Source organism: Pan troglodytes, chromosome 15, assembly GCF_028858775.2.
Source record: "Pan troglodytes isolate AG18354 chromosome 15, NHGRI_mPanTro3-v2.0_pri, whole genome shotgun sequence".
In the NCBI taxonomy this organism is placed as follows: domain Eukaryota; kingdom Metazoa; phylum Chordata; class Mammalia; order Primates; family Hominidae; genus Pan; species Pan troglodytes.
Window position 1 is genome coordinate 98,713,948 of NC_072413.2, and position 70,634 is coordinate 98,784,581.

The 70,634-nt window shown below is 51.7% G+C and overlaps 1 protein-coding gene and 1 long non-coding RNA gene across 3 annotated transcripts; one reads left to right on the forward strand and one right to left on the reverse strand.

Annotated features, from left to right (window-relative positions):
• The first annotated feature begins 20,351 nt into the window (after nt 1-20,351).
• Nucleotides 20,352-28,619, forward strand: DLK1 (delta like non-canonical Notch ligand 1). The gene is made up of 5 exons (XM_009428475.5): nt 20,352-20,631; nt 21,893-21,956; nt 22,436-22,566; nt 25,543-25,684; nt 27,645-28,619. Exons 1-5 carry the CDS (start codon nt 20,565-20,567, stop codon nt 28,390-28,392), a joined length of 1,152 nt encoding a protein of 383 aa, XP_009426750.1. The 5' UTR covers nt 20,352-20,564; the 3' UTR covers nt 28,393-28,619.
• LOC107968252 (uncharacterized) lies at nt 23,410-58,122 on the reverse strand. 2 transcript variants are annotated; one of them, XR_001709323.4, is made up of 4 exons: nt 58,018-58,122; nt 57,500-57,751; nt 35,008-35,152; nt 23,410-24,412 (listed from the first exon to the last, which is right to left on the reverse strand). It is a non-coding gene; the product is annotated as an uncharacterized LOC107968252 (long non-coding RNA). The 2 variants fall into 2 exon arrangements; XR_008539098.2 differs by having other exon boundaries at nt 23,413-24,412; nt 34,957-35,152.
• Nucleotides 58,123-70,634: the final 12,512 nt, after the last annotated feature.

A 70,634-nucleotide genomic window follows, 5' to 3' on the forward strand; every position in this document is an offset into this window, starting at 1 on the left:
ATAAAATCAGCACGTCCTGCGGGAGAAGGAGAGTGCTCCGGAGGCCTCCAAGGTTTCTGGCCTGAGCCACGGACGCACTGAGGGGGATGCTGTCCTCCTGGGCCTGTGAAGGTGATGGGGCTTGGGGGAGCAGGGTGTGGAGACACAGTGTCAGTAGGGACCGGGGCCCAGGTGACCTCCAGCTTTGGGGGCAACAGCAGCTCTCACGGCTGCAGTCGGCGTGTCCCCCCACCTCCAAACCACGAGGCACTGTCAGGCTTGGGGAAGGAGAGCTGCTTCCGGGCCAGAAGTGAAAGAGGGCAGGGTCAACTTTCGGGCACACAGAGGGCAGCTGGGTCCCGGGGAGCACTTAAGAAATGTTGGCGAATGAAGCTTGAGACAGTTTCCTGTCTCCATAGACGCGTGTGTGCACACACTGATACACACACTGACACACACTCTCTCACACCCTCACACACTGACACACACCCTCACACACACACTCTCACACCCTCACTCACTGACACACACACTGACAAACCTACATTCTCACTCCCTCACACACTGACACACACGTTCACACCCTCACACACACAATGACACATACACACCCTCATACAGTCATAGTCACTGTCACACATACCCTCATACAGACACAGTCACTGACACACACACTCACACCCTCATGCACACACTCGCACAATGACATACACTCTCACACTCTCATACACACAGTCACTGACACACGCACACTCTCATACACACACTGACACACTCACACACACACCCTCATACACACTCACTGACACACACACACAGACACTGACTCTTATACACTCACATCTGGATCATAAATATACCCATATTCATGAGTTTATTGGCAACTTGTGTTTTTCTCTTTATACTTGTCTCTAAGTTTTCTAAAATAAATACATATTACTTATGTTTAACAAACAAAATCCCTTTTTTCTGTTGTAAGATTTCTATTATCTTAGAAACAGAGATTCTACTTTTAAAAAACTGTTGAAGGGCCAGGTGCAGTGGCTCACGCCTGTACTCCCAGCACTTCGGGAGGCCGAGGTGGGCGGATCACAAGGTCAGGAGATCGAGACCATCCTGGCTAACACAGTGAAACCCAGTCTCTACTAAAAATACAAAAAATTAGCCGGGCGTGGTGGTGGGTGCCTGTAGTCCTAGCTACTCAGGAGGCTGAGGCAGGAGAATGGTGTGAACCCGGGAGGCGGAGCTTGCAGTGAGCCGAGATTGTGCCGCTGCACTCTAGCATGGGCGACACAGCGAGACGCCGTCTCAAAAAAAAAACTGTTGAAAAGCGATTAACCTGAAATATGGGAAAATCGTTAGACAACAATGACACCATGACAGACCTGCTTCTCCTAATCAAAAGTAAAATTTTTAATCCTAAATATCCCAAGTAAAAGATTAGCAGCCAGCTGTGGTACCAACCACTCCACGAACTGTTATGCAGCCATTTATACTTTGTCTCTTCTGAATTTAGATAAGCATAGGGAATGTCTCCTGTATAAGAACCAACAAGAAACAAGATCACAGAGACAGCATGATCTCTGGCATGTAAAACAAAACTGAAGGGAAATGAACAGAAAAAAAACTGGAAGGAAATACCTCCATGTCAATGTTTCCTATGCAGAGGAACGATGGATGATTTATTATTTGGATTTTTCAGCCTCCCCTACATTTTCTTTAAATGGCATCTATTGTTTTCAGAAAGAAAAACAACTCCATTTACCTTTCATTTTTAAAAATTCTACCCAGCCTTAAAATCCCACTTGAAAGACCAGCAGCTTGGCGGGATGTCTTCACCCCCTGCTCAGGGGCACCCCTTAGCCAGCAGGCGTTGCTCACCGCCCTCAAGGGGCTTTGGGTTCAGATGGGCAGCCAGGGGAAGCGAATGCGATACCACCCTGGGCTTCCTCTGACAGCCATGGACCTGCTGGGCATAGACAGGAGGTGGGAGGGGCAGAGTTGGCCTCACCTGGCCCACCAGGTGAGGGCTGGCGTCAGTTACCGGCCAAGGCCTCTCGGTGGCTCCTGCTGCCCTTGGCTGGGACACCACCCCACTCCTGCCCCACACCCTCCCTGCTCCTTCTCAAATGTCCGCCTTCCTGGCAGCTGAGGGCCAGCGAGCAACTGGGCCAGGAGGGCCTGGAAACGCCTCTTCTCCTCATTCTACTCAAGATGGCTCTGGGGACAGAAAAGGACCCCTCTGTGCCCCAAATGTTGGGAACAAGGGCAGTGCTGGTAATAGGCTCACATTTGCACAGGGCGGGTCAAAGTTCCGGGCCGTGTGTCACCTGGGGGCTGGGCCAAAGGGGGCACATCTTGCTGTGACATGGTGAAGGTGGGCAGGGTAGACCCGACGCTGAGGTAGGGGAGCGGGGCAGTGGGCTCCTCCTTCCTCACGTCCCATACTGTGCGGCGGCCCCTGACTTGGCCCCCTCTCCCTGGCTCTGTACTCCCAAACGTCACGTTGCGCCCCTCCCGTGCGCCCTCCAGCCAGGGTGGCCCGGCCTTGGCCGTTACGATGACGCCAGGGGAGCCGTTTGGCCGGCTCGGCCTCGGGTGATGGGAAGTTTCACTGCCCGGCCCTGTGGCCTGCGTTCTGTCTAACGCAGCTGTCTGTGCAGCTCCCGGGAGGGGTGAGAACAGCCAGCCACCTGGCTGAACTTGCTGGGAACCGACGTCAGGAGCAGGAGCTAGGCTGCAGTGGGCCTCACGGGGGCCTGGACGGGGAGAGCGGCTCCGTGGGCTCTGGGGCCTTCCCTCTCCACGCAATTGCGATCCCAGTGATGGGTGGGACAGAGATCCCCGTTGTCCCTGTCACCGCTCCCGCCTCCACTTGCCGGGCCTGAGGACAATTGAGGGGCTCTGCGAGCCCTGGGCGCCCCCCCCAGTCCAACCCTCCTCCCTGGGGCCCCGCCGGCCCCCAGGCCTCCCCTGGCCTGGCCTTCCTTGCTGAGGGGACGGGCCAGCGGGAGGAAGTCATCCGCTGTATTGTCGTCTTAATGCCTGTGCGATGAGGTGTGAAATTCTATGTTCCCAAAATTTGTTATCAGCCTCGCTCCTGTCCTCCGGAGCGGGCTGTGCGGAGGCAGCCGGGAGAACAGTCGGCTCCGAGGACAAGAGTGATGGGAGCGCCCCGGCCCCGCGGAATCCATCATTCCGGAGGGAGCCTTCGGCAGGCTTCATTAGGCTCGAAACGATCATGAATATCCGCCCCTCACCTGTTCTCATTAATAATGGCTCCCCTCTTATCTTTTTTTGCCACACGTATCATTCTTTTAAGAAACACACACAACCCAGGGAGAAAGCCCGGCGCCTGCCCGGAGCCCAGCCGCAGCCTCTGCGTCCCGCCCCTCCTCCCCAACGCGCGCCGGCAGGGGGCGCGGCGGGCTCGCCACGGAGAGCGGGAGCTGGGGCCGCGCAGGGCGGGAGTCCTGCCCCTGGGTGGGGGGGACATGGGGCTGGGACTGCGGGCCGGGTAGACCACCAGGTGGGGAAAGTCAAGCCTTCTGGAACCTTCCAGCCCCGCGAAGCCTTCCCGATCCCCTCTGGCTGTGCTTTCCCCTGAGACAAATGCTGGCCTTCTCTAACCGTTTGCCTGTTTCGGTTCGTTTTATAATTTATTTTATTTTATTTTAATTAATTTATTTATTTTTGAGATGGAGTCTCTCTCTTTCACCCAGGCCGGAGTGCAGTGGTGCAATCTTAACTCACTGCAACCTCCGCCTCCCGGGTTCAAGCGATTCTCCTGCCTCAATATCCCAAGTAGCTGGGATTACAGGTGCCGGCCACCATGTGTGGATAATTTTTGTATTTTTAGTAGAGACGGGGTTTCCTCATGTTGGCCAGGCTGGTCTCAAACTCCTGACCTCAGGGGATCCACCTGCCTCGGCCTCCCAAAGTGCTGGGATTACATGCGTGAACCACTGCGCCCCGGCCAGTTTCTTTTTATGTTAAAAGTGGTTTCAATTATAAAATAGATGGCCCTCTCTTTTGAAGTGCAAACAGGCAGTCCTCCCGTTGGGGTTCCCCAGCCACTCCCAAAGCCCAGCGCCAGTCAGTTTCTCCTGTGATCCCTGGAAGCGTCTAGGCATGTGCAAACAGATCAATAGGAAAGGGGATCTTGTATATATTCTTTTTCACTTTACATACATGAGTTCGTTTTACACACACTGTTCTGCAACTCCTTTTTGTTAACCTCACGATGTAGGAGATATTCCAAGCGTAATTTTCCCTGTTTTATACAAGAGCCTAGGGCAGTGAGGCTTTGGGGAGCTTCTCCTCACGGCTTTCTTCCTCCTGCCCCTCCTCCACGTCCCCAGCCCCCCGTTTCTGCCTTCCTTGCTGCTCCACTTGGCCTAGCCATGACCTCTGTGTGGTCGTCACTGTCTTGTGTTCTTGCTTCTGTCGTGGCCGCCAGAGTGACCGCACTGCAGCTTTTTAAAGCTCTGACCTTGTCTTTCGTCTTCTCAGAGCCTGTCTGAGGCTCCCCAAAGACATTGCCCAGCGGCCTGGCATTCAGGACCCCAGCTGGGCAGCCCTGCCGACCTTCGGCCTCCTCAGGGACAGCTGCTCCCCTCAATCTGCTGGGCCTTGGACTCGTCTCCCAGAATAGCCAGGCACACTGGCGCCCTAACCTTCCCTGGCTCAAGCTTGTCCTACTGCCGGGAAGGCCTCCCCCTCCCCTGCATTTGGCAAACTCATGTGTACCCTTCAAGGCCCATCCCCAAGGTCACCTCCACTGGGAAGCCTTCCAAGGGCTCTCAGGCCCTGCCTGGTTCGCCTTAGCACTCCTGCAGCTCAGCTGGAAGGAGAGGCCCCCTGGGACCTGCCTGGGCTCTGTCCGGCTTTGGGCAGCTGTGCTTGGACCTGGGGCTTTTGGTCAGATGTGCTGTCCCGTCCTTCCTCCTGTGCCTGCTAGCTTCCACCGGGCACTTACTAGGGCCTGGTGGACCTAGGAAGCTGGTCCTATATAATTCCCGTGCTACAGGCACCACTCCAAAGCTCAGAGAGGTGTAGGCAGTGTGCCCTGGTCCCACAGGCCATCTGTCCGTCTGCTCGTCCACATTAGCCTCCTTTCACTAAATCCCAGCTTCCTCCAGCAGCAAGAAGCCTGCTCGCTCCCCAGGGGCAGTACTGAAGGAAGGCATGCCTGCCTGAAATCTGTCCTCAAGGTCCCAGGCAGGCTGGGGCCCCAGGGAGAAGTCTCGGGTTTGGTAATCGTGTTCCGGCCTTGAGCTGCCGCTCTTCCTGTGAGCGTGCCAAGGGGCCTCTGCCTTCCTGAGGAGAAAGAGGTGGCCTGGACCTCTCGGTACCCAGACCCAGACCGCCCTGGAGGACAGGCTTGTGTTTTGACAAGTGACAGGGCTGAGGAATCTCCTTGGGTAGAGGGAACAATAGGAACTGAGGCCTCGAGGCCTAGAGGGGAGTGGGAAATTGGGGAGTGATCAGCCCCAGAGGCAGGAGGGCTCTGAGACTGAGAGAGCACATGGAGAGGGGACGGAGGTCCTCGCTGCAGGACGCTTGGCTTGGGCAGACAGGGAGTGGGCATATGTGACCCAGGTGTTAGAACTGGGTTGTGGGAGGGGAGCAGGCACCAGGATCCAGGCCGCCTTTAGGTTTGTGATAATCACCTCCAGAGCCAGAGGGGGAAACCGAGGCCTGGGCGGGAGGGAGGTGCAGTGATGTCCCCAGCAGTGGGCCGGAGCATCTGGGTGTCCCACAGGCCTGCTCCCCGCTGGCCCATGGGTTCCCGGTGGGCTGTCCCCAGACTTCGTCCCCTGCCTCAGGGCCACAGAGGCAATGTGCCGGAACACAACAGCATCTGGGCCCTCCAGGGCCCTCGTGTCACTTGTTCCGCAGTCGTGGTCTCCAGACTTGCTAATTAGTTGGTAACTACACACCCCGAAAAATGTGCCTGTCTCGATGACACGGTCCGCCCTCCAGCACTCCGTGTTGCCTCTTTCCCGGCAAAGCTGGGGGAAGAAAAAACCAGCGGCCTCCCTTTTCTGGAGGAAGAGTCACCTGCAGGTGTTTTTACAAAGTCGGGGCCAGAGACCATAGGAATAAATGCCATGATTCATGTTTGCAAACCCCTCCTGCCAGCTTCTGTCTTGACAAGCCAGGAGGGCTGGGGAGGAGGCAGGCAGAGGTGGAACCTGGGAATGCGGCCAAGGGCTTGCTTCGGGGCAGTGTTCCCTATCACAGGTAGAACCGTGCAGGCCTCAGGACAATCGGGTGGAGGGGGAGGGGCTCCGGATAGCCACAGGTGGTCCAACTGGCCACTCATCGCCTGGCCACCCCCAAGTAGGTGGTCTGGGTCCCCAGGGCCACCCAGCAGGGAGGCACCTCCACCCTTGAGAGAGGCTTGGTGACCTTAAAGGCCAGCGGGAACGTTCCTAATTCTTGTAATAACCACGACTGGGACAAATGGTGATAATTGAGGTGTCGCTGCTCTGCTCCCAGCCTCTCCTTCCAGCCCCAGCTCACCACGGCCATGCCAGAGATCTGAGGGGGTTCTTCTCAGGGCAAGAGTCCTTAACCCCATCTTACAAATGTGCTCACCGCAGTCGGGAGAAGTTCAAGACACCCCTTCAATCAAAGGCACCAGCCAGGTGGCGTGGGCAGGACTGGGTACTGGGTTTCCCACCGCTGACTTGGACTGAGGCTTGGCATGGGGGTCGGTGGGACAGGGAGTAGGTATTTTTAGGGTTGGGGGATCTCTGAGATCACATGTAAAGGATAATCATCTCCTCTGGTTTCTGGCAAAACCCAACCCTGTCCAAGGAGGTCTGCCCACCTCCCCTCCTGTGTGTGTGTGTGTGTGTGTGTGTGTGTGTGTGTGTGTAGTCTCTCTGATATTTATTAAGCATCTACTGCTTGCCCTGTGGAATACTCTGCAGCTCCTCCCCCACAGACTCCTGCTGAGGAGAGGAGCACTCATCCTCGGGAGCACCCAGCCACCTCAAGGGACCCTCCCAGGGCAGAGGCAGGAGGAACAGTGCAGGTCCAGGAGGGGCTGGATGGAGCCTGGGGGGTTGCGGAGAAGTGAGGGCAGAAGGCAGGCCTGGGGCGCGATTTTCTCATGACCTTCTCCCGGATGAGGAGCCGATGGAGAGGTTCATGCTGGGGCTCGGAAGGGGGACCAAGATGATTGAGAAAAGACAGGACTGATGGGGAGACGGAGGGAGATGCAGAGGGAGAGCCTGCTGACCCCTCCCAGGGCCCCGGATGAATGGCCGCAGTGCCCTCGGTACAGGGGCAGGAGAGAGAGAAAGTGGAGCTGGGCATGTGGAAGCAGGAGAGAGAGGACGGAGCAAGGGACAGGTGGAGATCCAGGCTGAGCAGCTGTCCCTGGGGGCGGGCAGGAAAGGACCCTGGCCTGCTCCCAGGCACCACAAGGAGCACAGTGCTGCACATCTGTGAGGGGGACTTCCTGGAGGAGGTGGCAGGGTCTGGGATGGGGCCAGGCTCCGGGGAGGTGCGTGTGGGGTCCCTGCTGCAGCTCCTCCATGCTGCGTCATGGATTCCCTCGTTTCCAGGTCTGGATGCGTTGCTGCGCTTGGCTTGCAGCGTGGAGCCTGCTAGTCGCCCCAGGGGGAAGGGCCCTCCCTCGGGATGGAGGCGGCTTCCCTCTGCAACCTCAGAGTGGTGTTTTAATTAGTCAAGTCTTCAAATCATTGTTTACTGCTCTCCACACAGGAAGGGTTTATTAAAAGCTGGGCCAAGTTAAAAATACTGGCAACAGGGACATGCAGGCCATGGGAGCTGCCGAAACAGGCGCCCTGACGCCCTGACGCCCTGAACCACGAGGAAGCCGTGGTGGCTCCTCCCCAGGGAATCCCTGCCCACGTCCTGTCGGTGGCCCAGCTGGCAGACAACCCGTCAGCCATGTGGAGGGAGACAGGGTGGCCCCTTGCAGCTGTGCCAGCACTGCTCAGCCTGTGCCGAGCACCAGCGCGTGACCAGGTCTCACATCCCTGGGTGTTGAAAAGGCCTGGCAGGGTGGAGGTGGGGCCCCTCCTCACTCCACTCCACCCCTCCAGGAGCTTCCAGTCCCTGGGAAGCCTGTGTGGTTAGCCACACCCAATCACCCAGCCACCAGCCTCAGAAGCCCCTGGGGCCTGACAGCAGCAAGGATCGTGGTGGATGGCTCTGCCTGGCAGGGGTGTTCAGGGAAGCCCTCCAGGAGGAGGTGGCACTCGGCATGGGGTGGGCTCGCCATTGGTGGACAGGGGAGATGGCATTTCAGGTGAGTCACAGAAAGGTCGCCTAGGCCTTGGAGGCAGGGAGGTGCCGTCCTTGTCCTTCATGCTACCGTCGTGAGGAGGGTGGTGGAGTCAGGGAGCCCTGTGGGAGGAGCCTTCGGTACCCTGCCTGGAAATGCGCCCTGCAGACCTGCTCTGCCCGGATCTCCAAGAAGACTCTAGAGTCAACAGGTCCATAGGGAAGGGTGGGCCACAGAGCCCACAGCCACCAGCCGCCACTGCCTTTCTCAGAAGGAGCCAGGGGGAGGGCTGCTGTGACTCTTGTGGGGGCCCTCAATGTTTGAACAGTGGCAAAAACTGAACTGCGACAAGCATTAGGGCTTCCAAAGATCAGCTGTCATGCACAGCTCTGGGTAAGAGTCCTTTGCTGGGCCTCAGTTTACCCATATGTACAACAATGAGAGAGACAGCTTTCCTACAGCACCACTTCCATCCATCCATCATATACTGACTGAACAAACACTCCCTGGACCCTTACTGCATGGCTGGGGCACAGAGGGGAACCCGACATAAGCTGGGGCCTTCGGAGTCTTCCTTCCACCCTGCACAGCGCAGAGTGTCTCCCTGGCCACTAAGGGCAGAGCCTGATGAATTTGGGGTTCTGAGGAGTAAATAAAATCAATGTGAAATCACTTTGAAAGTTTAAAGGCACAATTAAGGCCTGTGCTCCTCCTGTGAGGACAGTGGTGTCGTCCTACGGCCTGGGCTGCTCAGAGCCTTTCTCTTTGCTGACGTGCAGGAAGGGGAAGCAGAGTCACAGAGCACCTGCTGTGTCCCAGACGGCTGCAGGCCACCTCACCCACATGGGCGCAGCTAACTCAATTTTATGCATACAGATTAGTGGAGGTGTCGGTTCAAATCCTCGTCTCCCTAGCAGACCAGGAACCACAGAGGATGGAGACTGTGTTCTCCTCATTCAATTAGTCAATTATGCTCTCGCTCAGCATCTGCAGCCTCTCAGGCTGTAAACACCCTAGAGTTGCTCCTATATTTAAATGAAGACACACGCACATACTCACACTCACACACTCACACTCATACACACTCTCACACACACTCATATACACAGACACACTCACCCATATACACACAATCATACACACACACACACACACACTCTCTCTCTCTCTCTCTCTCACTTTTGCATCCTGAAGCCCTTTGCTAGTGAACGACCCCTCTCCTTGTTGCCTCCAACCCAGGCCCCCTGCTCACTCCCTGGCCTGTCACTCTGCCTGTGACTCCTCCTCCCACTTGCCCCGGGGGCATCCCGCTAAGGCCCCAGTGACTGATCTCAATCTTTATCTTAACTGATGTCCCTGTGGGCATTTTGGACCCATGGCCACTCCCTCACTCTTTCTTTCTTGGAGTCTGGGATTCCTCTCTGTTTCTATAAAGACAAGAGTTTTCAGAGTGTTTATGGGCATCGAGGAAGGAGCCAGTGCAGTGACGGACTGGAAATGCAGGACCAAGAGAAGACAATGGGGCAGTTGACTGAGAGGAGATCCCCCAACCTCTGCACCCACCTGTCTCTGGGCAGCTTCTTCTGTCTCCCTTGTGCATTCTTCTTCTGTTTGCTTTGTGCATTCTTCTTTCCCAGTCCCATTGCCGTTGCATTGCAGGGTTTCATTCCCTCAGTCTCTCGACTCACCATCTTCCTGGTCACCCTTCCATCACCACCATCGTGGTCTCACCCTAAATCATGGTCTTCTGACTGCAGACTGTCCCCCAGTCTTTCTCCCACCTGGTCCAGGGCTACCCCACCCACTAAGGCCATTACAGCAACAAGCCTATGTCTCTGCCCCATCCCAGCAGTCAGGTGTTGGGCACGGGTAAGAAGTCAGAGTCAAGGAAGATTAAGTGGGGAAAATGAGGCCCAGAGATGGGAAAGGCTTTGCCCAAAATTACCCAGGACTTTACCCAGATCCTGACATGGGGCCTATAGTGGTTCTTCTGCCCACTTTTAGCTCTTGCAGATGTCACCCCCCACTGAGTGTGGATCTCTGTTGTCTAGTGGCTGGGGTGCTACCCACCTTCATGGTCCAGTAAGGTTCCTCTCATCACAGGAGGCCGTGTGGCTGTGGCTACACCTGGCACTCAGCAGCCCTGGCTCCTGGCAGGCCTGCCTGAGGGAGGCCCTGGAGGAGAAAGGAGCCCCCACCCCAGACTGGCAGCCTCCTGGCTGAGCAGTTCACCAGCACAGCTAACTCTGGCTGCCCACCCAGTGTGAATGTCATTAAGCCAACCGTTGCCGAGGGGGGAGTTGGAACCTCTTCCACGGCCCGGCACTGCCTCAAACTGCCATACACACGAGAGCAGTGAGGGTCAGGAGCCTGAGGCCTGGGCTCAAATCCCAGCTCTGCCATGGAAAGGCTTCTCTAGCTTCAGTTTCCCCTACTGAGAAGGAGGCCACTGGATTCAGTGAAGCTCTGGGTTGCTCATGTGCTTTTCCTCGGGTCCCTTGCAGAACCACCCTCTGTCTTCCACCCCTGTCTGTGCATGGGGTGGCCTGCCTAGATGGTCTGTATCAGCTGGCTCCAGCCAGGTGGGGCCACAGGATCCCCAACAGATCAGGGGAGGGAGGAGGGCAAGGTCAGGTTCCCTGCACAGAGACTGGGGGCTCCCCAACCAAAGGCCACACTCATCCACCCTCTCCACCTGACTCCCGCAGTTTCTGGTTCAGGTAATTCCACTCTTCTCTCTAGCTGCAGGCCTATGGGGTAACGGGGCCTGCTGTTACCCCTCCGGCTTCCTTACACCCTGCCCACATCTCTGTAAATAGGCCCTTTATTCAACGTTCTTCAAATTAACCATCTTGTGTGCACCATCTGTTTCCTGCGGGGACCCTGTCTGAATCACACAGGCCTCACCGTTCCTGGTCTCCTTGTTAACTCAAGCTGTCAAGAGGGGAGAGGAGAGGCTGGGTGCAGCTCCCCAGGAGCGGTCCATGACGAACTGTGGAAACCATTCCTGCCCAGGGCAGCGGCAAGGCCTCGGGCAAGCCTAACGTGCTGCAGCTACAATCCCCAGATCCAGACAGCAGCTGGCCTGAGCACCCCTCTGCAGGTCTCCCAGCCCTTCCCCATCCTGCCAGTGTCACCAGTGTCCTTGTCAGGACCAGGAGCAGATACTGAACACATACGAAGCAACTAGGACCGGGCAGGAGTGTCCCGTCCAGGCTCTCAGCTCCCCTGCATAGCTCCTCCAGGCCAGGTGGTCGTCCCTCAGGGAAAGAAGCCGAGAGTTTGAACCATTTCCCCAAATCCACCTGCCACCCACCTACTCCCCGCCTTCACCCGCCCTTACTCCTTCTCTTGCTACCCTGCCTTGCCAGAAAAAAATACTGAATATACTGAAAATACCTCTCTAGTGAGTAGAACTCCCCCCACCCAAAGAAACCATGGTGAAGACGTGCTAGCAGGGTTTCCACCGTGGCATGTGTGGATCACTTGGGACCTTGTTGCTGGCCACAGACAGCTAAGGCTGTTGCCCAGCACTCATGGAGAGAGGGAAGAATTAGGTAAAACACAATCAGAGATAATTGGCTCATCCGAGAGAGGCAGGAAAAAGCCACTGAAAAGGAGCAGGGTCTAAAGGCTGAGGGCAAATCTTTGCAAGGAAGAGCATCTCCCCAAGCTTTAAGAGACCATTTCCGATCTCCATGTCCCTATCCCGGCCAAATGCTTCCTTATCGATTCCTTGATAGGACGGTGCAATTCAATCCCACGAATACTTAATGAGAACCTACTGTGCACCTAATTCTGAGCTTGGAGCCCAGGGAGAGCTGAAGTGAATTTGAGAAGGCACCCTTCCCCGCTCTTCCTTCCTCTCCCCCCCGCTTCCTTCCTTCTTTCCTGCCCCCTTTCTCTCTCTTTTCCTTCTGCGAAGGGTTTAAGTAGCAGGTTGCTCGGGATAGTCGTGCATCTAGAAAACCTCCCTCTGACCCCTGGCCTGTAGCCGAGAGGATGGGGGAGACAGGCAGGCCCAGGGTTGATACAGCCATTAGGGAGAGAGGCTTGGACCAGGGTGGTGGTGAAAAGAATGGGGCTATGGAGATGGACTGGAGAGCGACTGGGGAGCGACAGTCCCTGGAGCTTGGGGCCTGTTTGCACAGAGAAAGGGCAAAGCTACAGGAGCCAGGAGTCTAAGCCCTCACTCGCTGGGCCGACTGCAGGGTGGCGGAGGCCCTGGAGGAGGTTTGAGGGGGACAAATGGGAGATGCTCGTTTCAGAGAGACCTCCAGAGGGGACACCTGGGAGGCTGTGGGGCTCTAACCCCGGCCCCAGCTCTGGAGCGATGAAGGTAGAGAGAGCTGGACCTTCGTGTGCACATCTGCAGGCGGACTGGCAGACTAGCATCCAGTGCAGGGAGAAGGAAGGAAGGAGAAAATGAAGGTGGGAAGAGGACGTGACCAGCCCAGGAGGCAGTCCTGCTGTTTCCCCAAATTCTCTGAAGCAGTGAAGTGACAGCACCCGCTGGGCTCCAACTTGACCTCTATTCTTGTGACGCAGTTTCTTCTGTTTTCAGTCTGTGGGCTTTTTGGCCAGACCTTGGAGAGACCCATTTAGATGAAGGAAACTGAGGGTTCCTCAAAGGACATTTTATGGTCAACTTTTATAGTCCTCCTGCCTGGGCACCACTCCCCAACATTCTAGTCTTGCTCTGCCAATTCCTTGCTCTGTGACCCATGGAGAATTGCTCAGCCTCTCTGCGCTCCAGCATCCAGCTCTCTGGCTGAGAGGAGAGCCCCCACTGCTAGAGGGGGAGGAGAAACACACACACCTGGGCAGGGATCAAACTAAGGCTCATTACAAACAGAGCAAACTTGAATTTGGGTACTAAGCAACCCCGGGTGGGGTGAGGAGGTGAGGGGGTGAGGGGAATGGGGTTCCACTCACACTGGGCATCCCCTGCGCTCCGTCCCTAGCTGGATCCTGGCTGCAGACAGCCAGCTTGGGCCTCTGGAGGTGCAGTGTTGCCATAGGAACAGGCTCATGGAGAGCGTCTCAGAGGAACCAGGTGCTTGCGGGTGGTGGGCAGGGGCAGGTGGCAGCAGGGGGTGCTGGAGATGGTCTTGACACAGCTACTCCCCACATTCCTAGTGAAGGAACTGAGGGCTCTGGTGGGGAAAGAACCAGGTGGAGGCATCGCTGCAACCCTGAGGGCTCTCCTGTTTGCAAGTCCAAGGGGGTCAGTAACCCCCTGGAACCCAGAGATCAGAGGTGGCAAGAGGACGGGTGGCTGGGGAGGGCCACCGGGCTGTGGACAGTTGCTAGGACACAGGATCTTTCCGAGGGGCCCATGGTAACCTTCAGAGAACACTTTGTGCCTCATTCATTTATTCATTAATTCACTTAATCCATAAACACCTCGAGGGCAGCGCCGCAGGCCTCTGGCTGCGGGGTGCCTGGCTGAGCAAGAAGCATCTGGCCTTGCTGGGGTCAGACACACGTGCAAAATCCATTAACACCAGGCAGGAAGACGTGTTCAGGGCTGAGATGATGCCCAGGGTGGCTGGGAGGGCCAGGACCCTCGGGGGGCGGGTGAGTGGGTGGGAGCCAGGGGACTTGGCAGGCATGGGATTGGGGGAAAGGCCTTGGAGGAGGAGGTGAGACAGGAACAAACCTCTGTCCCTCTCACCTCCCACCTGTGCCTGCCCCCTCCTTGGGGACTGGGCAATGTCTTCCTTCGCAGGAAATCCCTAACGCCTGGAACACAGTAGGATACCAAAATCTTTTTAAAAAAAAATATAATTGAATGAAAATGCTAATGCTTCCTTACAAATAAGAGAATAAATATAGTACGGGAACATCTTAAATTCCTCGAGAGCTGTGTGTTTTCACGTCCCTAAACTTGACAGAGCTGCCTGCGAACAGGTGTGGAGGGCTGTGCCGCGCCGCTCATCCTCCCTTTCACAGGCTCAGCGCGCAGTGAGGTTATGATTCCGCCACAGTGACCCCACAGACTCTTAAGCAGGGGCTGGGATGAGGGCTCTCCCCAGGGGATCCAGGCTTGAGAAAAGGATTTCTTCTGTGGCTAAAGGAAGTATCCTCTTTATACGTCATCACAGGGTGTGTTGCCTCTGCCTCTGAAGGTCTCCATGAGCTGGGCCCCACTGGGGAGGTAGGTGGTGGGGGCTGGTGCCTCACTGGATGGGAAGGGTCGGGTGGCCCAGCCTGATTCCCAAGACTTAGCATCAAGTCTGGGCACGACATGTGCGAAGGTCGACTCTGGTATGACAAAAGAGGGCTTCTTGTTCCGTGGACTGTTTGCCAGGGCAAAGGAGGCTGCAGAATGTTGGAGAATAGTTAAGAGATTTATGTCCGAAATGTTGAAAGTTTTGCAACATTCTGCCTCATTCTTCACCACGCTAACTTTGCCCTCACTAACAGAACAGCCAACGCTTCCTCGCCATCTCATGTGCATGCATACACACACTCATGTCTCGTTCACACATCTGTGCCTGTACAGCTCTCTCTGCCTGGAAGGGCCTCCCCATACCCTCCTGGAGAACTTCTGTGTACTCTGCACACACAGCTGAGGACTAACCCTCTGAGAGATGCATGATCGCCCTTCCCATGTGTGGCCAGTCCCAGTATCCACAACCCTGCATCTCAGAGGGTGTCTAAGCACTGGGTCCGCACTTGAACTCTCTGAGATGAGAAACCACCTTCAAATCCATCATTGCACCCTCCCTCCAGGGACCCCGCCGAGCCTCGGCACCCAGTAGGAGCTCAGTCAATACCAGGCAGATGAAAGGCTACATTTAAAGAGGTGAGCCTCTGTTTTATGGAAAATTAACTTCTGGGAATTTTTGATGAATGAAGAATTCCTGCATTTTTGGCCAAAGCCTGCGTGGACAAGCTGAGTGATGAAAAGGCTCCTTTTTCCTCCGGCCCCTGATTTCCTCCCTCCTGAGTGGGAGTGAGTCTATCTACAAGCTCTGGGGTGGGGTGGGGAGTTGTTATTAACCCCTCCAAGCCCCTGGGAGCACCCCACGCACAGCATGACTCAGTGGTGCTCTGTAAGAGGATCATGTGATTGATGATGCGGACAATTACATTGTGGACTTACATCCCTGTTGATTCCAATGGCAAGGAAGGAAACGAGAAGTCTCTTTTTAAATCCTATCAGCAATGACGAGGGGAGAGGTGAGACCCCACAGAAGCCAACTCTAAATATAGACCCAAACCAATGAGTCCCCTCTGCACCCCAGCTCTCTGGTATTTTTCCTTCCCAGAAGCTTGCTGTGGGGCCTGGGGGAGTGATACGCAGGCCTGTTTTGGGGACTCGGGGATACGGGCTGGCTCTGCGCCCCCACCCACAGCACCCTGCCGCCCTGGAGAACCCTGGAGTGGGCCTGGAACTGTCATACGCCTCTTCAGGCCCCAAGCACAAGGCCAGGCTCAGCATGTGTCCCTCTGCAGCCGTACTCCCAGCTCGGCTGAGCACGATGCCACTTCACACTGAAGACCTTTTCTCTGATTAAACTTGAAACCAAACCTTCATGTTCTGGAAAATGTACCAGGGTATGTCTTTCATTTCCCTCCACCCTCTGCCCCCAGGTCCCCCCTCCTCGGTAGAAGAAAAGAGAATTTGTCTCCAAAGATGAGCTTTAGGTTTGGAAAAATACTCCGAGAGGTGGCAGCTGCGTGTCTCCTTGGTGTTTGCATGAAACCCTCACAGCCTCCCAGGTTGTGAAGCTTCCCCCTCCCACCCAAAGAGGGGAGGGCAGGCTTCTGGGGGAGCCCACTTTCCTCCAGGCTCCATGCGCTCTAACCACCCCGCTGGGCTGGGCAGAGAGCCTTGCACTGGGATTTTGAGCAGACCCGGGTTCAAATTCCAGCTCTGCCACTCGTTAGCCATGCACCTCTCTTGGGGTCCCCCAGCCTCAGTGTGCTCAGCCACTGCCCAGTGGACTCTGGGCAGTCCCCACCTAGCCCAGGCCGTGAGGAGGCTCTGATGAGACAGGGTTAAATTAGAGTCTAAATCTGAGGGAGAAGTGAGGGAGATGCAGAAAGGGCAATGCCTGCTTGCCTGTAAGCCCTCAACACAGGGATGGTGGCTTCTTGGCGGGGGAGCCTCCTGCCTAGCTGTCTCCTGGATGTTCCGGTTCTAGGACTCTAACTAGGCCACCTGAGTCTCTGGGCACTGGTCCTCGCCTTGGTCAGTCCCTTGGGGAGGAAGAGCAGGCAGGTCTGGGGGAGCCCACCCTCCTTCTCTCTTGGAGGGAGGATGGAGAACGTTGGGTGTGGGGACAGGGGACAAAGGCATCTCTTGTCTGTAGGATGCCCACTAGGACTGGATCAGTGGGGGCTCAGATCCCCCCACCCCGGCAAAACAACAACAACAACAAAAAAACCTAGTGTAGGCAGAAGCAAAGCCTCAAGGCATGGAGATCCCCACCGAGGCTGTGGGGGTGGTGTGCAGAGCAGAATGTGAAGGTGGGGTGAAGCCCCCTCGCCGGCCACCCCTGCTCTTGCCCTCCCATCCCCGCTGGTGCCCGGGACTAGTGAGTCTCAGAGGCCCCTCTAGCTCCACCCAGCTGAGCTGCCCTGATCAGTGTTTCTGCCTTTAATCAGGGGCGAAGTGGTCTGGGGCTGGCTGGAGGAGGAGTTAGTGTTTAGAAAAGGAGGAGGGGGAGCAGACAGGAGGGGAGAGCAGAGGAGCGGGGAGGAAAAAGGGCTGGAGACAACACTTCTTTCCTTCCCTCGGAAAACTTTTGCTCATCACCAGCTCCTCTGCTGCCCCGGCAAAGCCCAGCAACACTGCCTCCGGACAGGTTCCCCTTGCTTTCGGCTCTTGCCTGCGGGGTGTGGGGCCATAGGCAGAGCCTTCGGCTTGGCTACAGGGAGGGAGTCCAGCTCATGCATCTCGATCTGGCCCCAGAGTTGGCAGGTCCAGTCCCTGCAACCTGTGTAGATCGCCTGCCACGCCATGCTATGAGGACCTGCGGGCTGCCGGCCTCATCTCTGTAATCCCGGGGGCCTGTACACGGAGCATGGCTCTGGAGAGAAGAGGAGCGGGGAGGAGGGGAGGGATGCGCAGATAGAGGAGGGGGCGTCCAGCTCCTCCAGCCTGCCGTTCCACAGCCCCCAGGGTCTGCTTGCAAACGGCAGACTGTACCGCTTCTCCCCAAGGGACTACATTGGCATTTTCGCGCCTTCTGTGCAGACTTAAAGTCTGTGACAGTCACCAACCTCCCCTCCCTACCGCTCCTAAGCTACCCTTTCTCAGTGTCTGCTTGCTGAAAAGAAAGCTCCGGCCTCCTGAATTTACAAACGCTTTATTAAGATTAGAGCAAGCCAACAGAAATCTTCCTGGCTTGTAGGTCCTGTGAGGCAAGAAAGTCCCCTCCCATCCCTCAAGTGTCCCTGCAGGGGGCTCTTGAAGAGGGCCCGGGTCCAGTGGAGCCTGGGTGCCCGCCTTGGAGATCCTCTAGCTGGCGGGGGCAAGGGCTCTGGGGTGCAGCTGTTGGAGGAATGGCTGGAAGGGGTTGTGACCAGGCCCTGTCAGCACAGTGCTTTTCTGCTTACAGAAACCGGAGTTCCTTTCAGAGACAGGTGGGACATCCCTGTTTATGGGCTAAGAAACAGGGCTCACAGATGGAAGACACTGGGCCCTTGGTGGGCACGAAATGGAGATAGGATTAGAGAGCAGGTGCCCCCCAAGCCAAGGCAGTGCCCTTTCAGCGTAAGCCTGTGACATTTTGACAGACTCCCTTGGGCGAGAATACCCTCCTCTGGCCTCCCTCCCTTTCCTAAACTGGGGAGGGCTGTGGTGGGGCTGGGGGCGGGGGTGGGGAGGGGGAAGAACCTGGATGGGGAAGGGAGGAGTCTAGGTGTGTGTGGGGGTGGGGACACTGGGGCCCCCTAAGTGCTCCATGCAGTCCAGGGATTCTCCTCTCTGCGGGACTTTGGCAAGAGCCTGGGAGGCCCTTACCCCAGGGCTACCCAGCCCTGAGATCCTCCGCCCCTCCTTGGCTTCTGGCTGAGAACTCAGCTCTTCCAGGTCTGCCTGCTGTTGGGATAATTTTGGAGGCTGAAGTCAGGGGCCTTGAAGGGAGGGAAGAGAGGAACCCTGGTCAGGAAGACCTTGGCGATCACCATGCAGTGGACATTGGCACCCAGGGTTGGGCCTGTCAGCCAGACACTCTCGTTCTAGGCCAAGGGCCTTGGGCAAAGGACCTTCCATCACTGAAGTTGGTTTCTTGACTTGAGGAAAGAGTCCACGGAAGAAAGTAGGGTCACAGGAATGCAAGGGCATGTGGCAGGCACACAGTGGGCACCCCAACTACTCCCTACAGCCTGTCCCCAAAGCCGTTCCCAGCAGCCCCTACCTATCCGGGCATTCTGCAGATAACATCAGGGAAGGGATATCTTCCACCAGGGGCTGGGAGTTTCCCTCCAGCCTCCTTGGAGCCAGCCCAGAGCAGCTCTGGTCTCTGTCCATCCCTGTACCCATCCCGAGTGCCTTACTGGAGCACTGACTTAGGGGTGGTGGGCCTGGGGATGCCCATGGGCCTGCCTTCCCACATCTATGGCTAAGATGGGAAATCTGTGCTCAGACCTGCCAGGGCTGGACTAGAGGGCCAGGAGGTCAAAGCATCCAGCCTCCAGGTTCACAGTGGTGAGATCACACCCCCTTGCAGCACTGCGAGGAAGGGGAGGCCGCAAGCTGGGTGGGCACCCACTCCCTGCATCTAGGATATGTATGCAAATTAATATATGCAAATTAAGTATCCTAAACGACCCACCCAAAGATTGGGACGCCTGGGACCCTTCCCCCAGGAGGTGAAATATCTTTAATCCCCTCCTACCCCTCTCCCTCCCTATCTTTCTGAGCCTCCCCCATCCAGACTGGGTGCAGGGGTGCAGAGCTTTCCTCTCCAGCAGGGCTCTAAGCCTAAGCCGGGGGCAATGGGGAGGAGGGGTGCCTGAGGAGCACTCCCTCTCCCTGGGAGCTCTGCAGAGGAAGAGGGTCTCTGGCAATCAGCATCCTCTACCTCCACCTCTCCGGCGGGCGACCCCTCAGAGAAGGTCTCCCAGTGAGTCTGGAATACGTGCCGAGTGCCTGGAGTGCTATTGTGTGTATGTGAGAGCACGTTGGTGAGGCTGCCCACGCATGCCACTGTGGACAAAGACAGATGCGATCGTGTGTGTGTGGGGACTGCGTATATGTTTTTGTCAGTGTGTGTGACCACGAGTCAGCTGGGTATGTGTGCTTGTGGGTATCAGGTGCGTGGCTGTGCGTACATGTGTGCGTAAGAGTCGGTGCATTTGTGTTTCAGCGCGGCTAAGGCCCTGACTGAGATGCTGTGTGTGCGGGGGTGGGTGTGACTGAATGCGGGCACGGGTGTCCGTCTGTTTATACGTGTGTTTGCGTGTTTGGGTGTGCAGGTGGCTCTGCGTAAGCGTCTGTGTGCAGGGGGTCGGCACATGGGGGAGGATGCCCATGGTTGGGTAACCGCAGGTCCGCTTGACCCTCTGCCACCTAGGACTGTGTCTATACGGCGTCTGGGCTACAGTGTGTTTGAGTTGCCGTGTGCGTTTCCGTTGCGGGGTGTGGGTTGCCACGGGGCAACTGCATTTTTCTGCGTCTTCATGGCCAGGGGTACAGGGGGCGTCGGGCTTTTCCTGGGGGTTTTTCTGTGTGCGTGTGTAATTATGTGCTTAGTTCACATCTTCATAGTGCGCCTTTGTGTTTTCCTGGGTATCTAACCATTGCACGTGTGCCCGGGACGTCAGCGATAAGTGTTTCGGTGTTCCTGCGTGCGGATTTGTGCTCTCCGGGGAGGTCTGCGGCCCAGGTTCGATTCCTGCGACTTGTCCTAGGCAGGCCTGTATGTGCGCGGCGGCCGCGTGCTGTACAGTGTGAGGGAACGTGTACCAAACGCTCGCGGGATACCTGTGCCCGTCTAGCCAAGAGTGCACCCGTGTGCGCGAGCGGGCTTCCGGGACGCCGCAGTGGTCGGGGGCGGCCCTGCGAGGGGAGGGGGTCACAGGGACTGGCCGGCGCCGGCCCCGTGCGCACGGAGGCGGGGGCGGGGGGCGGGGGCCGCGGGGGGGGAGGCGGTACGAAAAGGGCGGCGCGCGCGGCGGCGGCGGCAGCTCCCCGGCAGCGGCGGTGGAGAGCGCAGCGCGCAGCCCGGTGCAGCCCTGGCTTTCCCCTCGCTGCGCGCCCGCGCCCCCTTTCGCGTCCGCAACCAGAAGCCCAGTGCGGCGCCAGGAGCCGGACCCGCGCCCGCACCGCTCCCGGGACCGCGACCCCGGCCGCCCAGAGATGACCGCGACCGAAGCCCTCCTGCGCGTCCTCTTGCTCCTGCTGGCTTTCGGCCACAGCACCTATGGTGAGTCCCCCGGCGGCCCGGCTCGCGCCCCCTCTGGGGAAGCCTGCGACGCCCCGCCGGCCGCCCGGTGCCCCGCACGCCCCGTCTCGTGAGCCCCAACTCCGCCCGTCCCGCCTAGCCCTAAGCCCCGCGCTGTGCCTGTCTCGCCCTACCCACCACGCTCGCATGCCAAGGCCCGTCCCAGGGGTCCCAGGGCGCAGGGGATGTGTGAGACCCCCAGCCCCTTCCCGCCCTGCAGAAGTGGCGCCAGAGGGGTGTCGGTGCGCTGAGCAAGGAGGTATGGAAAAATGAGGTGCTGTTGTGGAGTCTTCTATGAAAATACTCTGGGGTGCAACTTTGGGGTGTCCCTGTGTGAGCGTTCTGGAACAGGTCTCGGGGCGGGAGTGGGGGGCGACTTTGCCGTCTTAGCCCCCAATTCCCAGAGAAGCCCAGCCTGAGCCCTTCCTGCGTGGCGCGTTTCTGTAGGTGAGGGGCTGCGACACTTCTGTCTGCAGCGGCCATCTGTCTCTGACAGCGAGAGAGTTGCCCCCTTCCTGCAGCGCCCCCCCACTCATTGCACCAGTGGTTGTAAGGGGGCTGTCTAGAAAGCTGGGGAGCTGGTTGAGTAAATGCACACAGTAGGTGCCTGTTAAAGTGTCACAATCTCTAAGCAGTGTTGTTGCAACCTCAGCCCGCTAAGCAAAACCCTGTGTCGTCATCGTTTTTTTTAATGCGAAGAGTCTGGGGTAGGGGAAAGAGGGAAGATTTGACCTGGGTGCCCGGCTTAATAGGGATGAACCTTAAAAAGAATGCAGACTCCTTACTGGGGCGCCCACCAGGTGAACCTGTCTGGGCTTTCCCGGAGCTGAACACCTCAAAATCTGCTCCCCTTTTCAGCTCAGGTTGCAAAAGTGACGGTCAGGCTGCATGCCCAGGGCTCAACATATTTCCCTCCACGGTCCCCGTCCCCGCTGTTAGGAGGACTTGAGGTGTCGTATTTGCTTTTGGGAGTCCGGGGAGAAGGTGTTTCTCCTGCTCCTAGGAACTAGGGAGAGTGTACTGTGGTCATTTCTTTGCTGGGAACGTGGCAGAGATGTTTTTCCTGAGTGCACTGAGCCCCATCCATGCTCGGATAGGAAGTGCCTACTGTGTGCCAGGCTGGTAGGACCCAAGAGGGCTGTTGGTGCCCTCGAGGGCAGTGGTGGGCTGTGTGGGCGAAGACAGCCTTTGCCTTGGCCTGGGGCCTGGTGGGGTGAATCGTATAACCTTTCTTGTACCTCAGGGGCTGAATGCTTCCCGGCCTGCAACCCCCAAAATGGATTCTGCGAGGATGACAATGTTTGCAGGTAATAGAGTGGCTCCTCAGAGGCAGCTTGTGGGGGCCACGCAGAAGCCTGGGGAGTCGTGAAGTCAGGCAGAAAAAATAGGGGGCTTGGCCACTACACTGCAGCAAACAGCTTCCGGGCCCCTGCAGAAAACTGGTGGGGCGAGCGGGGGAGATGAGGGCGGGGGCGGGGGGGGGGGCAGCCGCAGCTCCTGTCTGCGTTCTCAGAGGTGGGGGGGCAGGTGGGACCACTGCAGGCCACTGCGGCAAAACGCAGCACTCCCCCGGGATCTCGGGGCCCCTCCAAGTCGGCCCCCTCAGCTTGGCATGTTTTCTCTTTAAGTTTTTCCATTCAGGTGGCTGGTGTTTACTTCCCAGGACCACCGGCTGCCACTGTGCAAAGACCCCCAAGGGTCCTTGGTTCCACAGAAAGTAGCCTGAGCTGCCTCTCTACCCCTGCCCTCTTCATATGTCCCCACCTTTCTCCCCCACCCATTGCAGGTGCCAGCCTGGCTGGCAGGGTCCCCTTTGTGACCAGTGCGTGACCTCTCCCGGCTGCCTTCACGGACTCTGTGAAGAACCCGGGCAGTGCATTTGCACCGACGGCTGGGATGGGGAGCTCTGTGATAGAGGTTGGCACTCGCCTTTGTTCACCTCAGCTCTGCGTCCTTACCTGCCTGCCCTAGCCCCTACCACCTCCTCACTGTCTCTTGTTGCTGGTGTTCCTCACTTCCTCATTCCTGCACACTTCGTGCCCTGTATTCTAAAGATCTGTTTATAAATTTCCTGTGGGTACCGAATGCCTCCTCAGAGGTAGGGACTTCATTTTGCTCTTCTCTGCGCCATCAGCACCCAGCACCTAGAGGGAACATGGGGTGGGGGCCAGGGAGCTGCCTGTTGAATAAAGAGTCACAAAATACACATACAGCTGGGCCGGTGGGACCACAGACCCCAGGCTGCCTGTCCAGGTCATGGAAGCCCAGTGATGGACAGGGCTCTGGGGATCTCGGAGCTAAGACTCCCTAGAAAAGCACACGCAAGACTGTAAAGAGGCTGCAAACAAACAAACGGGGTGGGGGGTGGCCAGCACTGCTCAGTGGTTGAGGGGCAGGTGCTGAGTCAGGGCCAGGAGGACAGGGCTGGGGGGCCTGGACTGAGTGGGTCAGGTGTAGGGGGAGGCTGCAGTTGGGAAAAGCTGAGAAAGGGTTAAAGTGAAGATGGGTGTTATCTGTTGATTTCATTAATTTATGCAATCTTTGCCTCCATTACCCCAAGCAATTGAGAGTTGGCTGTCACTGCATTTTCAGGCTGCGAAATGTTCGTCTAAGCCCATTTTCATTTGGCAAAACCCGCCCTAACGTTTGAGCAAACTGAAGTCCACAAAAAAACTCCCAGCTGCGTAGCAGCCTGCCCTCAGGGCCCCTGTCCCTCAGTCCCCAACATTAGTAAAGACGGTACAGATAGAGAAACTGAGGATCAGAGAAGCACAAGTGTCTGCTAAGGAATATGAAAGAAGTTGGGCGAAAAGCCAGCTACAACCCTTTCCCCCAGCCCCAGAAAGAGAGTTAATTTTTATCTTCAATTGCATCTAACATCCTTCCTTAAGGAACACCTAAGAGCATTTTGTTGTGGCCCCTGCCCTGTACAGCCAGGGCAGCCGTGGTTCTGAAGCTGAGCTCCCTCCCACCCCAAATTGTCTCTGGTCCTTAATTCCAGCCCCCCCCAATATGGTGCAAGGTTTACCCGCAGCTGACTCATGCTCTGGCCAGCATCTCTGCTGCCCCTCACAGAAGCAGCGGCAGCAGCTCTGAGTCGTTTGGGGATCTGGGGGATTCCAGCAAAGCCACCATTTGGGATCAGGGTTAGGCTTTTAGCTTGGAGCCCATCTTTTTGGTATCTAAATGCAGTACACCCTTGCTGAAATTTTCCAGACAAATGCCTCCCTTCTCATGGGCCCTTGGTATGTCTCCTCCCCACCAAGTTGACAAAGGCAGCCAGCTTGGGGATGGCCAGAGAGTCTAGGGTCCCAGAGAAGACATAGCCCTCCCTCTCCCTTTTTGCCCATCTTTGAGGCTGTCGTGGCCACAGCTGCTGTCCCAGCAGAGACCCCCAAGCAGCCTTCTCCTCAGAGCAGCTTAATTCACCCCTGTCTTGGGGTTGGAGGCTCAGGAGGGCTGATCCAGGATTGGCGTAGCAGGGAGAGCTGCAGGGACAAGCTGGGGGTGGTCGCCAGCTTTTTAGCTTAAATTTAAGATTCTGAGTGACAGGAGAGTCGGGTGCAGAGAATAAGGAGCCTGACGCGGAGGCGCCACGTGCTAATGCCTTGCCGGTGCCGTCCCGTGAAGATAAATCCTCTTTATGTGTCCTTGCACCAAGCCGGGCTTCCATGGAACACCACAGGGTAGTCCATCAACACAGCGTTCAGGCTCTTCCTCCTTGATTGATTGCAGTCTCCCCTCCACGAGGGTGTGGGTCTCTCTGAGAGGGGGAAAAAATACGCACATGTGTGGCCTCAGCACGGGGGATTCCCCCCCCCCCCCATCCCCACCAGCCTGCCTTAGCTTGCTGTGTCTCTCACTGCCCCTGGCTTTCTGTTTGGCAGGTGCAGCAGCTCAAATTATAGAAAATCAAAGCTGAAGAGTCCCTCAGAGATTGGCCAGGGAAAGACCCTCTTTTTATAAGTAGGGAAACTGAGGCCCAGAATGGGTAGGAGCTGAAATCTGCTGCCACATGGCAGCAGGCTGGATACAGGGCAGGACAGGGGTCCCTTCCTGGCCCCACTGGGGAGCTGGGGTCTCCATCGTCAGAGAGCCCCTGACTCAGGCCCTTGTGTTCAGCTCGTCCCTGGCTTGCTGAACCTGAATAATGAAGTGTGCATGATGGAAGGTGTTAAAAGATGGTGGGAGTATACCAGTGCTCATGGAAACCTGTGCTGATAGGAGAGCGCTCAATAGCTCTAATTTCCCTGGCTTTAAAAGATGAAGCCTTTTTACCAGGGACCCCTTGAGTTCAGAGCCTGAGTGCAGAAAGAGAGACCACAGGGACACGTGGTAGTGCTGGGGTTAACAGGTTTCTTGATTCCTGACTGAGGGGGGTCGTTACATCTCCATCCCCCCACTGCCCCTCTTTGATGGAAAAGTATGAAGAGCTGGTGGTTTTTCTGAGGGTTGGGCTGTATTCATCCCCCAGCTGGCCAGGACCCCTCCCCTAACAGGAGAGGGTGGAGATGCAGTCTTGTCTGGTGGAGACAGGCCTTAGGGAATCTCAGCTAGGCACCCTGTTGCAGGGAGGGGCATGATGTCCACAGTGAACGTCACGGACATGTTGCTGGATATGGGGTGACCTGGTGCCAGGCAAAGGGAACAGCTATCCTGGCTTGAATATCAGTGGCCACGACTTTCTGATCTGTGACCTTAGGCAAGGAAACCCCTTCAGCTTCCTGAGCCTCAGCTTACTCACTTCATGGGTTTTTTGGAGGGAGCTCCCTAAACCCTCTTACTCCAGACCCCACTCGGTGGCCATAGAGCCATTTTAAAGCCCACTGGGGCCCGCGTCACGCTTGTGTATGGAGAGGAAGCTAAGTTCTCGTCTTCTCCGTCACCCCGCAGATGTTCGGGCCTGCTCCTCGACCCCCTGTGCCAACAACGGGACCTGCGTGAGCCTGGACGATGGCCTCTATGAATGCTCCTGTGCCCCCGGGTACTCGGGAAAGGACTGCCAGAAAAAGGACGGGCCCTGTGTGATCAATGGGTAAATATCCTTCCTGTGTGTGATCTAATGAATGCTGCTTTTCATGCAGCCACTAAAGACCCTTTCAGCCTAACCCTGTTGGACCTGTCGTCTGACAAAAGATGAAGTAAGCGCTCATCCTGGCAGCCCCGTAGGGGACCGCCCTGGATGGGGGTATTTACGGGGGAATGTGTCATTGCCATAATTTTTTCAAATGATCCTGAAGGCGATTTCATATTCCCCTGATGTTCTCAAGTCCCGATGCGTGTGAGTGACAGTCGATCGGAATGATGAACTGACACTCGGAGCTGCATAATTTTCTAAAGGCAACATAATAAAAGATTGGAGCTCCGCGGGGCTGAGGCTGTTTGTGTGAAACCCACTTGCTGTATCTCAGGGGGTGGTTTTGGGGAACTGGTGGGCTCTGCAATTGGATTTTCTGGGATGTCTGTGGAAGGAGTTGCCAGGCTGAGAGGTGAAGAGATTGGGCTTCTGCCAGCACGAGAGGAGGTGGGCCAGCTGTCGGCTATCCTCAGTGGGGAAGGGGGCTTTGGGACTCCTGGGCAGCGGACGTAACAGACAGAGTGGCCACTGTCTTCACTTGAACCTCCCTGAACAATGCTTCCCAGCAGCTCAGCCTCTGTCCACCCATTATCTCTTTGGCGGCCCTGAGCCATCCCTCCCTGCTGGATGGGGCTTAGCCTGAAGCCAAGGGAGATCTTGACAGAGGCAGGGTCCGAATATAAGAATCCAAACTTGAACCCAGTCCTGGGCCTGTAGTTGGGGGGCAGGGGTGTCCCTTTCCTCTGAAGAAACAGAAGCTAACATGCAAATAAGCTTATCTTGACCGGACATTGCAGGGTGGCACAGAGACCCCAGTAGTCTGTAAGAGCTGTAAACGGACATTAACGGGGCTTCCAAAGATCAGTCTCCAGACGGGGTCAGAGTGGGGGCTGGTGAAAACTGAACTCCATTTCTGCTTATTAGCAAGAAGGAGAAAAACAGAGCGAGACCTTTAAAATATTTTGCTTTTCTCGCGAATGGACTTGAACCAGTGTGTCAAAATAGAGCCTAAGGCCCTTGAAATTCCTTCAGAGCCCAGCTCCCATGCAGCCCACACCCTGAAGCAGCAATGCTGATTTCTTGTGTTTATTGCCCCTTCTTCCCCGGAGTTTTGGCATTTATCAGATGACAAAGGGCTCGCTGGTTTAAAAGCACTTACGTTAAATGCTCCTTGTACTCCACTTTGAGCAAACAGCTTTGGTTTGCAAGCTGCACTTGGGTGAATGGACCACTATTAAACAGCCTGGCACAGACGCTGGCTTGTGCCACCGTAGACAGACCTCGTATTGCTTTCTCTTTGAGAGTCCCCAAGCGCTTCCTGCACAATAGCCTGTGGATCCACACCGCTAATAATAATAATAATAATAATGAGGGTTGGCGGCAACAGTGGACATAGGCATGAAGGACGACAGCGGGTCCCGGGATAGAGTGAGGGGCGCCCCTTGCTTGGTTCTTCTGCCCCAGCAGCCCAGGGATGGAGCTAAGGGAAGGGGGCTTGCTCCAGTCCTGAGCTGTCACTGACTTTTCCTCTCCTAGCCTCAGTTTCCCCAGTTGGCTAGTGACTAACCAACAGTCCTCTGGTTGGAGAGGTGCAGTAAGAGGTGGGAGAGGACGTGGGCATCCTGGCATGGGAGGTCGGGTGTGTCCCAGGTTAGCATCGAGATGGGGGTGAGGTGGGCACCCACCCACCCACCCCCAGAGCTACTGGTGAGCTTCTTGCAGACAGGGGTCACGGCCCCGGGCACCTCTCTGTGCCTCCCTGGCTGGCGTTCCCTCCCTCACTCCCTCATTCACCTGATGTGTTTTAAGCACCTGCCCCTTAGTCAGGCCAGGGACCTTCTGCCCTGAGCCCCGTGCCCTGCAGCGCTGTTGTAGCCCAGCCCCTGAGGCCGTTTACTATGTCCCCGTTGTGTTGCAGCTCCCCCTGCCAGCACGGAGGCACCTGCGTGGATGATGAGGGCCGGGCCTCCCATGCCTCCTGCCTGTGCCCCCCTGGCTTCTCAGGCAATTTCTGTGAGATCGTGGCCAACAGCTGCACCCCCAACCCATGCGAGAACGACGGTGTCTGCACTGACATCGGGGGCGACTTCCGCTGCCGGTGCCCAGCCGGCTTCATCGACAAGACCTGCAGCCGCCCGGTGACCAACTGCGCCAGCAGCCCGTGCCAGAACGGGGGCACCTGCCTGCAGCACACCCAGGTGAGCTACGAGTGTCTGTGCAAGCCCGAGTTCACAGGTCTCACCTGTGTCAAGAAGCGCGCGCTGAGCCCCCAGCAGGTCACCCGTCTGCCCAGCGGCTACGGGCTGGCCTACCGCCTGACCCCTGGGGTGCACGAGCTGCCGGTGCAGCAGCCCGAGCACCGCATCCTGAAGGTGTCCATGAAAGAGCTCAACAAGAAAACCCCTCTCCTCACCGAGGGCCAGGCCATCTGCTTCACCATCCTGGGCGTGCTCACCAGCCTGGTGGTGCTGGGCACTGTGGGTATCGTCTTCCTCAACAAGTGCGAGACCTGGGTGTCCAACCTGCGCTACAACCACATGCTGCGGAAGAAGAAGAACCTGCTGCTTCAGTACAACAGCGGGGAGGACCTGGCCGTCAACATCATCTTCCCCGAGAAGATCGACATGACCACCTTCAGCAAGGAGGCCGGCGACGAGGAGATCTAAGCAGCGTTCCCACAGCCCCCCCTAGATTCTTGGAGTTCCGCAGAGCTTACTATACGCGGTCTGTCCTAATCTTTGTGGTGTTCGCTATCTCTTGTGTCAAATCTGGTGAACGCTACGCTTACATATATTGTCTTTGTGCTGCTGTGTGACAAACGCAATGCTAAAACAATCCTCTTTCTCTCTCTTAATGCATGATACAGAATAATAATAAGAATTTCATCTTTAAATGAGTAAGAGAAATAAGTATGTTATTCTAAAATCTAAACTCAAATGAAATTTCAAAAAAGACCAAAAAAAAACAAGGCAACAGAACCAGGGCTCAGTGCCGACGCCCCTACCCTGGGGGTCTCGGCCACAGGGTCCTCGTGAAACCGTTACGAGTGCTGTACATGACCACCCACTGTGCAAAGAGCTACGATTGTTTTCGTTCGTTAATTCTCACACACCACATCCGACTCGCACTCACATCCAGCTCAACATCGCTACCTTTAGATCTTTCCGATTGATTTGAGATTTAGCGGAGTGCAGCGGCTGTGTGTCAGTCAGAGAGAGCCCCAGGTTGGCTGCTGGGGGGCCGGGCCTCTGTCCGAGCCCTGCCACTAACTCGCTGTGTGATCCTTGGCGAGTCCCTATCCCAATCCTGGGCCCACTTTCTCGTCCCTCTCGAGGGAGGGGTTTGAACACCGACCACCACGGTCCTCTCTGGCTCTAAAACTCTGAATTAGGAACGAGGGGGTATGAACCAAAACACTTCCTGACCCCAACAATTGGGATCTGATGAAGACGAAGTCTCATCCTGGGATCCGAAAGGTTTTGGCCTATCCTGGATGAACGCTTGATGTTGAAATTTATCCTAACTGTGTTTCTCAAAGTGGGGAGCCTCCTGGCCCACTTCCCTTTTGGGAAAAAATAGCCCCTTTGAGTCATAATGTGCCATCTGGAGTTGCCACTTAGGCAGCCAGCCCTCCCCCACCCCTCTGCCCACCCAGAACCCCAACACTATACCTGCCTCTACCCTATAGAGACATCCCTTGAGACTTGAATGTACTTTGAGCCGCAAGTGCCCCTGGCAGAATCTGAGCAGCAACACAGCCCTCACCAAGGTTTTCACAGGGATTAGTGGAAATTGTCACTTGTGGGGCGCTTACTAGTTTTGTGGCAAATGTGGTCCAAGACCTGGCCCACACAGCCATGGGTTTACATTTGTGTTGCTGAGTTAATAATCCTCAGATCTCAAAAGACCTAGCCAGCTTCTGAATTTTGAATTTGACTTTTTTTTTTTTTTTTTTTTTAACAAAGAGCATCTATCTTTTTTGCAAAAATAGAAAGAAATGGGACAGAGCTCTGTTTAGCTTTTCAGCTTTTGGGGTTGGACAGCTAAACAGCCCTTGGGTACCAGATAGGAATATTTTGCTTCTTAGATTATTTGGATAAGAATCTATACTCTTAGCTTTATTGAGCATTGCCTGCCGTGTTTACCTTGCTCCAGGTGTTTATTTCTAAGTCATCATCACCTTCGTCATCTACAGTCAGTCACATCAGTCACCCACACACAACTCACAGTCACCCATCCATTGGTCACCCGCGCCATCGTCATGACACAATATCGACCTCATCACCTCGTCGTCCTCCAGCCACCACCCAAGCCCCCTCATCCTGACTCAAAGCCCGACCAGCATCTGCCCAAACTCCCAACACCCCACTCTCCCCACCAAGCCATTGGTCTCTTCACTCCCGGTCCTTTGTCATCCTGATTCCAAGCCCCGCCCCACCCTCACCGCCCCCTCCGCATCATCTGCACTCTGCAGAGCCCCTCCTACCCACCTCTGTCCCCACCAGGCCCCTCCCTACCGTCAGCCCTGAGTCCCACAGCACGCGTCCCCAGCCCCTCCCAGCCTCACCCCTAAAACCCTGTCACCCCACCCACCACCATCATCACTGCCAAGCCCCTTCCCCTTCTCCAGCTCCCGTCCCCACTACCCCTCCCGTCCCCCAATCCTTCCCCTCCTGTTAGCCCACCCCTCCTTTCCTATCACCCCCACCTTTCCCTTCCCATTCTCCCCACCCTTCCCCTCCGATCCCACCACCCTTCCCTTCCGATCCCAGTCATCCTTCCCCTCTGATCCCCCACCCTTCCCCTCCTGTCCCCCCCAGCCCTCCCTTCCTATCACCCTCACCCTTCCCCTCCCGTTCTCCCCACCCCTTCCCCTCCTGTCTCCACCAGCCCTCCCTTCCTATCACCCCCACCCTTCTCCTCCCTTCCCTCACCCCAAACCCCTGGGTCCTCCACCCCAATCTCTGACAACCGCCCCAAGTCCCTCTTCCTCCCCCACGAAGTCATTCATAAGTCACCATCTCATCTCATTTTGAGTTTGTTTTAAGAAATAAAAAAATTAAAAAGACAAAAAAAAAGAATTGTTGGCATGTGTCAGGCGGGCGTCTGGTACCCCGCCTGGCCTCTCTCAGCGTGAGACCTGGACTGAGCCTGCTAACGATTCTGTTTCTCAGTTTCCCCAAATAGAAAATTCTAAGATTGGTCAGACGATCAAATTATCTATGTTTTCGATTTTGATGCTATAGAGAATAGCCATGTTCCCCTGATAACAAGAAAAAGACATCCCACGGTCGAGGTATCCTTGACCAACTCCCCATCCATTCATTTGTTCACCGTCCACAACTCATCTGATCAGGAAGCATTTCCAGGCACCTGCGGAGCACTAGGCAGTGTGCGGAAGCTGCAGGGCAGGCAGGACGAGGGGGCAGTCTGGAGGGGGGTGGACACAGCTGTCCCCAGGGAGCCCAGCGCGGTGCCGGTCACATGCCGTGGGAGTGGAGGGTCCTGAGCAGACGCCTCCCTTGGAGAAGAGCCACCATCTCACCTTCCCACGCAACAAATTATCTATTACCAGCACGCGATGAGGCCGTCCCTCCCAAATTCCACAGTGCCCACCACTCGCACTACCCCCCCCCCCGTGCCACAGAAGCAGTGTCAGCAGCCTCGCCACGGTCTTCACGTCATGCAGAAGTGGTCATTCCATGTTCTATGGCCACCAGATTCTGCTGAGAGTGTCGGGATCCTTGACTGCCCAGCCACACCTTGTGTGTGTCTGGTGTAGCGTGTAGTTTACGAAACAAACGGAAAAGCTCAAAGACAGCGATCCAAGACATGATCAGCAATTTGGTCCCAAATTAGGAGAGGAGGAAGAGGAGTATCAATTTTGTCACCAAAATGTTAAAAAAAATGTCCTTGGAGCTCTTTTTAGCTTTCCCGTTTACTACCAGTCCAGACATGCAAAAAAACCTTGTTTATTGAAAAATAAACAACAAGGGCTAGACTTGTGTCTGCGTCTTTGATTTTGCGTGTGCCAGGCTACACTGGTCCCCTCCCATAGGGGCCTCAGGCCCCGGGCAGGGTGGGCAGGGGTTCATGCTTTCCAGGGCCCTGCTTTGGCCTAACACCCAGCACCTCTCATGTGGCCAGGAGGCCGCAGGGCTAAGGGGTGAGCCCGCCCGGGCCTGTGCACACCCCTTCTAGACCACACTCTTGGAACCTGGGAGTCTCCTGTCCAGAGGGTCCTGAGAAGACCTCCAAGGCTCACACGGACCTTGTCCCTGTCTGTTTCCCAAGGTGGCTCATTGTGGGTGGCCTGGATGGAGCTGGGACATGAAGGTGACAGGTGCAGGGAGGGGGGTCCATGTGGGAGCATGAGAGTTACTGTGCTCAGGGCCAGTTCCCCCTATGCTCCGAGGTCCAGCACAGAACTCGGGAGTCAAAGTCTCCCACGCTGGTGTGGGGCCTTCCGGGGCTTAGTGAAGGGGCAGTCGCCCAAGAGAGGGGCTAGGACACAGTCTATGTGCTACTTAGTGAGGGGGACTTGCAGCCTTTCAACACTTCCCATGGCAGGTGGACGGGCTTCCCTGGGCTCCTCAGGCAGGCCCAGCTCCGGCCACATGCAAGTGCGCTCAGCGCAGGATTCCAGTCCCAGAATGCCAGAGCCAGAGCGGCCAGCTGAACCCAGGACAGAGGAGCCCAGGTCTTATTCCTTGGCCCTGGTGGCCTGGGAGGCAGCCCTTGGTTTGGGTCCCCTCTCCCCTTCCGCAGGGCCCGTCCTTCCTCTCTCAGACTCTCCCTGGCCAGGCTGCTACCACCCCTTCCAGCTCTCCAACCTCAGGTCCTGGGATCCCCTGATACCCGCCTCCTCCCTCGGCCACCACAGCAGCCACGGTTCTGCCTCCTCCCCATCTCCTTCCACCCTCAGCCCTCACAGCTGGGGCTCAGGCCCACTCAGTCCCTCGGTGTCCCTCTGGTCTCCCCACCCAAGGTCCTCTCTGGCTCTAAAACCCTGAAGTAGGAACCAGGAGGTATGACCCAAAACACTTCCTGACCCCAACAATTAGGACTGATGAAGACGAAGTCTCATCCCGGGATCCGAAAGGTTTGGCCTCTCCTGGATGAACACTGGACATTGAAATTCATCCTAACTGCATTTCTCAAAGTGGGGGGCTTCCTGGCCCACCTCCTGTTTCAGAAAAATCAGCCCATTTGAGTCATAATGTGCCATCTGGAGTTGCCACTTAGGCAGTCAGCCCCATAGCCCTCGATCTCACCCACCTGCCCTCACCCACCTGGGGCCCCGACTCCACACCTGCCTGCTGCCCTCAATGCGGCAGAGCACACAAGACAGACAGGCAGGAGCTAAATGCCAGACATGGACGCTGCCCTGAAACCTCTAGGGAAATAACATGACCACACTGAAGGTTCCCAAGTTAATAAATGCAGAAACGTTGATGAAAGGGGCGAGTTTTCTAGGAAAATATTAATCCTCCAAATTCCTCAATGCAGCCAGCAGGAACAGAGTGATCCTCTGGGGGAGGACCCCATGGCAGGCAAGGCTGACCTGGTTTGGAGGCCACATTTGACCCTTCGAGGGAGGGGAAGGCTCAGGCTAGAGGAACTGTTCCACAGCAGAGAAAAAGAAAAGATGAAGGCTTTCCAATTCCATTTCCAGAGCTAGGAGAACCTCTAGGCTGAAACCTGACAAAGGTCACAAAACTTGAAAAGAAAAGTCACTGTCCTCACCCCTGAACAGAGAAACAAAATTTCCAATGAAATAACAACACAGCAAAGCAGCCACATTTTTTTGTTTGTTTGTTTGTGGGTTTTTGTTTTGTTTTGTTTTGTTTTTTTTGAGACAGAGTCTCACTTTGTCACCCAGGCTGGAGTGCAGTGGGGCGATATCGGCTCACTGCAAACTCCACCTCCCGGGTTCAAGCGATTCTTGTGCCTCAGCTGGGCGCCACCATGCCCAGCTAATTTTTGTATTTCCAGTAGAGATGGGGTTTTGCCATGTTGCCCAAGCTGGTCTCGAACTCCTGACCTCAGGTAATCTACCTGCCTCAGCCTCCCAAAGTGCTGGGATTACAGATGGGAGCCACCATGTGTGGCCTGCAGCCAGGTTTTTTTTTTTTTTTTTTTTTAATGTGTGATCATGTGTAGCATTTTCTAGAAAAGCAGGTTTAATTTAACATTAGGAAATGCAGCAGTTGTGTTGAGCCTGGAGTGGTCGTAGAAGGAGGGGAGAGTGATGGTCACCTAGAGTCCCTACTAGACAACCCTGGAGCCAGGCTTGGACCTGGGAGAGGAAACCCCGATTATAGGCCCAGTGGCCAAAAAGAGCCCAGGGGTGGGGATGGTCCAGAGGCAGAGGGCGGGCTTGGGGCCTGAGGGATTACTGCTGTGAGCAGCCTTTGCACAGTGCTCTGGGCTAGGGAGCAGCAGCAGAAAAATCCCCAGTGAACTCCACGTAGAGGAAGAGGCCCCGTGCAGCACCTGGAGCAGGTGCATGGAAGGTTCCTGAAGGAGATCTGAGAAGGAGGGAGTGGGGAGGGGCTGTGGAGACTGGGGATAAGACAGAGAGGGGGCTCTGTGGGCAGCCTATGTGGTCAGGACCCAGTCCAGGACCCTGACACAGGCTAACAGCTGGGCAGCTTAAGGAAGGAGCTCAATTAACTGGGCCCCTGGGCCTGGAGGTGATAGGCTTTGGGTCTTAGGCCCTGTGGCTTTCTTTCTTCAGTGACTCTCTCCCACAGCTGAGAAAGAAGAAAGCCTTGGCTCTCCACGTCACCCAGCCAAGACCCTCACTCAGTGAATCCCACATATCCTGTTCACAGGAAGGAGAGGGCCCAGCCCCGACTCACAGCTGGGGAGGAGACATGAAGATCCCAGCTCACTCAGACTGGCCGGTGGCTCAGCTGCACCCGGAAGTGCGTCTGGCTGTGGTCACTGGGGCGCCATGGCCATGACAAAGATGCGAACACTGGAGTTGACCAAATTTCAACTTCAGTACAGGTCATAGGAAAAAATATATGATACCAATGCAATAGGTTCCAGAGGGAATCTGATAAAATCAAAATAAATCCCAGCAAACTAGGAAACAAGTACATATCTCCTTAATGTCAGAAAGAATATCTGTCTTAAACGAATGTTTACTATCCTATCAGTCAGTAAAACCGAAAGGCAAGTAAGGCCATGGGTTATACAGCAGTTAAGGGCACTGGCTTTACCTTTTGGCTCTGTCCCTTGGGCCCATAATATCTTCATGTTTGCTTCCTCACCTGCAAACGAGTAGTCATGGAGAGCAATGAGTATCACTGTTGCTCTAGGACTTCTAGCCCATGTAATAAGACAAGAAAAAGCAAAACATGGAAAGGAGATTAAATGATGATGATGATTGTCTACCGAAAACCTCAAGAGAATGACCTGAAGGAAAAATATGAGAAGTCAGTTAGTAGGACACATATGCTACCTACACAAAAACCTAAATATCAATAGCAACTCATTGCTAAAAAAATAAGGATTTGAGTAATTAAAACTTACTATTATAAACTTGTCAATTATCCCCAACATTAATTTATAAAAGTTTAATGCTATCTATTTGCATTAGGTCCTTAGACAATAGAATTCTGAAGTTTATCTGAACAAATAAGATAGAGAGAACAAGCAAGGAAAAAAAGTAACCAAGGGGCAACTTGCACCATTGGATATTAAAACAGAGAACTAAAAAAAAATTGTGTGTCTCAGGACTGATACAGAGTTAATATTGGTTTTCTAGGAATGAGGGGATAAATGAAGGAATGCAAGAGTGATAGCTTTTGAAGTCATCTAGATCCCCTGCTTCAACTACTCATTTACAAATGTGGAAACTGAAACCAAAAGAATGACCAGCCTAAGCTTCCCAACTGAGGACATTTTTTCCCCCCAGGAGACATTTGGCAATGTCTGGAGACATTTTTCTTTTTTTCTTTTTTCTTTCTTTCTTTCTTTTTTTTTGACATGGAGTCAAAAACTCCATGACACAGAGTCAGAGACTCGCTCTGTCACCCAGGCTGGAGTGTAGTGGCATGATCTCAGCTCACTGCAACCTCCACCTCCTGGGTTCGAGTGATTCTCCCGCCTCGGCCTTTCAAGTAGCTGGGATTACAGGCACACGCCATCATGCCCGGCTAATTTTTGTATTTTTTAGTAGAGATGGGGTTTCGCCATGTTGGCCAGGCTGGTCTCGAACTCCTGACCTCAAGTGATCTGCCCACCTCAGCCTCCCAGAGTGCTGGGATTACAGGCATGAGCCACCACGCCCATCCTTGGAGACATTTTTCATTGTAAAAACTGGGTGGCATCCAAAGGATAGAGGCCAGGGATGCTGCTAACCAGCTTGCAAAGCACAGGACGTCTCTGCAACAAAGAATTATTTGGCCCCAAATGTCAGTAACACCCAGGTTGCAAAACCCTGGTGTAAGGTGGGTGATAGGGCAGAAGTGGAGCCGTTAAGAACAACAGTACACAACTGTGTCAGGCTCTGTGCCAAGTACTCCAAATGCATAATCTCAGGCAGTTCATTCAATAACCTACGGGGTGAATAATATCATCTTCTACTGTTACCGATGATGAAATTGAGGCTCAGAGAAGTGAAACGCATGTTCACGCTCACCTGGCTAGAGAGTGGTAGGGCTGAGCCCAGTGTCCAGACCTCCAGAAGGTACATGCCAATTTTCTCTCCTCTACCTGACGCTGCCTTCTGATTTTTAAACATACCTTATTCCAAATTTTCTTAGAATTAGCAACCGTGCTTCTAAGCTTCAGGGAAACAGACCATCTCAGGCCGCATCACTTCCGGCAGGTCACCAGTAAGAATCCCAGGAGAATGAGGTTGCATCCTTGGACACTTCAGGGTGGAGCTTCTGTGAGTACTTCCTTTTCCATCCATCCACTCACTGTGGAATAACCCACTCTACCCCGAATGCCCCCATCCCCTGCCTAGGGGAGTTAAGATGTCACTTTGCCAAGTTGAAGATAAGGATGGAATCAAGACCCTTTGCTGCAATTAATATCAATCATAACAATACCCAGTTTTGTTTTGTTTTTTTTGAGATGAGATCTGGCTCTGTCACCCAGGCTGGAGTATAGTGGCTCCATCACAGCTCACTGCAACCTCCACTTCCCAGGCTCAGGTGATCCTCCTCACCTCAGCCTCCCCAGTAGCTGGGACTACAGGTGCATGCCACCACATGTGGCTAATTTTTGTATTTTTTGTAGAGACAGGGTTTCACTATGTTGTCCAAGCTGGTCTCAAACTCGCAGGCTCGAGCAATCCACCTGCCTTGGCCTCCCAAAGTGCTGGGATTACAACCACGAGCCACCGCACCTGGCCCCAGTATTTTTTTTTAATGCCAAGGCACTGCAGTTAGCACTTTGTTTTTATTTTATTTTATTTATTTTTGAGACGGAGCCTCGTTCTGTCACCCAGGCTGGAGTGCAGTGGCGTGATCTTGGCTCACTGCAAGCTCCTCCTCCTGGGTCCGCGCCGTTCTCCTGCCTCAGCCTCCCGAGTAGCTGGGACTACAGGCGCCCGCCACCGTGCCCGGCTAACGTTTTGTATTTTCAGCAGAGAAGGGGTTTCACCGCGTTAGCCAGGATGGTCTCCATCTCCTGACCTCATGATCCGCCCGCCTCAGCCTCCCAAAGTGCTGGGATTACAGGCATGAGCCACTGTGTGCCGCCAGCACTTTATTTTTATCTTTTCAGACTTTTCAGGGATTATTAGGTACTGGCTCTGAATTAACACACTGATTTCTGAAGACCTAAAGCATCACTGTGGTCCAGCAGTCAGAAAAGGGGCTTTTGGAAGTCATCAGTGGAGTGAGCAATAGAATTTTATTCCGATCTCTCTCACCATGGGCCTGGTGGGTCCCTAAACCCACCCTGTGGTTGTCTCCCCAGCTCTAGAATTCAAAATTAGGATAGACACACTCAACAGCTGGCAGAATCTTCACATTGACTCTTTAACCCATGGAGTGGGGGCTATTATGATAGGAAAGGCCAAATGGAAGAAGCTACTAGAACTGCTCGACCTATGAAAATAGTACACCGGAAGTAATACTGTATTCTTGGAGGGATGGCAGAGATTAGTGCCCTCATCAAGGAACTTGAAAAATGAAAGGGTGGTGATTCCTGTAATATCTTCATCCAACCCACCTATTTGGGCTGAGTAGAAAACAGATGGATCATAGAGAAATTAGAGTCAATTATTATACATTTAATCAGATGGCAACTCCAATTTGCAGCTGCTGTTCCAGATGTGGTTCCGTTGCTGGAGCAAATCAACACATCATCAGACACTGGGAAGGCAGCTGTTGAGTTGGTGGGTGTCTCTTTTTCTCTATACCTGTTAGTAAAGAGCAGCAAAATAAGTTTGCTTCCCAGTTGTATTGTTGGTAAGGCCAGCAGCTCATCATCACCATCCTACCTGAGGGGCAAACCATCTCTCCAACTCTATGGCATAATCTACTCCCCAGGAACTTTGATTGTCTTTCCTTTATGAGAGCATCACACTGCTTCATTTCTTTGAAGTTATTCTGCCGACTGGACTTGGTTAGCAGGACGCATTGGTAAGACACTTGCATGCCAGAGGGTGGGAAATAAATCTCACAAAAATTCGAGGACTTTCCAGCTTAGGGAAAATTCTAGGAGTCCAGTAGTTTTGGAGCATGTTGAAAGATTCTTTCCAAGGTGAAAGGAACGTTGCTTCATCTGGTATCTCCTATCGGCATGAAAGAGACACAGCTTCCAGTGCAGCTCTCTGGATTTTGGAGGCGGCATATACATAGCCATGCATCGCATGATGATGTCTCCGTCAGCCACAGACTGTGCATATGAAGGTGGTCCCATAAGATTAGAATGGAGCTGAAACGTTCTCTTGCCTAGTGACATCATAGCTGTTGTAATGAGGTCGTGCTCTAATGCATTACTCGCATGTTTGTGTGATGTTGGTGTAAACAAACCTACTGCACCGTCAGTTCTATCAGTCTACCACATGCAGTTATGGATGGTACAAAATACTTGATAATGAGAATAAATAACTATGTTATGGGTTTATGCATTTACTCTATTATACTTCAATTTTTATTTATTTATTTTTCCCGAGACTGAGTCTTGCTCTGTCACCCAGGTTGGAGTACAGTGGCGCGATTTTGGCTCACTGCAACCTCCACCTCCCAGGTTCAAGCGATTCTCCTGCTTCAGCCTCTCGAGTAGCTGGGATTACAGGTGACCGCCACTGTGCCTGGCTAATTTTTTGTGTTTTTAGTAAAGACGGGGTTTCATCATGTTGGCCAAGCTGGTCACGAACTCCTGACCTCATGATCCTCTCAACTTGGCCTCCCAAAGTGTTGGGATTACAGGCATGAGGCACCACACCCGGCTCTATTATACTTTTAACTGTTTAGACTGTACTACTTTTACTTATTAAAAAACAAAGTGGGGCCAGGCACAGTGGCTCAATCCTGTAATCCCAACACTTTGGGAGGCCAAGGCGGGCAGATCATGAGGTCAGGAGATCGAGACCAGCCTGGCTAACACGGTGAAACCCCGTCTCTACTAAAAATACAAAAAATTAGCTGGGCATGGTGGCATGCACCTGTAGTCCCAGCTACTTGGGAGGCTGAGGCAGGAGGATCGCTTGAACCCAGGAGGTGGAGGTTGCAGTGTGCCGAGATCACACCATTGCACTCAAGTCTGGGCGACACAGCGAGATTCCATCTCAAAAAAAAACACAAAACAACAACAAAACAAAAAACAAACAAAAAAAACCAAAGTGAACAGTGAAACATCCTCAGGCAGGTCCTTCGGGAGGCATCCAGAAGAAGGCATGGTTATCACAGGAGATGGCAGCTCCATGCTTTCCGCCCCTGAAGATCTTCCAGGGCGAAAAGCTGCGGAGGTGGAAGGCAGTGATACTGATGATCCCGACCCTGGGTAGCCCTAGGCTTATGTGTGTGTTTGGGTTTTAGGTTTTATGAAAAAAGTTTAAAAAGTAAGAAAAAAATTTAATAGAAAAAAGCTTATAGAATAAGGGTATAAAGAAAGAAATATTTTTGTACAGCTGTACAATGTTTGTGTTTCAAGCTAAGTGTTAGTACTAAAGAGTCAAGAAGTTGAAAGTGACTAAAACGTTTACAAAGTTAGAGTTACAGTAAGCTAAGGCTGATTTATTATTGAAGGAAAAAAGCATTTTAAAATAAATTTAGTGTGGCCTAAGTGCTCAGCGTGTATAAAGTCTACAGTAGTGTGCAGGAATGTCCTAGGCCTTCCCATTCACTCACCCAGAGCAACTTCCAGTGCTGCAAGCTCCACTTATGGTAAGTGCTCTAGACAGGTGGACCAGGTTTTATTTTATTTTATTTATTTATTTATTTACTTAATTAGAGACAGGATCTCGCTCTGTTGTTGCCCAGGCTGGAATGCAGTGGCGTGATCTTGGCTCACTGCAACCTCCGCCTCCCAGGTTCAAGCGATTCTCCTGTCTCAGCCTCCCAAGTAGCTGGGATTACAGGCATGTACCACCGGGCCTGGCTAATTTTTGTATTTTTAATAGAGGTGGGGTTTCGCCAAGTTGGCCAGGCTGGTCTCAAACTCCTGACGTCAGGTGATCCACCCGCCTCGGCCTCCCAAAGTGCTGGGATTACAGGCATGAGCCACCCCGCCTGGCCAGTTTTTATTTTTTTATACTGTATTTTTACTGTACCTTTTCTATGTTTAGATACACAGATACTTACATTTTGTTACAATTGCCCGTAGTGCTCAGTACAGTCACATGCAGTACAGGTCTGTAGCCTAGGAGCAATAGACCATACCACCTCGCTCCGGTGTGCAGTAGGCTGTACCATTTAAGTGTCTGTGAGTACACTCTATGATGTTTGCACAACAACGCAATTGCCTAATGATGCGTTTCTCAGAACATACCTCTTTGGTTAAGTGAGGTATGACTGTGCTTCACTGGGGCGTGCTATTCTGACTCATTTACTGAGTGATGTGAAAATCTGCCAATTTTGAGAGAGACCCAGAACAAGAGAAGGCTGCACAGCAGATCCAGGCTGCCGTGCCAGTGGCTCTGCCTCTTGGGCCATATGAACCAGCAGATCCAGTGGTGTCTGCAGTGTCAGAGGCACTTCCCTGGGGGGTTGTTCTGAGCTTTTGGCACCCCCTCCCAGGTGAATCACAGCACAGACCATTCACATTTTGGAGTGAGGTGCTGCCCTCCTTTGTGGAGAACCACTCTCTGCTCGGGTGTCATTGAGAAACCACTTTTGACTTGCTCCTGGGCTTCCACAGAGATTGAACTCTTTTTTTTTTTTTTTTTTTTTAAGACAAAGTCTTGCTCTGTTTCCCAGGCTGGAGTGCGGTAGCGTGATCACAGCTCACTGCAACCAACTCCCCGGTTCAAGCAATTCTCCTACCTCAGCCTTCCAAGTAGCTGGGATTACAGGTTCCCAACACCACGCCTGGCTAATTTTTGTATTTTTAGTACAGATGAGGTTTCACCATGTTGGCCAGGCTGGTCTTGAACTCCTGACCTCAGGTGATGTCCCCATCTTGGCCTCCCAAAGTGCTGGGATTACAGACATGAGCCAGTGCGTCCGGCTGAGAATGAGCTCTTGACCATGGGCAGCCAAGTTACCAGGTGACCCGAGACACCCAGTGTGGACTAAGTACAGTCAGACCCACACAGCCAAAAGGTTGGTCGTGCATAGTGGTGCTCCTGTGTCACATGGAAACGAATGTGTAGGCTCAGGCTGGATAAAATGCTTTAGGCAAAAGCAAGTTGAGTGAGAAGCAACTCAAGGCCCTGTGTGGTGGCTCACTCCTGTAATCCCAGCACTTTGGGAGGCCAAGGTAGGTGGATCATCTGAGGTCAGGAGTACAAGACCAGCCTGGGCAACATGGTGAAACCCCATCTCTACTAAAAATAGAAGAATTAGCCGGGCGTGGTGGTGGGCGCCTGTAATCCCAGCTACTCAGGAGGCTGCGGCAGGAGAATCACTTGAACCTGGGAGGCAGAGGTTGCGGTGAGCTGAGATAGCACCACTGCACTCCAGCTTGGGTGACAGAGTGAGACTTTGTCTCAAAAAAGGGAAAAAAAAAAAAAAAAGAAGAAGAAGTGACTCTGATACTCTGAAGCCTGCAGCCCCTATTCTCAGCTGTGCCACCTTCTCTCTATCAATCTGTATTGATGGCCTCAGGGGAGGTCCCCATGATCAGGTCACTGAGGAAGGCATTTCCATCCTGGTTTATAGATGGTTCTGTGTGACACACAGATACTACCCCAACACAGACAGCTGCAACGGGTGGCCCCGCTCTGAAATGGCCCTGGAGGCCTGTGGTGAGGGGACATCCTACCAATTTGCAGAATCTGGGTTGTTCATTTTGTTGGAAAAGAGAGCTGGCCAGAGATACAGGTCTGTATTAATTTGTGGGCTCTGGCTAATGGTTTGGCTAAGCGGTTCGAGAATTGGAATTGGAATACAATTGAGAAACTGGTGAGAAGAAGGTCTGAGGAAGTGGGTAAGTGGATAGACCTCTCCAAATCAGCACAGAGTGTGAAGATATTTGTGTCTCATGCGAAAGTTCAGTGAAAGTCATCAAAGGTGATCTCAGCAGAGGAAGATTTTATTAACCAGGTGGATGGGGTGACCTGTTTTGGGGATGGCAGACAGTCTCCTCTCTGGCCTATGCTTGGGTTTGTCATATAGGCTCCTGAGCAAAGCAGGAAGGAGTGGAGGTTGCACACTCTCAGCCACGTCTGCTTCCATTGCACAAAGCCAATCATCTACAGCCACTGCTGAGAGCCCGATGGGCCACCAGCAGAGACTGGCACTGAATCCTGCCATGGTCCGCTTCCCAGCGACCGGCCAGCCACCTAGAGGCAGACGACTGCACTGGGCCACTTCATCATGGAAAGGGGTAGCACTTTGTTCTCGCTGGAATAGATATTGACTCTGGATGAAATTTGCCTTCCCTGCCCTCAATGCTTCTGCCAAAATGTACACCCGTGGGCCTACCAAGTCCTTTCAGCATTGACACAGCAATGACTACCTTGAGCTTGTCTGAGTCCATTTAGCATTCCCATGAGGACTATGAGAGACTGGATAATTTATAAAGCAAGAGATTTATTTGGCTCATAATTCTGCACACCATACAAGAAGCATGGTGCTGGCCAGGCATGGTGGCTCAAGCCTATAATCCCAACACTCTGGGAGGCTGAGGTGGGTGGATCACCTGAGGTCAGGAGTTCGAGATCAGCCTGGCCAACATGGCGAAACCCTCCCTTTACTAAAAATACAAAAATTAGCTGGACGTGGTGGCATGTGCCTGTAATCCCAGCTACTCAGGAGGCTGAGGCAGGAGAATCACTTGAACCCGGGAGGCGGAGGTTGCAGTGAGCCGAGATTGCACCACTGCACTCCAGCCTGGGTGACAGAGCAAGACTCCACCTCAAAAAAAAATAAATAAATAAAAATAGAAGCATGGTGCTGGCACCTGCATCTGATGAGGGCCTCATGGTTCTTCCACTCCTGGTGGAAGGTGAGGGGGAGCCAGCATATGCAGAGATTACATAGCAGCAAGTAAGGCAGAAGGAAGGTGCCAGCCAGGTGTGGTGGCTCACGCCTATAATCCCAGCACTTTGGGAGGTCAAGGTGGGAGGTTCACTTGACCCCAGGACTTTAAGACCAGCCTGGGCAACATGGTGAAACTTCGTCTTTATAAAAAAAAAAAAAAATTCAGCCAGGCATGGGAGCCGTGCCTGTGGTTCCAGCTACTTGGTAGGCTGAGGCAGGAGGATCGCCTGAGCTGGGAAGATTGAAGCAGCAGTGAGGTAAGCCGTGATCACGCCACTGCACCCCAGCCTGGGCAACAGAGCAAGACACTCTCTCGAAAGAATGAAAAATAAAATAAAAAATAAAAAAGAAGGAGGGTGCCAGGCTCTTTTCAACCACCAGTTCCCGTGGAAACTAAGAGCCTGTTCATGAGGGATCTGCTCCTCTGAGCAAAACACCCCCCACGAGGCCTCCACGGCTAACACCCAGGGCCAAATTTCAAGAAGAGACTTGATGGAGCCAAACAAACCCTATGCAAACTATAGCAAAGCTGGATGTCGAAACTGCCATCCGGTCACTTTGAGCTCCTCATACCGCTGAGTCAACAAGTGAAGAAGGGGGGTCACTGTACTGGCTGGGGTGATTGATCCTGATCAATCCCGATCAAAGAGAGATTGGATTGCCAATGCACCCATGAATTGCAGGAGACTCTTGCAATTTTCTATTCCTCCCCTGCCCTGTGATTAAAACCAATGAAAATCTTTACCAGCCCAATTCAGGCAGAGCCTCCAATGGCCCAAAGTCTTCATGAATCAATGCTTGGGGCACTCTACAAAGCAAAGAACCATGAGTAGCTGGAATACTCGCTAAAGCCAAAGGGAATATGAAATGGCCATTGGAAGGAGTTAGTTATCAATGCCTGTTAGGACGATGTAACCAGTGGCAGAAATGAGGACTGTAATAACTATGGGTCTTTCTTCCTTATTTTGAATATGTTTATATGTATGTGTATTTTTTGTTTTTTTTTCTTATCTCATCATCTAGCATAAGATGGGGAACCAGTAGTTAGCTTCGTATCTCAGTATCTAGGCTGCAGAATTTAAAACAGGGAGTGTGAGTGAGCTAGAAGAATCAACCTTGTCCAAAGGGGAAAAAAGGACTTTCTATCCTCTTCTGGGGAAAGGTTAGTGTATTTGTAGGTATAGGCAGGGCTGTTGTGTAATGTGTAGCTGTAAGATAGTTGTGTAATCCAGAAGGATGACTTTGTGAGTCTCATTCATACTTTGGAGAGGAGATGGGGCCTGGGTGTCAAGTTGACAAGAGGTGGACTTTGGTGTATGGGTAATGTATCAGCTTAGCGAGGCTGAGTTATGTTACCCAGAACTTCCTTTCCTGTGTATTTTTGGTGAGAGTGGGCCACAGTATTGACTCCGGGGAGACTGAGAAGGCAGGGTGAAGGAACAGCCGTTGTGTAACTCACCTATGAGGTTGCTGATATTCCGATCACCTCATTGACATGAGACTGGCTGGGCCCATGGCTGCACCACACCCCCGGATCCTCCTTCTGCTTCCCTGGCTCCTGGGCCAGGCATGTGTGTTTCGCTCTGCGATGAAAGCCCTGGGATCCTGTGGGCTACTCATACCAATTTTAGAGGCAAAAAGAATTGAGCCGGGTGTGCTTGTCCTTGTGGGGCCGGCTCTGCTATGGACCCCGGCTCGCTCTCGATCTGCCCACTTTACATTTCTCTTGCCTTCCCCACTGCCTTCTGTTCTCTGAGCTCCAGCCTCGGATGCAAAGACAACAGACTTACAGAGACTGCCTAGCCAGGCCCCACAGTTGTGTGAGGTCAACTCCCTGCAATGGATCCCTTTCTCTCCCTCTCTGTCTGAGTGGCTCGGCTCTGCTAATGGGGTCCTGGCTTGTACAGTTTCCAAGCCATGGCTCTCAACTACTATGTGACTCAAACCCACCATTGCAGTGGGTGTTGGAAGAGACCAGTGCGACAAGACACATGCGAAAGGGTTTTCACCTTTGTTCACTTAGGAAATGTGTCCCAGCCTCTTCTAGGAGCAGTGCCCAATGTGGGTACTGCGGACACATCAGACTCAGTCCATCATTTGAAGTTGTTTCCAGCTTAGGCCTTGTAAATTCTATATAATTGTCAGAAGTTATTATAAAAATCCCAGAGGTGGCAGTTCTTCTGCAAGCAACATTTTTCATCATTGGTATACAATGATGAGACATTGGCATACAAAAAGATTTAATTACCTATTCATAAAACAGTTGCCCTCAATTTTAGCATCTGTCAATTAGACTTTTTTGTGTGTGCCACCCTTTTCTCCCTGTCTGCTGCCAGAAAAATAGAGGAGGAGGATTCATTCATGTTAATTGTTGGGCTTAATTATTATTATTATTTTTTTTTTGAGAAAGGGCTTCATTCTGTTGTCCAGGCTAGAGCGCAGTGGCACGATCATAACTTACTGCAGCCTCAAACTTCTGGGCTCAAGTGATCTTGTCTCAGCCTCCTGAGTAGCTAGGACTACAGGTGTGTGCCACCATACCTGGCTAATGTTTAAAATTTCTTTCTTTTTTTTTTTTGTAGAGGCAGAGGTCTAACTATGTTGCCTGGGCTGGTCTCAAACTCCTGGCCTCAAGGGATCCTCTTGCCTCAACCTCCAAGTAGCTGGCACAACAAGTGTGTGCCACCACGCCTGACTAATTTTTACGTTTTTTGTAGAGATGAGTTATCGCTGTGTTGCCTGGGCTTAATTATGCATGATTGAAACAAGAGAGTGAGATACCAATTGTTGCAGGTGGGGTTCCCCTGGAAGTATACACTGAGTGGAAATTTACGTACAAGAGATTTTTTGAGAAATGTTCTCCTGATCAACACCTCCCGAGGAGGGTGGGGGTCAAGGAATCAAGAAGGGCGGTGGGATGAGTTTAATTGCTCTGCAGTTGCGACAAAGTCTCAGACAATCCTCATGGAGCTTTAGACATCCTCTCAGAGTTGTCCCACATTGGGGTGGGGGTTGGGGAGGAGTCTTTGTATCTCCATATTGACCTATCGTTGGATATGGATTGCCACAGGAGAGGGCCTTTGACCGTGGGCAGTGAGGCTTTCTTCAGCCAAAGGCACGGCACCAGGGAGAGGTGGACCCAGCTGAGTGCTGTCAGCCACCAACCATTCCAGCAGCTGGGGAAATTAATGCTTCAGTCCCAAATAGCACAGGTTACAGTCCACACCTCATGCCACTTGACTCCCCTTATTTCATATGATAATCCCTGAGAGCGACTCCTCCTGGATTCTATGGGCCTCTCTTCCTGGGGACAAGTCGCGAGAGGAGCATTGCTGGGATGAACCCACTGCCCCGACCACAGCAGCTGATCTTTAGGCCGTGACTGACGCTCATCGTCTCCCACCTCCACCACCCATTCCAGGTTGTTCTCATCCCAATGTAGTACCTGTAATGATCTAGGCGGCTCATAGGGTTGAGTGACTCAGACCCTCATTTCTGAGGGGTCTGAAACCTTGGTCACCATGCACTGGCTCTGGTCATGACTGTGGCACTTGCCCACTTATGATCAAATTGGGCCAAACTGTGCCAAGAAATGCCCAGAAAATAACCTGGGTGCCAAATGTGTTCCTTCCTGGCTCCATAATGTAATAGAAACCCTATCTCTTTCTGATGATCAGGGTTGATTTCTCCTGCCAGAATGGTGACCCCTTTCCTTGCCTACCGGTCTCTTGATAGGAGGAGTCTGAAGTGACTGGCAGTAGTGGAGCTTAAAGTTAAATGGGGAGAAAGGTGGAAGGAGGACCACAGCAAATCCTGTCCCTATAAGAACAATGATAAAATTGGACAAAATTGCCAAAAACAACCATTTCGGAACTCTGGACATTAACCAAAGACAAATAACAAATGGAAAGACATTTATTTAATAAAAACAGCTGAGCCTTTGTTGACAGTGGCTGGGTCTGTGCCATTTCAACACAGGGCTGCTCCCACCCACCTCTCTCTGAACTCTGTGGTGTGGCAACCATAAACCCAGAAGTCTTGCTGCTGCTAGAGGGGGCTGATCTAATTTGGAGCTCCATAGAAAAGCACAATGTCCAGAAACACTGTCAAAACAGAGGCCATCTCTATAGCAGACAATCAAAGAAGGCCAATGTCGCAGCTACCTAAGTCTGTGATACTGAGTTGGGAAAACAGCAACCAGCCAAAAATTTACAAGAAAGAGCTGGGAAATAAGACAACCATAGGGGCTTTGATAAACCTGACACATTTCTAAGAATCTGGAATGCTGTGCACTTGCCCAAGGTGTAGGAATGTGCAGGAGAGAGTGGAGAGGGCCCAGTTATCTGTTTGTTCCTGGCTGACCACGAGGCCCTGCACAAACAGCAAGTGAAGGTGGGCACACTTGTAAACTGCCTGCCCTCTGAGTGTGTGCCTCACCACACCAAAGGGCAGAAATCTTACTGGCTGAAGGTGTTTAAGCAAAACCTCTGACCAATCATTGGCTGCCTATTAAGGATGCTTATCCAGATTATGCTTAATCTATAGAAAAGGTTTAAAATGAAGGCAGGAATTAAGCAAACGAACAAATAAGATTTCCATGTTTGCACACTGGAGGGGAGACCGGCTCTAAATAATTTATCCAGGCAAGTCACTAAACACACAAATAAATGCAGCAATAGCCTCTAGGGGAGACAAATCAGAACTCAGATTTGTTATAATATTTATCCAAAGCTTCCAGTTTCCAAAAACATGGTGAAACATACAAATAAATAGAAAAATGTGCTCATACACAGAAAAGAAGCAGTGCATACAAGCTATCTCTGAGCAAGCTCAGATATTGGACTTGGTAGACAATGACTTAAAATAATTTACTATAAACATGTTCAAAGGTCTAAAGGAATCTATGTTTAAATAATTAAAGCAGCTGGGTGTGGTGGTACATGCCTGTAATCCTAGCTCCTCAGGAGGCTGAGGTGGGAGGATCACCTAAGGCCAGGAGTTTGAGACAAGGCTGGACAACATAGCAAAACCCCATTTCAAAAAAAAAAACAAAAAACAGAAAACAAAGAAATAATGCAAAGTATGAGACAACAATGTCTAACCAACAGAGAAAGTCAACAAAAAGATACAAAGTATTAATGAGAACTATATAGAAACTTTGGAATTGAAAAGTATAATACCTGAAATGAAAATTTACTAGAGGTGCTCAACAGCAGGTTTGAGCTAGAGGAAGAAGGACTCAGCAAACTTGAAGACAAAGCAATAGAAACCATTTAGTCTAAAGAACAGAAAGAAAAAAGAACAGAATAAAATGAACAGCACTTCTCAGAGACTTGTGGGACACCATCAAGTGAAAGGGGTAAAACCTTTTTTTTTTAAAGAATAGCTGAAAATGTCCCAAATTTGCTTAAAAATATTAGTATGTAAATACAATAAGCTTAACAAACTCCAAGTGGAATGTCTTAGTCTGTTTGGACTGCTTTAACAAAATTCCATCAACTAGGTGGCTTAGATACAACAGAAATTTATTTCTTACAGTTCCAGAGACTGGGAAGTCTAAGATCAAGGTGCCAGCAGTTTCAGTGTCTTGTGAGGGCTGGCTTTCTGGTTCACAGATGGTGCCTTCTCACTGTGTCCTCACGTGGCAGAAGGGGTGAAGAAGCTCTCTCGGGCCTATTTTATAAGGACACTGATCCCATTCACAAAGGCTCTGCCCTCATAGCCTAATCTACAAAAGGCCCACCTCCTACTACCATTGGGGTTAGGATTTCAGCATATGAATTTCAGCATATAAATTTTGTGACACAAACCTTCAGATCATAGCATAGAATAAACTCAAAGAAATCCACACCTAGACACACCATAGGCAAAGACTGTGACTATAACATATGTCATCAAAGACAAAGTCTTCAAGGGAACAACAGTAAAATGACTCATCATGTATAAGAGAACCACAATCAGATTACAGCTAATTTATCTTCAGAAACAATGGAAGCTGGAAGGCAGTAGGATATTCAAAGTGTTGAAAGAAGAAACCAATCAATCAAGAATTTATATCCATCAAAATTATCTTTCAAACCTGAAGGCAAAATAAGGACATCCCAAGATAAACAGACGGGAAGGATTCTTTGCTAGCAGACCTGCCTTACAAAAAATGCTAAAGGAAGTCCTTCAGGCTAAAGAAAATCACATCATACGATAACTTGAATCTCCATGAAGAAATAAAGAGCACTTGTGAAGGTAAATGTAAATGTTAGCATAAATATGTTTTTTTACTTGTTTATTCTCTGAATTGATGTAAAACATAACTGAATAAAGCAATAATTATAAAACTGTATTGTTAGGCTTGTAATATATCAAGATGCATTTTATATGACAGTATTAGCACAAAGAAATGAGAAAAGCAGGAAGATATATTGCAGCAAAATTTCTATATCTTATTGGAATAAAGTTAGTTTTAATCCCATACAGATTATTTTAAATTAAAGTGCATATTGTAATGTTCAGAATAACTTTTAAGAAAATAAAATTTAAAATATAGTGAAAATAAGGCATTAAAATGGTACACTGTGAAATATCTATTTAACACAAAAGAATGCACTAAGAGGAAGAGAGAAGCAAAAGACATCAGAAATATAGAAAACAAATAGCAAAATGTCAGATGTAAATTAAACCATATCAATAATTACACCAAATATAAACACTCAGATCCAAAGACAGATTGTCACATTGTACAAATAGCAAAATGTCAGATGTAAATTAAACCATATCAATAATTACATCAAATATAAGCACTCAAATCAAAAGATAGAGATTGTCAGATTGTACAAAAAACCAGAATCCAACTATATACTATTTACAAAAAAAAGACACTTTATTAGATTCAGAAAATAGGTTGAAAGTAAAAGAATAGAAAAAACATACCAAGAAAACAGTAACTATAAGAGAACTGGGGTGGCTATATATATGTATCTATATATAAATGTATATGTATTTTTTTGAGGTGGAGTCTCGCTCTATCGCCCAGGCTGGAGTGCAGTGGTGTGATCTCGGCTCACTGCAACCTCTGCCTCCTGGGTTCAAGCGATTCTCCTGCCTCAGCCTCCTGAGGAGCTGGGATTACACATGTGCCACCACACCCGGCTAATTTTTGTATTTTCAGTAGAGACAGGGTTTCACCATGTTGATCAGGCTGGTCTTGAACTCCTGACCTCATGATCCATGAGTGGCTATATTAATATCAGGAAAATAGACCTTTAAGACAAAAAGAAGTTACCAAAAAAAAAAAAAAAAAAAAGGAGGAGACGTTTTGTAATGATGAAAGAGTCAGTCAAGAGGACACAAAAATCCTAAACCTTTATGTGCCTAATAAGAGTTTCAAAATACATGAAACAAAAACTGATATAAATACAAGGAGAAATAGATAACTTTCCACTTGTAGAAGATTTCAATACTCCTTTGCTATGGTCTGAATGCATCCCCCCAAAATTCATGTTAAAACTTACTTGCCTAGCCGGGTGCATTGGCTCACGCCTGTAATCCCAGCACTTTGGGAGGCCGAGGTGGGTGGATCACAAGGTCAGGAGATCGAGACCATCCTGGCTAACACGGTGAAACCCCGTCTCTACTAAAAATACAAAAAATTAGCCGGGTGCGGTGGTGGGCGCCTATAGCCCCAGCTACTCGGGAGGCTGAGGCAGGAGAATGGCGCGAACCCGGGAGGTGGAGCTTGCAGTGAGCCGAGATTTCGCCGCTGCACTCCAGCCTGGGCGACAGAGCGAGACTCCATCTCAAAAAAACCAAAAAAAAAAAAAAAACCACAAACTTAATTGCCAATGTGATATTAAGAGGTGGATCCTGTAGGTGGTGATTAAATCATGGGAGTGGAGCTGTTAGGAATGGGATTAGTGACCTTATGAAAAAGAGGCTGCCCCTTTGGCCATGCGAGGATCTCCCAGCCCACCGGAGAGGATGCCACCTACGGAACAGGCCCTTGACAGACACCAAATCTGTGGCTCCGTAATCTTGGACTTCCCAGCCTCCAAAACTGTGAGAAACAAATTTCTATTGTTTATAAATTACTCTGTCTAAGGTATTTTGTTAATAGGGCAGGTATACAGAAAATTAGTAAGGTTATAGAAGCCTTGAACCACCCTATCAATCAACTTCCCCAAACAGATCTCTATAGAACACTCCACTCAGCAGCAGCAGAACAGCCACTCTTTCCAAGGGTACATGATACATTCTCCAGGGTGGACCAAAGTCTAGGTCACAAAACATGTCTCGGCAAATTAAAAAAGATGAAATCATAAAAAGTATGTGCTTCAATCACAACGGAATTAAATGAGAAAACAACAACAGAAAGAAATTTAGGGAATCCGAAGTATTTTGAACTGAATGAGAACAAAAACACGACATATCAAAATTTCTTGATTCGGCTAATGGAGTGCTTAAAAGAGAATACACAGTCTATGTTAGGAAAGAAGGAGGATCTCAAATCAGCAGTCTAACCTTTCACCTTACCAATTTATGTAAGAAAGAACACACTAAATCCAAGGCAAGCAGAATGAAGGAAATAAAGATGAGAATGAAAAGCAAGTTTGTAGAAAACGGATAGACCACAGAGAAAACCAAAGAAACCGAAAGTATGTTTTTTGGAAAAGATCAACAAAATTAAAAAAAAAACCTTTAGCTAACATGATCAAGAAAAGCAGGAGACTGCTCAGATAACCAAAATCAGTAATGAAAGAGAGACATAACCTCTGACCCCATAGAATTCATAAAAAATTATAACGGAATACTGTGGACAACTTTACCCCAACAAATTAGGCAATTGAGCAAATGGATAAACTTCTAGCAAAACACAAATCCCCAAAATTCACTCTAGAAGAAGTAGAAAATCTGAATATACTTAGAACAAGCCAAAAAATTGATACTTTTAAAAGTCTGTCCACAAAGGAAAGCCTGAGCCTAGGGAGCCTCACTAATGAATTCTACCAAATGTTTAAAGGAGAAATAATGTCAGGTCAGGCGTGGTGGCTCACGCCTGTAATCCCAGCACTTTGGGAGGCCAAGGTGGGCAGATCACGAGGTCAGGAGTTTGAGACCAGCCTCACCAACATGGTGAAACCCCGTCTGTACTAAAAATACAAAAGTTAGCTGGGCATGGTGGTGCATGCCTGTAATCCCAGCTACTCAGGAGGATGAGGCAGGAGGATTCCTTGAACCCGGGAGGAGGAGCTTGCAGTGAGCCGAGATGGCGCCACTGCACTCCAGCCTGGGCAAAAGAGCGAGACTCTGTCTCAAAAAATTAAAAAAGAAGTTAAAAAAAAGAAGAATTAATGTCACTATTCCACAAACTCTTCCCAAAGACAGAGGACAAAGGGATACTTTTGTCCTTCTTTGAGGCTGGTATTACCCTGGTCCCAAAGCTAGACAAAGACATCACAAAAAAATAATATTACAGACCAATCCCCTCATGAATATAGAGGAAAAAAACCCTCAATGAAATATCAAAGTGAATTCACCACTATAGAAACAGGATTACATATCATGACCAAATGGAATTTGTCTGAAAAATAAAAGGCTGGATTAACATCCAAAAATCAATTCATGTAATGCACTGTGTTAATACAATAAGGAGCAAAACCCACAAGACCATCTCAATAGACAGAGAAAAACTCATTTGACAAAATTCAGCGAGTATTCACAATTAAAAAAGAAAAAAAAACCCTCCCAGCAAACCTGGAATAGGTGGGAACTTTATTAACCTGATAAAGAGAGGCTATAAAAATCCTATACCTAACGTCAGACTTAATGGTGACAGACTAAATGCTTTCTCCTTAACAGGAGTTGCAAGGCAAAGATTTTCACTCTTGCGCCTTCTATTTAATGTTGCACTGGAGGTTTTAGACAGTGCAGTCAGATGTAATAAATAAAGACATCCAGATTGGAAAGGAAACTGTCTTTATTTAGATGACATGATCTTGTATGGAGAAAATCCTAAGGAATTCACAAAAATACTATGACAATAAATAAAGAAACTCAGCAAGGACACAAGATCAATATACAAAAATCAACTGCATTTCTTTATATTTGCAATGAACAATTGCTAATCTGGAAATGAAATTGAGAAAGTGACTCCATTCAACAGCATCACAAAGAATAAAAGTCTTAGGAATAAATTTAATAAAAGAAGTGCAAGATTTGTACACCGAAAACTATAAAACATTGCCAAGGGAAATGAAAGAATATCTAAATAAATGGAGACGTTTCATATTCATGGATTCGAAGAATCAATATTGTTAAGATGGCAATTCTCCCCAAATTGATTTGTAGAGTCAACACAATCCCTATCAAAATCCCAGAAGGCTTTTTCACAGAAATTGACAAGCTGATTTTAAAATTCATATGGAAATGAAAAGACCCATAATAGCAAAAACAATTTTAAAAAAACAAAACAAAACAAGAGGGCTTTCATTTCCCACTTCCAAAATGCATTTTACAGCTTTGGTAACGGAGGCAGCGTTACCTGGTGTAAGAGTGGGCATGCTGCGTAGATAAATGAAACAAAGCTGAGAGTCCAGTGAGAAGCTGTTACATTTACGGTCAATTGAGTTTTGATAAAGGTGTCAATGTCTTTCAATGGGAAAGGCTAGGTTTTTAACAAATGGTGCTGGGACAGCTGACTATCCACATGCAGAAAGGCAAACTTCATACCATTCACAAAAGAAATCGCCCAAAACGACTGTAGGCCTAAATATAAGTGCTTACACTATAAAACTTTCCTTTTAATTTTAATGTTTTTGAGACAGGGTGTCACTCTGTCACCCAAGCTGGAGCACAGTGGCGTGAACACGGCTCACTGCAGCCTCAACATCCTGGACTGAAGTGATCCTCCCACCTCAGCCTCCTGAGTAGCTGGGACCACAGGTATGTGCCACTATGCCCAGCTAATTTTTTAATTTTTTTTTTTAGATGGAGTTTCGTTCTTGTTGCCCAGGCTGGAGTGCAATGGCACGATCTCGGCTCACTGCAACCTCCGCTTCCCCAGTTCAAGTGATTCTCCTGCCTCAGCCTCCCGGGTAGCTGGGATTACAGGCATGCGCCACCACATCCGGCTAATTTTGTATTTTTAGCAGAGATGGGGTTTCTCCATGTTGGTCAGGCTAGTCTCGAACTCCTGACCTCAAGTGATCTGTCCGCCTCGGCTTCCCAAAGTGTTGGGATTACAGGCATGAGCCACTGTGCCCAGCCATTTTTAAATTTTTTGTAGAGACAGGATCTCACTATGCTGCCCAGGCTGGTCTCGAACTCCTGGGCTCAAGTAATCCCCCTTCATCGGCTTACCAAAGTGCTGGGATTACAGGCGTGAGCAACCACACCAGGCCTATAAAACTTCTAGAGGAACACACAGCAGAAAATCATTATAACCTTGGGTTAACAAAGCTTTCTCAGATTCAACATTAAAAGCGTAATGTATAAAGTAAAAAATTGATGAATCGGTCTTCACCAAAATAATAAAATGTTTGCAATTCAAAAGACATCATTAGGAAAATGAAAAGACAAGCCATAGACTGAAAAATATTTGTAAATCATATATTTGATAAAGGACTTGTGTCCAGAACATACAGATAACTCAACAAGAAGACAAACATCCAATTAAAAAATGGGGAAAGGATTTTAATAGACATTTCACCAAAAAGATAAACAAATGACTAATAAGTGCTTGAAGAGATGCTCAACACCATTAGTCATGAGGGAAATGCAAATGTGAGTCACAATGAGATACCACTTCATACACACTAGAATGGCTATAATTAAATAGGCAGACAATAATAAATGCTAGTTAGAGTGTGTGGAAATGGGCTTTCTCATACATGGCTGGAGGAAATGTAAAACAGTACAGCTACTTGGGAAAGTGGTTTGGCTTTTTCTTTAAAAGTTAAACATTTACCTATTGGGTACAATATTCAATATTTGGGCTACGTGTACATGAAAAGCCCAGTCTTCACCACTGCGTAATATATCCATGGACCAAAACTGCACTCAATACCCCCTGAATCTATGCAAAAAAAAGTTAAACATAAATTTGCTAAACGACCCAACTGTTCCTCTCCAAAATAGCTACTCAAGAGAAATGAAAACATAAGTTCACACAAAACTTGCATGTAAATGTTCATGGTAGCTTAATTTCTAATAGCCAAAAAAAAAAAAAAAAAAAAAAAAGAAAAGGTAGAAATAACTCAAATGTCCGTCCACTGGTGAACTGACAAACGAAATGTGGTCTATCCATCCAATGGAATACTCTTCATCAAGGGAAAGGGAGGAAGGGCTGATGCAGGCTACAACATGGAGGAACCTCCGAAGACCACACACTGTATGATGCAATGTGTATGAAATGTCCAGAAAGAGCAAATAGAGACAGACGGAAAGTACATAGGCATTTGCCTCCGGCTGGGGGTTGAATGAAGATTAACTGTAAATGGGGCTGAGGGATCTTCTTGAGGTGATGGAAAGGTTCTAAATCTGGATTACAAGGATGGTTGTAAAACACAGCAAATTTATCGAAAATCATTGACTTGCATACTTAAAATGGGTGAACTTTATGATGCAATGAAGCTGTAAAAATAAAGTTTAATGAGACTATTTCTGTGTTCCCTGGCAGAAGAATTTCCCCTTTGAGAACCAGGACCTCCCTGATCACAGGGCTTTGAGTTGCAGGAATAAGAATAACAAACTCTTCAAATAGGTTGTAGGAGGGATTATTACAAGCAGGGCCATTCCTGCTTCTGCCCCTTGGTTCCTGGACCTATATAGGTATACAGGTTAACATTTCTATTTGATCCACCAGGGGCAGAACACCATATCATGGCCATTCATTTAGGGAATTTGCACCTTGGAGGACATGGGCTCATCTTCAGACTGGCATCTCAGCTTTGCCTAAAACAAACCATTCTGCTTCCTATCAGTCCACAGCATTTGGATGGCAGGGTCTGTAACTGATGGTGTGTCCTGCGGTTATGTGCACGTGGTCACACCTCTTTTGCTGTGATTTTATGTGGGAGTCCATATTGGTGGATCAAGCACTGTAAATCTTCAGATGGGGTGAGGTGGGTGGGGGGACGGGGTTGGGGGTGAGGTGGGAGCTCTCTGTGACTTTCTGGCCAGGAAAAGCAAACCACTTCCTGGATGTGATGGGGAATTTTATGTGTCAGCTTGGAAGAGGTTAACATTCCAGCCGGGGGCCTTGGGTACAGCGGATTGCCTTCCGCAATGTGGTGAGTGGCATCCTATAGGTGAAGGCTTGAGTAGGGCGAGCCTGAGCAAGGGGAATCCTCCAGAACAGCGGTCCCTAGACTTTTTGGCACCAGGGACCGGTTTCGTGGAAGACAATTTTTCCATGGACCAGGGTTGGGGGTTGGTTTTGGGATGATTCAATCTCATTACATTTATTGTGCACTTTATTTTTGTTATTATTACATTGTAATATACAATGAACTAATTGTACAACTCACCATAATGTAGAATCAGTGGGAGCCCTGAGCTTGTTTTCCTGCAGCTAGACAGTCCCATCTGGGGGTGATGGGAGACAGTGACAGATCATCAGGCATTAGATTCTCATAAGCAGCGCTCAACCTAGATCCCTCCCATGTGCAGTTCACAGTAGGGTTTGTGCTCCTAAGAGAATCTGATGCCATCGCTGATCTGACAGGAGGCGGAGCTCAGCAGGTAATACAAGCCATGGGGAAAAGCTTGCTCACCTGCCTGCCGCTCTCACCCCTGCTCCAGAAGGCTGCCTTCAGACTCCATCTGCACCGGCAGCTCTCCTGGGACTCCAGGCTGTCAGCCTCCTGAGCACATGAGCCAATTCCATATACTAAATCTCTCTGTCTATACAGTTGGCCCTTGAATAACATGGGGGTTTGGTACACCGACCCCACCCCTCCGTGTGGTAGAAAATCCACTTGTAACTTTTGACTCCCCCCAAAACTTAATTACCAATAAACAACATACTGTTGATGGGCAGCCTTCCTGATAACACAATTATCACATACTTTGTATATGTATTATATACTGTATTCTTGCAATAAAGTAAGCTAGAGCAAAGAAAATGTTATTAAGAAAAATCATAAGAAAGAGAAAATATATTTACTATTCGTTAAGTGGAAGTGGTCGTCAGGATCTTCATTTTCATCTTCATGTTGGGTAGGCTGAGGAGGAGGAGGAAGAGGTGGGATCGGTCTTGCTGTCTCAGAGAGGGCAGAGGCAGGAGAAAATCTTCATAGGAGTGAACCCTTGGGCTGGGTGTGGTGGCTCACCCTGGAATTCTAATGCTTTGGGAGTCCGAAGTGAGAGGATTGCTTGAGGCCAGGATTTTGAGACCAGCCTGGACAAGATCTCATTTCTACAAAATAATAATAATAATAACAATAATTAGCTGGGTGTGGTTGCATGCACCTGTAGTCCCAGCTACTCAGCAGACTGAGGTGGGAGGATTGCTTGAGTCCAGGAGTTTGAGGCTGCTGTGAGCTGTGATGGTGCCACTGCACTCCAGCCTGGGTGATAGAGGGAGACCCTGTCTCTAAAAACAACAACAACAAAAACCCCCAAAACCCAAAAGCGGACCCATGCAGTTCAGCCCCTTGCTGTTCAAGGATGAACCGTATATACTTGTCCTGTTGGTTCTGTTTCTCTAGAGAACTGACTAGTCCCCTGGGTATGTGTCAATTCTGGTCATGATGAATGGCTGCCTTTTCCAGGGTGGAAGGGCGCAGTGTAGGCTCTGCTGTTGCTGGGAGCTCTGGGAGCTCACAATAGGGTTTGTGCTCCTAAGAGAATCTGATGCCATCACTGATCTGACAGGAGGCAGAGCTCAGCAGGTAATGCAAGCCATGGGGAAAGGCTGTAAATATGGATGAAGCTCAAAGGCTCTGCTGCTGCTGGGAGCTCACTGTTGGTTTCTGTTGCTGGCAGGTGGGACATTCAGCCTCAGGAGCTCCTGAGCTGTAGCAGCCTACGTCAATGGGAGGCCATGTGGCCAGGCCCACGGCTATGGTCACAGCACGGGGTGGCCGATGACAGAGGCAGGCTGACATCAGCTGGCCAAGTCATTCTGTCTCCTAAGGTCTGCATTGCCTCTTCCTTTGTAGAGTGCTCAGCGGGCATTCACATGAATAGACCTTCCTCTGGCCACATGATACCCCTTCTCAAAGCACTCCCACCTGCCTCTTCCACAGACCTCCCCCTCCCTGATCTGCCATTCTTTTCTTTCTAGTCTCTGAGAAGTCAATCAAACTATTCTTCACTGGTCAAGAATCCTATATGCGCCATCCTTGAGCCAGGATGCTTTTCATACAAAGTGGATCACGGGGAGCCCCACCTGAAGCTCTGCCCAGTGGGAAGATTTGCCCTCACCATTGCATTCATAGAGCATGGTTCAGTCAAAAAGGCTGCACTCACTTCTGCTCCCTCTCTCTTGGGACACTTGGTTTGGATCCTGGGCCCACCATGTGTGGTAGAAAATCCAGCTGCTCTGAAGCTTCCTCCTTGGACAGACCCACAGAGACACCCACATAGAGACAGATGTCCAAGGAGCACCAGCTCTTCCAGCTCCCAGCCGCTTGCCTTCCCTGCGCAGGTGCTAATAGGCATCTGAGTGAGTGAGCTTTCAGGTGATTCCAGCCCCAGCCCTAACCCAGATATGTCAGATTTGCCTAGGTTTTGGGAATCCAACCTCTTTGCCAGCTCTGTAATACTTAGAATTAAGTCCTGGGCCAGATCCTCAGCTTTTCTGCCCTCCAGCTGCAGGAGATGAGAGTCTCTAATTTATATGATACTAAGGAGACCCTCTGGTTATCGTAATTGGCCTTTAATTGGTGATTAACCACCCTCAGTCTTTGATTGTCTTTCTCCGATGCTGCAGTTGCCCCCAGCAACAGCCATCCAACTCCACAGCCCTGTGATGAGTATTTCCCTCGTTCTCCTCAGATACTTGATCCATTGTGTTAGCTGTGCATTCCTTTCTGCTGGTCTTAATTGCACCTCTACCCCACGCCACGGACCATCAATGCTCCCCTATCGCTGATGATAGAGTCCTCATTGCCAGCCATCTGGTGACTGAGCCAGCTCCAAAATCCCATTTCAGAGATTCTTGGACCACTCCCGGTACCATCTGTTGCAGGTTGGGTTCCCTGGCATTTGGTCTCCGAGATGAAATTTGCAGGCAGTGTCCTTTGGACCAACCTACTGGGACAGGGGCTAAAGGAATGAGGATAGAGCAGAAGCAGCTGAGTTGCGGGGCCATCACAACAAGGGCCTGGTCAATCCCACGGGGCCTCTGAACGGGATGGCCCACCAGAGTCGGCCCCCCTGGGGGAAAGGGTGCAGAGTTTTTTGACCCCCATACCTACTGGTCATTATATGTGGACTGCCCTGGCAAGGGGGTGTGACCTTGGGTGAGGCAAGTCTGTTAGGATGAGGGCAACCCCCAGAGAAGACTCAGCTGAGAGCTATAAGCTATAAGCCAACTGCACACTTAGCATCTGGGAGTGAGCGCCTCCATCCTGGGTGGTGAGCGTGAAGCTGGGCAGTGTGTCACAGCATCAAGCACACCAACGGAAGCTTTCTCAGTCCATCTGATATTGGGTTAGAACCCAAGCTTGGAATCTGGCATAGAGACTTAAGATACATTTGGGTAACTTCCAGGAAATCCTAGAAAAACAGTCATGAGATCACCATTTTGGTAATCAAAATTTTTTTAGAGACGGGGGTCTTGCTATGTTGCCCAAGCTGGTCTTGAACTCCTGGGCTCAAGGGATCCTCCCACCTCAGCCTCCTGAGTAGCTGGGATTACAGGCACATACCACTATCCCCTGCTTTGGTCATCAGTTTTGATGGGCTTTGTATGCCATGTTCTGAAAGAATGAAGTTTGCAGTGGTAAAGGTGGTAACTTTGTTTTAATGCTGGGAAAATAAGATGCCTCAAAGCCACACAAAAACACACATAAAGTTACGCATTCAGGTGTAACTAAGCGGAAAGAAGCAGGAATGTTCTTTTTAAAAATAGCACTGTATACTGTATAAAAATAGCATTTATCCAACTCTATATTCATTGATTTGTTTATTAGCAAACTCTCGTGAGCACCCTCTCATGTGCCAGACCCTGTACTAAGAGTTGAAAATCCGCTCATCAGGGTGTTGTTTGGACAATCTAACGTCCTTGCTTTGGAGATCCACTCGGTGAGGTCTTGGGAGGGCTCAAGCGCAGACCTCTGCTTCCTCTTCGTCTAGCCAATCACAGAACACTCCCCACCAGAGGTGGCTCAAGGGGTGGGCATGTGTCCTAAACTGGAGTAATCCATGCCCATATGTTGGCATATGGATGTACAGAGGAAACACACCCTTTCCATTGGCGCTGTGAAACTGGTGGTACATTCTCAGCACAGAGATCCTAGAGGAAGGATCTAGGGCAGGAAGGAAAATGAGGTCAACCAAGAGGGAAGCAGAGATAAAAAGGAGGCAGAGAAAGGATAGAAAGAGAGAGAAGAATAGAGGAGAAAAGAGAAACAGTGTTTGAGCCCCTTTATGTTACAATTCTCAATTCTTACATTCTCTTTCTATCTGCAGCTAGTCTGAGTTGTGTTTCTGTCGCTTGCAACCCCAAGGACCCTCACTGAAGTTCCACACTGGGGTCTGCAGCGGGTCGCGGCTGTTGGTTCCCTGCAAGGCAAACATGTTCCGATTTACCAAGAGCGCCCAGGCACATGGTCCCTTCAGCCTGTGGCTAGGGCTATAGTGCCTTTGTCTCCTTTTACAGAGGATACAGGCTCCATGAGTTTTGGCGAGATTTTTTAAATGTGACAGATGGGAAAGTGTGTTGTAAGCTAAAAAGTACTGTTCTTATGGGACCTTTTATTGCTACTGATGGTGACTCCCCAAGGTCACCTGCAAAACTGGGCACCTCACTCAAGATGCCCTCGAGTCTTTAAGAGCATGGCATTGGGTGCCCTGCAAAGGCAGGGGTAGGTTTTTCACTCGCCAGAGTCCAAGAGCCCAGCACAGGGATGGCACAGAGCCGGTGCCCATCAAAATCTTTCTGACTGTCCTAAGTAGTTGGAGTCCAGTCCCTGCCCAGAGGAGACTGCAGTTTAGTAGCGGTCACCAAATTTGCAAAGATGCAGGCAAGAAGGAGAATGCTGCATGCTGGGGTGTCAGCCAGGATGCCTGGTCTGGATCCGGGGCTGCCATGAATCCTCTGTGTGACTGCCTGTCCTTTTGCTGTCCTGGGCCTTTGTTCCTCCCCCTGTAAAATGAAAAGGGTGACCAATGATGCTGGTTCTGCCCAGATCCCCTGGGCTCTCACCACTTCCATGGACACTGAGGAAACGCTCTTGACTCTGCTGGACATGTTTTCTGGCTGGTGGAGAGTGTGGCAGGTTGGACGTGCGGGGAGTTAACGCCCTCAGAGCCGCCCTCCTTGCTCCTCTGGCAGGACACCACCGAGGCGATTCCAGGCTGTCTCCCACGGGTCTGCAGTGGGATTGAGCCCCAGTTCCCCACAGGGGAAACTGTTCCGTAGCTCTCCCTATGCTGGCTCCTTCCCTTACCAGGCTCAGGTCTCCACACCCCTCCAGTGCTTCTGGGAATCGCTTCCTAAATAAACCAGCCCTGCTTGTTCAAGGCGGTTTGTAATGGTGAGGACCCCCTCACTAGCTGATAAAGGAACCCAACCCAAATGGCTTCAGTAGAAAGAAAGGGAGGGCTGGGCACGGTGGCTCACACCTGTAATCCCAGCACTTCGGGAGGCAGAGGTGAGCAGATTGCCTGAGCCCAGGAGTTCGAAACCAGCTTGGCCAACATGGTGAAACCCCATCTCTCCTAAAAATATAAAAAATTAGCCGGGTGTGGTGGCATGCCCCTGTAGTCCTAGCTACTCAGGAGGCTGAGGCGGGAGGATCACTTGAGCCTGGGAGGCGGAGGTTGCCGTGAGCCAAGATCACACCACTGTGCTCCAGCCTGGGTGACAGAGTGAGACTCTGTCTCAAGATAAATACATAGATAAAAGAAAGACGACTGACCGACTCCTGTGCAGAGGAGCACAGGAATGGCCACACCAGTTTTTCTCTCCCATCTTGTTTGCTCTTCCTGGCTTCATTCCCAGGCAGAGCCTCTCCACTCCCTGTCCCAGCAGCTCTGGCCTCAGGTCCTTCTAGCCTCAAGGTTTGATGACAGACACTCGCATCTGTGTCCCAGGGATAACAACACAAGTCCTAGCATCAACAGTGGTTGGCTTGGCTTGGGTTCTGACTCTCTCCCATGGTGGGCACAGGGGCAGGGCGTGCTCTGGCCAGCTGGGGATAGGGTTCTGCCACTCAAACCCCAAGGACTCATCGGGGGGAGGGTTGGGATGGAAGCGCTGCCTGCTGACCCAAGGGGGCAAAGGTTGAGTATGCAAAGCCATCCATGGCCACTGCAGACTCTTCCAGCTTGAACGTTCTTCCCCCACTCCTTCCCCGAAGAGTTCACTCGGCAAACATTTACCCAGCACCTACGGGGCGCCGGACGGTAGAGATACAAAGCACACACAATTGAGTTGAAGACGGATGTCTCTCTGGGGCAGACACGTGGCACAACAGGACACAGTCTTTGGAGCCCCGCCACTTCCTGGGCATCAGCCCTCTGGCCCTCAGTTCTCCTAACGGTCAAATGGAGCAGCAGTGACAGGATCACGGTGACGCCCCGGCTTCTGTGCTGGGCCCCTCGGTGGATGCTCAGCCACTGCTTATCTTCCTTTCTTTCAAGCATTTAGAGAACAGAGGCAAGATGTAAGTGAGATTTCCAAACGAGCTGCTTACGTGCATCCCCTTCGGGGACTTGCAAATGCTTTCCGCCCGTCAGCCTGGACTGTGCCCGGCATGCGAGGTGCCACGTCCTCCTTCCTGTTGACAGGCGGCTGGCGATCAATCGGTGCTAATGAAGCTCTGGTTGTGAGCTCCAGCGCGAGGACAGGCCTCCTGAGCACTCTCCAGACCCACTCTCCAGGCCCACTTTTCTCCCTGTTGAAAATAATCAGTGCTGAGATGTTCCGTGTGTGGTAGAAGAAAATGAGACAGTCTCACATCCAGGCTTTTTGCAGGGTGCAGGGCGTGCCTGCCCAGACACCCTTGAGTAAAAGGGAAAAATGAAATTGGTGAAATGTGGAATAATTTGAAGAAATTAGACCTAGTTTGTCCAAGATTAAGGGTAGTTCTTCATTAAGTGGCCCAATCTTTCTTGCTGGGGAAAAAGCAATCATTTCAGCCCTTTAATTTCCTTAAGCCTCCCTGTAAGGACGGGTGTGCAAAGGCTTCTGGGGGTGGTTATGAGGTTGTCGTATTTTAATCACCCACGACTGGGCTTGCCAGGAGACACTGCAGACATTTCATAGAATTCTCAATCAGCCACTTTAAAAGCTCACCGAGAACTTTCTCTGGAAGTCCACCCAATTTTCCAGAGGGGAGGAAATTTCCATTCTCCTTGGTACCTTTGGATATGCTAATCCCAGGTAGCTCCAGAGTGGGGGTCCAGGACCTTCACTGGCTGGACCCTCACATTGGGGTCCAGGTTCCTCAGAGACCCTCTTAGCTCCCCACAGGGTATATTTGCTTCACAGGTCCATGGGAAAACCACGAGAGGGCAGACGGGGGCTCTGGAGGTGGCTGAGAGCAGGAAGAAGGAAAGAACCTTCTAGAAGTTCCCACAGAAAGGAACAGGGGGCTTCAGAGTGGATGTGGGGTTGGGACAGGCGCCTCTAAAGAGGGCCTATGTTCTCAGACATGGAAGGTGGGAGGAGTGGTCTGGGGACTGGGCAATGGCCCAGCAAGGTCACCATGGCAGCCCTGGGGCCCACTGAGAAGCACAGGCAAGGAAAGCAAGATTAGGATGAGTCCCTGGGGCCAGGTCTTGCAGGGTCTTGGCAGCCTCTGTCCAGACCTGAGATTTGATTCCTGGGGTTTTAAGCAGAGGAGCGACAAGCTCTGATGGATGGTTCTTATAGGTGCACTGAGAGCTGGTAGGAGCTGGACTGTGAGAAGAGGGAGCCCCATGGCCTGGGCTGTGGCAGGAAGCGGCTGCTCAGCCAGGGTGGGTGAGGTTTGGTGGGAGGCAGTGAGGAGCCGCTAGACTTGAGAGTGGCCAGGCCCAGCCCTGTGGAGTTGCCGCGTTTGAAGGCAGTATTGGGGTGGAGGGTGCAAAAATTCCCCTCCACCCCTTCAAGGGTTTTTGGTGTGAGAATTAAAGTGATACAAGACAGATCAGCAGGAGAAACGCTCACAATTGACAGACCACACGACTCACAGGCATGGGAGCCTTCCTAAGGCCCGGAGGCGCAGTTACAGTTTGAACACGTAGGCACTGCCTGAGACAAAGAGCAGGACGCTTGAAAATGGGCCAAGGCCCAGGGGCCCAGGCTGGGGGCTGGCTGGGTGGAGAAGTGGCTGGGACGATGAGGATTAGTTTAACGAGGTTTGTTTGCACAGAGTTCCGTTGGCCCCAGCTTCCTGTCCTTGGAGATAAGAGTGGCAGTTTCCTTTCAGTATGGGGAGGACATCTTTCACATGGGAATTTTGTCTCCTGCTTTTGAGAAAGAAAATGAAGATCAGAGGGATCTTCTAGCACCTCTTGCTTTTCAGGTCCCTTTAACTCAAAATAATCAACATGCCAGAGTGGCATATTTTGGGGTGCAGATTCTTAATATTGGTAGACCCAACATTTGGGACGTAGAAGGAAAATGTTGTGGTGATGGATAGATGTGTGTGTGTGTGTGTGTGTGTGTTGGTATGCGTGTTTGAAGATGACCAGAATCCTCATGGAAAACAGCAAGTGTTAGGGACTTGACTGTAGAATGATTGGTGAGGTGTGTGTCGCAGGGAGGGTGGGTGGTAAGATGACCCACAACAGCCAGGTGAGGTGGTGTGCAACTGTAGTCCTAGTTACTTGGGAGGCTGAGGTGGGAGGATTGCTTGAGCCCAGGAGTTTGAGTCCAGCCTGGGCAACATAGGGACCCTGTCTCTTAAAAAATAAAGATAAGAAAGATAACCTGCAAGGGTGTTGTAACACCTGGAGATGAACGACAGCAGGAAGCTGTAATGCACACACACACACACACACACACCCCAAGGCCTGAAGGGGCAGGGGGATCCTAGAGTCCAGAGAGAGCTGGGGCCACAGTGAGGACAGAAGGGACCCAGCCACTGGCAGGACCAGGGCACCCAAGGAAAGGGAGCAGGGAAGAAATCCCAGCCTCCCTGTCCTCCCACTCTTCACTTGGAGCCTCTCTTGGCCAAAGCCAATGAACAGATGCCAGGAGCCCAGAGGACCTCGTGCCCGGGCCAGCCTCCAGGGTGCAGAGTGGGTGGTGCAGGGCCAAGCACAGAGGGGTCATTCTCTTATTTATCTGTGATTGTGCTTCGATCTTCTCTTTTCTTCTTTGATCAGCGCTCTTCACAGTGCCTCTCCGAAACCAAGAGCTTCTCTTGGGGCAGAAACCAACACGCTGCTCCCTTCTAGGAGAAAGTCTCACACTGGGAGAAATGTTCACTGAGCCTCAAGGTGTGTTCCCAGACGGTCCCATGGATTTACACGCCGCCGGCACCAGGTGCTAAAGCAGCTCAGACCCCACTTTGAGGAGCTCTGTGTCCCTGGGAGGGAGAGCAGGTGTCTTGGGAGGCTAACCCACGTATTCCCTCCCTGCGGCCGTCCCTCCACAGAAGGCCACTGCTTCTGTGTGTGGCAGGGGGTGGGGGGCTCTCCACATACCTGTGGCCCTCTCAGCCCAGAACTGTTCCCTTTGCTGGCCCTTCCGACAGAACCCACGCCCTGTAACCACCCAAGGCTTCCCCTACCCATGCCTTCCTAAACTGTCCCTTTAGTATTCGACTCTTGGAGTGTGCCTCTGCTTCCCACAGGCCCCTGAGCAATCCAACTACTGTCCTTTTGGATGAGGCTGTGGATGCTGAGAGAGGGGCTGTGGCTGGTGTGAGAGGGGAGGGGCAGCCCTGGTCAGGAGGTGAGGGATGGGAAGAGGCCAAGGAGAAGCGGCTGTGCAGACAGGGTGGCAGGTCTGGGGCTAAGGCAGGGTTCTGCTCTCCCTGTGACACAAGACACCCCAGGGAGGAGAAGGGGAGAGGAGAAGGTGAGACGCTGGCTGACAGAGTCCGCCAGGGAGAGCATCCTTCTAGGTCCATGGGGCCTGAAGAGACAGAGCAGAGGCTTGGGTTGTGTCTGGGCTCTGGGCCTGGCTGCCCGCTTCCCACACTGTCAGTCCTCTTTGAAAGGCCCTGGGATTAGGTTTGCCTGTTCAAACCACCCACCCTCCCATCCCTGGCAAGCTGAGCCCCAACTCTGGGGCCCCTGGAGGCAGCAGCCCAGCCAGCCCATTCTGCCAACACCATCTGGGCCCACTTAGGCCTGTGGTTGGGGCAGGGGGGCAGAGATGCCCTGGCCAGGCAGGGTTCCCAGCATGGGGGGCCGGGGGTGTCCCACAGCTGGAGGGCCGCCAGGGCCGGGCTCCACACGATGGCAGCATGTACGCACTGAAGCTCGCCGGGACCGCCTCGGCTGGGCTGGGACCCAGCACTGCCCTCGGCTCTCTGGCCCTGCTCCCCACTTTTGGAGGCGGCTGCTGCTGAGTCGTCCCAAGTGCTGTCTGGGAAACCTTTGCATCTCTCCTGGCCACCTGCTTCCCCTGGGGCCCATGAGGACCCCTCAGGCCCCAGGTCCTTCATGCGCAGCTCATCCACAGGGAGGGTCCTCCCAGGGTGGGCAGGGGCAGGGTGCAGGTGACTGGGGACCTCTGGTGCCTCCTCCCATGGGCTGGCATCCTCTCCACACCACGCAGAGCCTCTCCCAGCCCCTAGCTGGCCTGATCTTTCTCCTTTGGCCTGAGGGTGCTGGCAGGCGCTGCCCAAGGAGCAGGTGTTTCTCTGAGAGGGGTAGTGTGCTGGAAGGTGCAGTTTGGGGGGCCTGGCCCAGGAAAAATGGACAGATCCGCCTGTAGGGCAGACAGGGAGGACCCAGACCCAGAGCTCCACCTGCAAGGTGAAAATAAAACCAGGCAGCCCTTCGCCCACCTGAGACAGTCTGGGCCCTTGGCTGGGTATGGGGTCCTGCCCTAGGTACTTCTCCACCTTCCTTCTCCCTGCCGGCTTCAGCATCTTCTCCTGTGCCCCAGACAATTGCACACTGTCCCCACTTTGTTTCTCTGCCTTCTGCTTTTCTGCTCCAAATGTTCTCTGCTGTGAGCTTGGTCATACCCTACAGGACCCAGCGCCAAGGCCGGGAGCTGTGGCAGCCTTGGCCTCGGTGTCCCACTGCCCCAGGAGCTGTTGGAAGGAAGGCTCAGCCTCTGGGGGAGGCAGGGAGCTCTCCCCCATGCCTGTGAGGTGTTCTAGGGGGCTTGATGACTTCAGCTGAACAGTGGCCACAGCGCGGGCTGGTGGGTGGCAGGTGTAGGCTCCATGTCCCCAGTTGGCAGTGAGAGGGTGAGGAGGAAAGTGACGGGGCCCTGCAGGCTCCTTGCCTGTACCAGGAGAGGTTTCATTTATCTACAGCAGGGTGCTCAGAGAGGGTCGATTTTGCCCCCAGGGGACAGTAGGCAATGCCTGGAGACATATTTTTACATTTTAATTATTTAATTATTTTCTTAATTGAAAAATGTACTTTAATATTAATTTTTATTTTTTATTGACATATAATAATTGTACATGTATATGGGGTACATGTGGCTTTGTTTTATTTAGAGACAGGGTCTCACTATGTTGCCCAAGTTGCTTCAAGCCATCCTCCCGCCTCAGCCTCACAAAGTGCCGGGATTACCAGTGTGAACCACCGTGCCCAGCCCCTGCGATATTTTGATACAAGCATACAATGTGTGACGATCAAATCGGGATATTTAGGACCTCCATCACTTCAGACATGTATCATTTCTTTGTGTTGGGAACATTTCAACTCTTCTAGTTATTTTGAAATATACAGTAAATTACTGTTAACTATAGTCACCCTACTGTGTTATTATTGAACATTAGAACTCATTCCTTCCATCGAATTGGATTTCTGTGCCCATTAATTAAACTCCCTTCATCTCCCACCCTCATTCCCAGCCTCCTCTCTACCCCCATGAGACCCACTTTCGCAGCTCCCACATGGAAGTGAGAACATGCAGTATTTGTCTCTCTCTGCCTGGTTTATTTCACGTAATGTCCTCTGGTTCTATCCATGTTGCTGCAAAGGATAGGATTTCATTCTTTTTGTCGCTGAATATTATTCCACTGCATGTATATACCACATTTTCTTTATCCTTCATTTGCTGATGCACACTTAGGTTTGATCCATATGTCGGCCTTTGTGAATCTGCTGTAATAAACATGGGAGTGAGTCTATCTCTTTGATAGGCTGAGTTCCTTTAACTGGAGACATTTTTGATTGTCACAACTTGGGGCAGACATGGTGCTACCAACATCTGGTGAGCAGAGGCCAGGAACACTGCTAAGCATCGGCAGTGCACAGGCAGTCACCAGGGCAAAGAATGAGCCAGCCCCAAACGTCCACAGGTCTAGGACTGGAGGCTGGGAGAGGGGGGAGAGGGTTGTCCCAGGCTTCCCGGCAGGTACGTGGGAGTCTTTCCGAGGACCTTTCCTGTGCTCAGAGCCTCTTTTTCCTCTTCAGAGTCCAATCTCAAGAACCAAAGACCTGAACTGCAGACGAAGCTTCCTTCCCACCTCCTGGGCTTTGAAGGGCCTGCATTCCCTGCCCACTCTTCTCCTGCTGTGCCCACAGCAGGGCTGGTGAGCACGATGGGAGGGCACCTGGGTCCCCACCCGCTGGTACAGCTCCTGCGACTTCTCTGGGCTCAGTTTCCCTCTCCATAGGGGGAAATGGCCAGGGTCAAGACCCTGGAGCTGGGCTCCTGCCAGCCCTGTTGCCAGGCTATAATGGCAGATGTCAGTCTGGGTGGAGGCAGTCCGTCACGCTTAGGCCCACGCAGGCACTGACATCAGCTCCCAGCCATGGGAGACATGTGCACTGTTGATCCGGGGGCCCCTCGCAGGAATGAGCGCTGTGAGTCCCGCCTGCCTTATTGATAACTACCAAGCATAAACAAGACGCCTGGAATGTTTAAATGACCGGGCCAGTCTGTTCCAGAAGATGCCTTACATATATCAAGGCTATTTTAGGGTGCGGCAGGCCCGGCAAGAGGAGGGTGAGGGGCTCTGTGCTGATCTGGTTACGACCATGTGCAGGGACAGCGAATGCCAGCGTATCTGTCCAGTGACCTCACAGGAGTGGCAGACGGCTCATGACCCCTGTGCAAAGTGTCCGTGCTGGAGGCCCAGGACAGGAATGGCGGGAATGGGTGGCAGGAAGGGAAGTGGCGACTGGCAGAGGAAGGCCTGGGCTCTTAGGGGCTGTTTGGCAATCCCTCTTGAGCTGAGCATGCCCACCCTGAGAGCCAAACCCACCAGCTAGGGGAAGGACACCCAGACAGCCTCGGGGGGCTCAGGCTTGGGGGAATGAGAAGCAGGAGGGAGAGGGGTACAGGACCTTGCCTGCAGGAGTTCCCAGGGACAGGCTGCTTCCTGGCCAGGGGCCTGGCTTAGGTACCTCGCTCTCTGCTGCTTCTTAGTGACAGCAAAAAGGAGGAGGAAAACGCTGATCCTCTGGTGGGTTCTGGGAGGAGGCTATGTCTGAGAATATTTTCATGGGGTGGTGTCAGTGCCGCAGGAGTTCTGGCCCTGGTGTGTGCCACCCCCCACCCCCCGGCCCACACACAGGTTCTGAGCTTCCTGGAGCCTGCCCCAGCCCCTCCTGCACCTGCCTCTGTCCCCGCTTCGGCTCTCCTCCTCACTGGGACGCTCCCACTTTCCCCCTCTTACAAAGAGACTAGGCCCAAATGAGGCTGGCCAGCCTCTCCCATGCCCAGCCCCTGTGCCAAGGAGTTGTGCTGGGGTTGGGGTCCCAGAGGAGAAGGCTCCCCCCACCGTGGGCTGGAGGAGGCCCCTGGAGAGGCTGCAGAGCTGGCTCATTCCTGTGTGGGGGTAGGACGGACGGGACATCAGGTATGACAGGCATACCCAGAGGTAGGCTGGGGGTCCTGAGGCAGACAAGGCTCATCCTGACCTCCGAAACGTCCATGTCCCTTCATCCTCTTTCCTGCAGGATTTCAGTTTTCCTAAGGGCTCCACGGGGAAGGCTGGCAGGGCAGCAGCATGGAGGACTCCTTGCCATTTTATAGGATCCTCGTCCCTATGGAG

What these genes read in the sequence shown, in the direction of transcription:
- DLK1 (XM_009428475.5), top strand. Translation starts at nt 20,565, where the DNA reads ATGACCGCGACCGAAGCCCTCCTGCGCGTCCTCTTGCTCCTGCTGGCT. An exon ending in TGGGGAGCTCTGTGATAGAG is followed by an intron (nt 22,567 to 25,542) that starts GTTGGCACTCGC and finishes GTCACCCCGCAG; the next exon opens with ATGTTCGGGCCTGCTCCTCG. An exon ending in GGGCCCTGTGTGATCAATGG is followed by an intron (nt 25,685 to 27,644) that starts GTAAATATCCTT and finishes GTTGTGTTGCAG; the next exon opens with CTCCCCCTGCCAGCACGGAG.